Below are 70,529 nucleotides of genomic sequence, written 5' to 3'. Positions count from 1 at the left end.
GGATGTGAATCAACCCTGTGTGCAGTGTATCCAGCTGTATGTGCTACCCACCCATTAGTCACTTAGTAGCCATCTCAGGTATCAAATGGACTGTCCTGGCATTACCGTACATGTGTTTAAGTAACGCTTATGTTACTTAATAATGGCTCCAAACACAAGAGTAATGATGCTTGCAATTCAGATATTCTCTTACTGTGCCTAGTTTGTAAATTAAACTTTATCATAGGTACGTATGTATAGGAAAAAACAAGTTTATTTAGGATTTGGTACTATCCATGGTGTCAGGTATTCTCTGGGGGTCTTAGAATGTATCTCCTGAGAATAAGAGGAGACTACTGTATACTGAATTATTATGTTGTACACCTGAAACTCATATAATGTTATATGCCAATTGTATTTCAATTAAAATAAAAGAATCAGGGAATAGAGACAGTGGCTGAAGGGACATGTAGGGTCAGAGACCCTCTCTTGGTGGATGAGACAAAGTCATTGAAGAGCTGTAAGGTGAGATGTTGGCCTTCTCCTTAAAGGTATTAAAATTGTAAATCTTCTTAGCATGGGGACCAGGGTGGACTGCTTCCTGGAAATCTCACCAGAAAAATATTCAGAAATCCTTGGGGCATCAGGAAATGGATTTGGTCCAAAGCCATGTCAGTTTCAGAAAGCTATAGCCTAGATTCCTCACCCTAGCCTCCCCCAAACTTCCTCACTTTCATCCAGTGAAGTACTCTTAGGGCAGAGCTCTCTATTCTTCACAATTAACTTGTGTTCCAGGGACGGAAACACTGCATTTCTGTAACACACAGTTTATATTCTTCTTATTTCTCACTTGACACTTTTTCTACCTTCTTCTAAAACATCTCGAGCTTTTGGTATTGGTGCCATTTGGTACAGGTGTTTCATTGGTTGTGTTGTTTACCCAGGCTGCAGCCTATGGTAGGAAGGAGAAGATTCAGTTTTAGCTATAATCTGTCCACGATATTAACCATCCCATTCATGGATCTGCCTTCCTTCTACTTGAAGAATACCACTTTCTTTAAAAAAATATATGTTGTGTGATGCGAGGATTTCCACGGGCTTTCTCCTCCACTCTCTCTTATGGGAAAATTTCTTGAAGGAATCATTCTGGTAAATTCATATAATAAAAAATGGTTCTGGATTTCTAGTTGGATTCTACAAACGACTCTCCTCTGGGTTTCAGTATCTTAATCCATTCTTCCTCCATGCATTCCTTCACTCTGAGAAGTTACATTTAGCACCATAATTTTTTGTGCTGCATCTTCCTGACTGCCCTCCCCAACCCTCTCAAGTACCATTCTGCTAACAGTGTGGACAGCATGGTGGTATATTCTTGGTAATTTTTACTGAATGCTTTGGCTAGGCTAAGCTGGTTTCTTGTTACTATATATATATTACAGTTTACCAATCTTGGAAAAGTCTATATAGAAAAGAGTTAAAAGCCACTCTGCATTCTAAAATTTGGAAAGCCATGCAAATTCATTGTCAAAAAGAACCCAAACTTCCTGTATTTGATCATAAGCATCTGTGAAATCCAGAGGATGGAGAAAATCAATTATTAACTTTTCTATAAGGTTGCCTTTGTCTCTGCAGTCTCACTTGGATGGATGCCTAAAAGCCCCTGTTTCTTGGTCCTCTTTCATACTTTCTTCTGATTTCTTTTCTTCCTTTCTCACAGTTAAGGCTACATCCTGCTACACTACCTGAGCTAATGTAGTAACATGTTTGTGGATGACAATTTAATGTCATTTTTAATGACTAATTTCTTTCTACTTTGGGACAGCAGCTATAAGTTACACATCAGGGAGGACCAGACTTCTTGGGTCACTGAGTCTCCTGGGAATGATTTCTTGACCCAAAGTGGTAAATCTGCAGTTGTTGAGTCTTCAGGCTTAGTGCATTCCTGACTTCATGTGAACTTCTAAGACAGTAGTACCACAGAGCTTGAATTATTAAACAAGGGTCAAATGAACCAAATGAATCATAGAACTTAACAACACCAAGATTTACTGAAAAGGCAGGCACAAATGGAGAATCTGTCTTTAGAGGGACGTCAAACAGGTAGATATAGCTCCCTTATAACCCTTTCTCAGTTGGGATTCAGATGTGGGTGGTACAAGTTAGGTCAAAAGAATTCATTTAGATTTGAGGTTTCTTAGCTTTTACACATTGTTAATTAGTAGGTAGTTAGAGTGATTAACAACTTCCATTGTCTGGTCAGCCACATTCCATAAATCAATCCAGGCTTATTTTTTATCACTGATCTTAATTGAGTGTTTATAGGCTGATAAAATATTTTTAGATAAAAATTTCCTTGTGTATCTTCCAGCTAGCGAATCCCATCAGAAAATTTTTAAGGAGGTCTGTTTGAGGTTAACACTGCCCTGATGTCCTGGAACAGGGAATCAGATAATTTACAGACCCGTCATTAACTCTCTCCTTGCCAGAGGCATATGGGTTTAGGTCAATGATGCCTAAAGAAATAACGGATATACTATGGAGCTGAAGCACACAATCGTGGTTTTTCATTTCTTGTTTTGTATTTTTATCATATTTATATGTTAATTTTATTAAGGAGTCAAAAGCTGAATACGGCTTCTTGCCAAAATCGCTAGTATTCTCTTCTGCCTTCTCTGAACACTCACCAAGAATGTCAAACACTTTAAAACACATTTTGTTGGTTTTTTGCTATGTTCCTCAATGTATTTATATGATATCTTTTTTTTTTCTATTTTAGTCCGTTTATTTTTTGCCTTTCCACTACGGAAAATGAGGATTTGACACACTTTCTTTCAACTTTCACCTTGTCTAACTCCCAATACCTTCTCTGCCTGCACAATTAAACCCTTCCCATATTCCCAGCCTCCAACGTAGTTATAATTTTGGTGGATTCATATTCATCATTTACACTGTTATGATTATACACTCTATTTCCAGTTTTCAAGTAGTATATAATGAATTCTTTTTCTGCAGTTTTAATTTCCTTTTAAATATTATTTTGTTTTCTATTTGATTTGTTGATACCTTAAACACTGATTTTACTCCCAAATCTGTGTCAATCCTTTAAGTTACTTTACAAGCTATTCAGACACTTATGTGTTCTATCAATTTGATAAGAAATCTTTCCCAGATCCTACTATAATATCATGCACAGCTGTCATTCTGGGATTCTTTTATGCTTGTTCATCCAATGTCCTTGATCTGATCTATACCCTTAATACTCTTAGTTTCTGAGTTTTTAATGAAATAGAGTGAGGGTCATATTTAAATTTGGAGTAACCTTTGTGGTCTGGCTCAACTAGCGTGTCTATCTGGACATAAGACCCTCTTCTTATATGAAGGATGGAATATATTGAGTTTAATAAGCATAGTCTTTTATCAGAAAGTGTAAAATTTGTTTAAAACTTGCCTTTAGGAGAAGAGTCATGTTCTCAGTATAGACATTTGTGTGGCTGATGAGTTACTGTTAATCATAGTTTTCATCAAACTGTGCAGTGATTCTCAGTGGGTCTTAGTGTTCTCTGTCCAGCAATGTTAATGGTCATTAAGTAGAGGGTTTTGATTTAATTGACTGATGTCTTTAGTGTGTCCAGAATTGGGAATCTCAGTTTTGCATCCTTTTTCCTCAAAGTTTTTTAGAAGGATGAATCCAGTTTTTGTGAAGCTGAAGGACGCAACTGTTGCCACCTTTATTTAAATGTTCAGGATACAAGTAAGTGGGAACCTCCAGACTTTACTGAATGCTAACGCTTTTAATCGTTTGGTGCTGAAGTTTTGAGAGAGCAACTTAATCTTCAGCATCATCAATTTTCAATCATTGTTGGGAATTCTGGAAAAGGCAGAGTAATTTGGTTTAGACTAACCCTGACAAAGATAACAGCTATGAACTATGAGAGGAAATATAAATCCGACTATTTGAAGATACTGGAGAGTAACCTAATTTAGGTAGAAGCTGGAGGAGACTGTGATAAGATAATGGCGCAGGTTCCAATGTAAAGATGCACAGCTAAAAAGCCAGTATTACATATGTTCAGTTAACTTAAAAGAAGGTAGAAAAAGAACAAAAGAGTAATAATACAAATAGAAAAAACGTAGAGAGCAAAATGGTAAAACTAAATCCAACGATATTATAATTACATTAGGTGTAAATGGACCAAACCCTCTAATTAAAAGGCATATCTTGACTACAACACACCAATTAGAGCAGCTGAAATAAACAATAGTGATCATACCAAATGCTGATGAAGATGAAGAGAAACTGGGTCTCATATATTGCTGGTAGGACTATAGCCACTCTGGAAAACACGTTGGCAATTTCTTCAAAACAAAACATGCACTTACCATATGACGCATCCATCATACTCCTGGGCATTTATCACAGAGGAATAAAAACTTATGTTCACATAAAAACCACACAGAAGTGTTGTTAGCAGTTTCATTGTAATAAAAAATACTGGAAACAGCCTACATGTCTTCAATGTGTGAATGGTTGAACAAACCTGGTACACCCATACAATGGAACACGTCTCGGCAATAAAAAGGAATGAACTACTTATACATACAACAGTCTGAATGGACCTCAAGAATACTATACTTACTAAAAAAAAAAGTAATTGCAAAAGGTTACATCCAATATGATTCCATTTATATAACATTACCAAAATGACAAGAACTATAGAGATGGAAACCAGAGTAGCAGCTGCCTGATGACAGGGAGGGGGAGGGTTGCGGTGGGAGGTTGGTGTGAATACAAAGAGGTATCATGAAGGAGTTCTTTCCTTGTCATTGACTAGTTCTATATCTTGATTTTGGTTGTGATTACATAAATATATACATGAGATAAAATTGCATAGAACTACACATGTGTACAGATGCATGCACATGTGGACACACTCACATGCACACACAAATGCAATTTCACATTCCTCCTGCATTGACACCTAGGGTGCAGGATCAGCACAGTTTCAGAAATGAGACTAAAGGTCACTTTAGAAATCCCTTTCATTTTGTATAATTTTTCAGGTTTCACTCTTTCATGTAAGCATGAACTCAGTACTTTGCTTTTTTTTTGCCGTACGCGGGCCTCTCACTGCTGTGGCCTCTCCCGTTGCGGAGTGCAGGCTCAGCGGCCATGGCTCACGGGCCCAGCCGCTCCGCGGCACGCGGGATCTTCCCGGACCGGGGCACGAACCCGTGTCCCCTGCATCGCCAGGTGGACTCTCAACCACTGCGCCACCAGGGAAGCCCAGTACTTTGCTTTTATTAATAGAGGAGATAACTCGGTAGTAAAACATAAAATTAAACTTCCCTATTGTTTATATCTAGAAATGTACATAAACATTTCTTTCTTCTTTGCTTGTTTCTTCAACCACATACTGATTCCATAGTGGTGAGTAGATTTTCTACCCTATTTACATAATCTTTTTCACTTCTCAATGGATATGAGTTACTTATCCTAACTTTTGGGCACCCACAAATAACCCATTTGTAGTCAATACGAAACCCAAATCAACACTCAGTTTAACAAGGTACAGTTCTTTAGTCTTTCTACCCTTTTTACGCTGGTTCTATCACATAATTTTCATAGCCTCTTGTGAAAACTGCTAGATGTTTATTCCTGTATGGTTCTTTTCTTGACTGATAGAGGGTAGAGGTGCAAGAATTTTATCCTACAGATCTCCACTTCATTTTCTTTGATTTAGTTTGGATATTGATTTAGATTTGTAAATTATATTTTTTGCCTTATATCTAAATAGAGAAAATGGATGAGGTTTTCTCTATGTTTCCCATTGCCCTAGACTGATCTACCTGACTGTGGCACGGAGATGACTGTGGGATCAATGGGTTGGTTTAGACCTAGGTTGGAGGGGATAGTGACAGGAGAAGAGTCCTCACACTGAAGGTGATGCAAAGTGATTCTTTCAGACGCTCTTCAGAGCAAAAGGATCTTCTGGATCACAATCAAACGGTTTCTCTTTATTATGCTGCAGAGAGTCTGATCCTCATTTAGTAAATAGGTCTTCCTTCTCATTTAATCTTATTGCCTCTCATTGGCAGCTGAGTGTTCTCTAACCTGGGTAACTTTTCTGTATAATGTAATTAGGGCAACTGCCAAGGGAATAAAACTTAGATCTGGTCCAGAGAATTGTTACCACTTGGAGAGATCCAGGCAAACTTTTCTGGCAGGATACACAAAAAGGTAAAAATTGATGTGCAGGGGCTTCCCTGGTGGCGCAGTGGTTGAGAGTCCGCCTGCCGAGGCAGGGGACACGGGTTCGTGCCCCGGTCCGGGAAGATCCCACGTGCCGCGGAGCGGCTGGGCCCGTGAGCCGTGGCCGCTGAGCCTGCGCGTCCGGAGCCTGTGCTCTGCAACGGGAGAGGCCACAACAGTGAGAGGCCCGTGTACCGCAAAAAAAAAAAAAAAAAAAAAAAAAAAATTGATGTGCAAAAATACTGGGCTCATCAATTAATGAATTTGTCTTAATGCTCATTTGATGGTTGAATGACATTAGAGATTCCAAAAGCTTTGTGTTGGTTAGCTGGAGAGAATGTTGCTTCTGTCTCTCTCTTGTATTTGATATATGTGGTGCACAAGGACAGAATCAACTCTAGTTTTACCATTTCTGGAAAAAGTAATTGTGATAGCAAGATCAGATAACATTCATTCAAGACATGCACCTATTAAAAGACGTAGTAAAAACAAATATACTCTTTCAAATAAGAAATGTATTCATTTTAAAATTTAATTATTTTAATCAGTGCAAAGTCAATAATACATAGATATTTTCTAGTAGGAGTCTACCTCATTAAGTATCTGATAAGTACATCAACCAAGTTTAACTTATTGAATTGATAATTGATGTGAGTGGAAATACTACAACTTATTTAACATTGAGAGAAGTGAGGGAGAAAAAGGTAAGAACTGGGGAGTAAGGAGGGCCATTACAGAGATAAGAACCATGTATAAAGCACAAAATTGCAAAAGAATCTGATGTGTTTAGGGAATGCTGGTCAGGTCAATATTGCTTGTTCCTAAAATGACTGTAAGGAAATAGTTAGTGAGGCTGAAAAAAGAAAGTATTTAAAATTCCAAACATGGAGCTTCATAAACTGAGTTAAGGGCTTTGAGCTTCCTAATGTAGCTTATTGTTTCCCAAATTTTTTTTTTTTTTTTTTTTTTTTTTTTTGCGGTACGCGGGCCTCTCACTGTTGTGGCCTCTCCCGTTGCGGAGCACAGGCACCGGATGCACAGGCTCAGCGGCCATGGCTCACGGGCCCAGCCGCTCCGCGGCATGTGGGATCCTCCCGGACCGGGGCACGAACCCGTGTCCCCTGCATCGGCAGGCGGACTCTCAACCACTGCGCCACCAGGGAAGCCCCTGTTTCCCAAATTTTGATTTAAGGTAGAGCATGGGCAGTTTTAAAAAATAACTACAGATTGTTTAGAAAATTTTCCATTTTTTCATGGATATCTTTGGTAGCAATGTATGTTTTATTTTTGAACAAAATAAGTTAAAAAGGTAGTAAATGTAAAGAAAATATTGGTTAAATGATTATACAGTTAGAATACAGGTGTGGAGATGTTCATTATGCAGTAATGCAAATAACTGAATTTTGGAAATTTTACTATAGCTAATTATGAACCAGTAATGTTTTTTATGCAGGAGAATGGCATTGTTTGGCTTACCTACCCCTGTCTCCCCAGCTGTCTCTCTCTTTTGATTCAACTCCAGTAAACGTGTGAGGATGGTTTGCGATGGGAAAGAAAATAAGGGCATCCAAATGTGAAAGGAAGAGGCAAAACTGACACTACATAAAACCCTAAAGACTTCAAAAAATTGTTCGAATAATAGTAAAGTTGCAGGATGTAAAATCTATATACAAAAATCAGTTGCACTTCTATACACCGACAACAAACTGCCATAAGGAGAAATTAAGAAAACAAATCTATTTACAATTGCACCAAAAGAATAAAATATCTAGGAATAAATTTAACCAAGGAGATGAAAGACCTGTACATTGAAAACTCTAAGATATTGATGAAAGATATTGAAGAAGACACAAATAAATGGAAAGATATTCGGTGCTCATGGATTGGAAGATCTAATATTATTAACATGTCAATACTACCCAAAGCAGTTGCAGATTCACTGCAATCCTTATGAAAACTCCAATGGAAATTTTCACAGATACAGAACAAACAATCCTAAAATTTGCACAGAACCACAAAAGACCCTGAATAACCAAAGCAATCTTGAGGAAGAATAACAAAGCTGGAGGTGTCATGCTTCCTGATTTCAAACTATATTACAGAGTCATACTAATAAAAACAGTATGGTATTGATATAAAAATGGACACAGAGATCAATGGAACAGAATAGACAGCCCAGAAATAAACCTAAATTTGTATGGTCAATTAGTTTTTGACAAAGGAGCCAAGAATATACAATGGGGAAAGGACAGTCTTTTCAATTAGTGGTGTTGAGAAAACTGGACAGCTACATGCAAAAGAATGAAACTGGACTACTATCTTACACTATTCACAAATATTAACTAAAAATAGATAAAAGACTTGATCATAAGTTCTGAAGCCATAAAAATCCTAGAAGAAAAAATAGAAAAAAAAAAAGGCCTTGACATCAGTCTTCATGATGATTTTTTGGATTTGATGCCAAAAGCAAAGGCAACAAGAGCAAAAATAAGCAGGTAGGGCTACATAAAACTAAAAAGCCTCTGCACAGTAAAGGAAACCATCAACAAAATGAAAAGTCAGCCTATGGAATTGGAGAAAATATTTGCAAACTATATTTCTGATAAGGGTTAACATCCAAAATACATAAAGATTTATCCTGTATGGGACTCTCTGTGCTTCCTGGACTTGATTAACTATTTACTTTCACATATTAGGGAAGTTTTCAACTATAATCTCTTCAAATATTTTCTCAGTCCCTTTCTTTTTCTCTTCTTCTTCTGGGACCCCTATAATTCGAATGTTGGTGCATTTAATGTTGTTCCAGAGGTCTCCGAGACTGTCCCCAGTTCTTTTCATTCTTTTTTCTTTATTCTGCTCTGCAGTAGTTATTTCCACTATTTTATCTTCCAGGTCACTTATCTGTTCTTCTGCCTCAGTTATTCTGCTATTGATCCCATGTAGAGTATTTTTAATTTCATTTATTGTGTTGTTCATCGTTGCTTGTTTCCTCTTTAGTTCTTCTAGGTCCTTGTTAAATGTTTCTTGCATTTTGTCTATTCTATTTCCAAGATTTTGGATCATCTTTACTATCATTATTCTGAATTCTTTTTCAGGTAGACTGCCTATTTCCTCTTCATTTGTTAGGTCTGGTGGGTTTTTACCTTGCTCCTTCATCTGCTGTGTGTTTTTCTGTCTTCTCATTTTGCTTATCTTACAGTATTTGAGGTCTCCTTTGTGCAGGCTGCAGGTTCGTAGTTCCCATTGTTTTTGGTGTCTGTCCCCAGTGGCTAAGGTTGGTTCAGTGGGTTGTGTAGGCTTCCTGGTGGAGGGTACTAGTGCCTGTGTTCTGGTGGATGAGGCTGGATCTTGTCTTTCTGGTGGGCAGGTCCGAGTCTGGTGGTGTGTTTTGGGGTGTCTGTGGCCTTATTCTGATTTTAGGCAGCCTCTCTGCTAATGGGTGGGGTTGTGTTCCTGTCTTGCTAATTGTTTGGCATAGGGTGTCCAGCACTGTAGCTTGCTGGTCGTTGAGTGAAGCTGGGTGTTGGTGTTGAGATGGAGATCTCTGGGAGATTTTCGCCGTTTGATATTACGTGGAGCTGGGAGATCTCTGGTGGACTAATGTCCTGAAGTTGGCTCTCGCACATCAGAGGCACAGCACTGACGCCTGGCTGCAGTGCCAAGAGCCTTTCGTCCACACCGCTCAGAATAAAAGGGAGAAAAAGTAGAAAGAAAGAGTATAAAATAAAATAAAGTAAGAAAAAATAGAATAAAGTTATTATAAAAAATAATTATTAAGAAAAAAGTTTTTTTAAAAGAAAAACAACAAACAAAAACGGACGGACAGAACCCTAGGACAAATGGTGAAAGCAAAACTATACAGAGAAAATCTCACACAGAAGCATACACATACACACAAAAAGAGGAAAAGGGGAAAAAATAATATATCTTGCTCTCAAAGCCCACCTCCTCAATTTGGGATGATTCGTTGTCTATTCAGGTATTCCACAGATGCAGGGTACATCAAGTTGATTGTGGAGCTTTAATCCGCTGCTTCTGAGGCTGCTGGGAGAGATATCCCTTTCTCTTCTTTGTTTGCACAGCTCCCGGAGTTAGCTTTGGATCTGGACCCGCCTCTGCGTGTAGGTCGCCGGAGGGCGTCTGTTCTTCGCTCAGACAGGACGGGGTTAAAGGAGCCGCTGATTCGGGGGCTCTGGGTCACTCAGGCCGGGGAGGAGGGAGGGGCACGCAGTGCGGGGCGGGCCTGCGGCGGCAGAGGCCGGCGTGACGTTGCACCAGCCTGAGGCGCGCCGTGAGTTCACCTGGGTAAGTTTTCCCTGGATCCCAGGACCCTGGCAGTGGCGGGCTGCACAGGCTCCCCGGAAGGGGGGTGTGGATAGTGGCCTGTGCTCGCACACAGGCTTCTAGGTGGCGGCAGCAGCCCAGCCCTAGCGTCTCATGCCCGTCTCTGGGGTCCGCGCTTTTAGCCACGGCTCGCGCCCGTCTCTGGAGCTCCTTTAAGCGGCGCCCTGAATCCCCTCTCGTCGCGCACCAGGAAACAAAGAGGCAAGAAAATGTCTCTTGCCTCTTCGGCAGCTCCAGACTTTTCCCCGGACTCCCTCCCGGCCAGCCGTGGCGCACTAGCCCACTTCAGGCTGTGTTCAGGCCGCCAACCCCAGTCCTCTCCCAGCGCTCCAACCGAAGCCCGAGCCTCAGCTCCCAGCCCCCGTCCTCCCCGGCGGGGGAGCAGACAAGCCTCTCGGGCTGGTGAGTGCCGGTCGGCCCTGATCCTCTGTGCGGGAATCTCTCCGCTTTCCCCCCCGCACCCCCGTTGCTGTGCTCTCCTCCGCGGCTCCGAAGCTCCCCGACTCCGTCACCCGCAGTCTCCGCCGGCGAAGGGGCTTCTAGTGTGTGGAAACTTTTCCTCCTTCACAGCTCCCTCCCGCTGGTGCAGGTCCCGTCCCTATTCTTTTGTCTCTGTTTATTCTTTTTTCTTTTGCCCTACCCAGGTACGTGGGGAGTTTCTTGCCTTTTGGGAGGGCTGAGGTCTTCTGCCAGCGTTCAGTAGGTGTTCTATAGGAGCAGTTCCACGTGTAGATGTATTTCTGATGTATTTGTGGGGAAGAAGGTGATCTCCGCGTCTTACTCTTCCGCCATCTTCAACTCCCCCCTAAATTTAAAAAAGAGAAGCAGCAGAAAATAGAGGGGAAAAATCCCCAGCTCATTTAAAAAGCCTAGTACTTTATTAATTTTACTTTTTTATGGAGTTATAAACTTGCATAGAGTAAATTTCACAAATGTTAAGTGTACAACTAAAGAACTGATACCTACCTATATACCCATATATGTATTTGCTAGATAAAGAATATTTTCTACGCCGGAGAAGGCACTCTCATGCCTGCTTTCCCTGCCTACCACTATATGTACCGACCTTTTATTACCGTAGATTAGTTCTTCGTGTGGTTGAGCAGTTTGAACAGTGAGAATTTCTTTTGGCCTGGCTTCTTTTACAAAATAGTATATCTGCGAAATTCAAATAAGTTACTACATGTAGCAGTTTTTTTTTAAATTGTTATCTAGTATTCTAATGAAAGTCTCTATCACTATTTATTTGCATTTTGGACATTGAATTATTTCTAGTTTTTGGTTATTATAAGTAGAACTGGTGTCAGAGCTATATAATAGGAAAGAAAAAATGAGTTTATCTACCAAAACACATATAAAAGGATATTCATATCAGCCACTATTACCCAAAATTGATGAAAGTTTTTCTTACGAATATACTCAGGAATATACTCTTTGGAATATTCTGGATTATAGGGTATAATATGTGTATATTTTGTAGATTTCAACAAATGATTTTTTTAAAGTGGCTTACCAATTTCTCCAGCTACTGGCATGCTATTGTTGGGTCATTTATGTTCATTCTATTGGAAATTGTTCTCTTACAAGTGTCCAACTAATTTTTGACAAGGGTGCCATGAACACTCAATTAGGAAGCAATTGTCTCTTCGATAAATGCTGTTGGTAAAACTTGATATTCACAAGCAAATGAATAAAACAGGACCCCTATATTATATCCTTATACTAAAATTAACTACAGATGGATTAAAGGCTTACATATAAGACCTGAAACTGTAAAAATCCTTGAGGAAAACATAGTGAAAATGCTCATAGACTCTGGTCTTGAGACCAATTTTTGGATGTGGCACTAAATGCACAAGCAACAAAAAGCAAAAATGAGTGAACTCTATAACACTAAAACGTTTGCACAACAGTCTACAAAATGAAAAGGCAACCTATGGAGTGGGAGAAAATATTTGCAAATCATCTATCTGATAAGGGGTTAGAATCTAAATTATACTAAAAACTCGTACAATTTAATAGCCAAAAAAAAATCCAATTAAAAAATGGGCAAAGGAGTTGAATTGTCATTTTTCCAAAGAAGACATACAACTGGCCAAGAGGTATTGGGTTGGCCAAAACGTTCGTCTGGGTTTTTCCATAAGACGTTACAAAAACCCAAATGAACTTTTTGGCCAACCCAATACATGAAAAGATACTATCACTAATCATCAGGGAGAGTCAAATCAAAACCACAATGAGACATCACCTCACAGCTGTTAGAGTGACTGTCATCAAAAGACAAGAGACAACAAGCTCTAGTGAGGCTGAGAAGAAAAGGGAGCCCTTGTGCACTGTTGGTCGGAATGCACATTGGTGCAGCCATTATGGAAAGAGTGTGGAGGTTCCTCAAAAAATTAAAAATAGAACCACCATACGATTCAGCAGTCCAGCTTCTGGGTGTATATCCAAAGGAAATGAAATCAGTATCTCAAAGAGGTGTCTTCACTCCTGTGTTCATTGCAGCATTATTCACAATGGCCAAGATATGGAAACTACAATTAAAGTGTTCATCAACAGGTGAATGGATAAAGAAAATGTGATGTACATGTGTATAATGGAATATAATTCAGTCATAAGAAAGACGGAAATCCCGCCATTTGTGACAACGTGAAAGGACCTTGAGGGCATTTTGGTAATTGAAATCAGCCAGACAGAGAAAGACAACTACTTTATGATATCTCTTATTTGCGGAATCTAAAAAAAGTTAAACTCTTAAAAATAGAGTTAATGATGGTTCCCAGGGGCTGGGGGGTGGAAGAATGGAGAAATGGTGGTGAAAGGGTACAAACCCCCAGCTATAAGATGAGTAAGTTCCGGGAATTTAATGTCAACATGGTGACTGTAGTTAACAGTACTATATTATGTACTTGAAAGTTGCCCTTACACACTAGATCTTAAATGTTCTCAACACAAGAAGAAAGAAAAGGTAACTGTGAGGTGGTGGAAGCCTTTACTAAACTTATTGTAATCATTTCAAAATCTGTACATGTATCAAAGCATTATGTTGTATACCTTAAATTTACACAATGCTATATGTTAATTATATCTCAACAAATCTGGAAAAAAATTCTAAAGAAAATAAAATGTAAAGAGATTCTATTTTTTTTAAACCTTTTTATTTATTTATTAATTATTATTATTTTTCTGTGGTACGCGGGCCTCTCACTGTTGTGGCCTCTCCCGTTGGGGAGCACAGGCTCCGGACACGCAGGCTCAGCAGCCATGGCTCACAGGCCCAGCCGCTCCGCGGCATGTGGGATCCTCCTGGACCAGGGCATGAACCCGTGTCCCCTGCATCGGCAGGTGGACTCTCAACCACTGCGCCACCAGGGAAGCCCCATATCTTTTATTATTTTTTAACATCTTTATTGGAGTATAATTGCTTTACGATGGTGTGTTAGTTTCTGCTTTATAACAAAGTGAATCAGCTATACATATACATATATCCCTATATCTCTTCCCTTTTGTGTCTCCCTCCCTCCCACCCTCCCTATCCCATCCTTCTAGGTGGTCAGAAATCACCGAGCTGATCTCCCTGTGCTCTGTGGCTGCATCCCACTAGCTATTGATTTTACATTTGGTAGTGCATATATGTCCTATACCATTTCCTATACTACTTTAACTTCTTTGTTCCTGTATTTGTTCTTATTTGTTCTTTGTTCTCCTTAATTACTTATATTTATATTTCGAATCATTAAATGAAACTCCAGATTTAAAATCCCCGCTTTGTTGAAAGAATAAAGGCAAATGCTATATTGCTTTTTTAAAGCCTCCTCACTTAGGATTATTTAAATTGCATTTTTCCTGATTTTTTCCTACACAAGGGGTTATAAACAGACTTTATGTGAAAAAGAATAGAAAATGAACAGAGTTTTCATAAGGAGGAAAGAGCTTTATTAGGAGGAGAAAGATGTGCTGGAGCCAATGAGTGTTGTTTTAACCCAAAAACGTGAACCTTTCTGTGTGAAGATGTCAACACAAAACAAAACAACACAATCATGTAGATTTTATTACAGTGTAGTTATTAGCAAAAATAAGAGTAAAATAGTCTGGACACTTTTTCTTTGTTTCAGCTTTTAAACATTAGTTCTTACCGTGATAAGTTAAAAAAAAAACTTAGAGAATTTTAATATCTGAGACTCAGCCAAAAATAAAGCCAATAAAGGCACATAGGCATCTTCATTTCCTGTTTACATCCCTTAGAGTCAGGAAGTCATTCTGATTCTCGACAGATAATTTCCTTTCAGTTGCATTTGCTTAAAGGTTATTTTTCTTCTCTAATGTTCCATAAAGTATTCCCCGATGGTCCAGTCCATAATGACCCTTGCTTTTTCCACCTGGGATTTTATTTCCTCAGTTGGATGAGAAGCAGTATTTAGACGTCATATTTCTTATCCAGTCCTGCACTGGGCACATTTTTTGTTCTTAGGCAGTGTCCTGGTATCAGAGATTTCTCTTTGCTGTTCTGTTGAGAAATAGGGGGTTTGTGGACCTTAAGAGGAAACACACACTCATGCAGATGGAGATGAGGCATGGAGGCTCCTGGACATGGTACATAAGAAGTCTTGGGAGCTGGCAAAGACTATGGAACCACACTAGCATCTTGTCAGTGGGTCTGCCCTGGTCAGTCACCTTAGAGAAGGTTGAGTTCAGACAAGGAATTGAGATCATTGTGTGGACGGGGGAGTGGTGGTGGGACAGAGTGTTCCCTGTGGCAGGGAAAATCTGTCCTTTTTTTGGTTTTTCAATTTAGACATTGTCCTGCTGAGTAAGGCTGGCTCGAGGGCTGTGAAGTCTAGGGAAATAGTTTCTTCATTTTGTGAATGGATGTGGTTCCAGTGCAGTGAGAGGGACATTCTGAATATGTGTAGTAGAATCTACCCTCAGAGGCCCTGGGGCTGGAGCTCACAGTACGTTTTGGGCCTTCACAGAGAGCCCTAAATCAGGAAGCTTTAGGGAAAGAGACGGGCTCTCCTGGGAGTGCAGAGACGGGAGACCCAGGCTCCTCTAACTCTTAGGTCTACTGTTGCCATCCCAGCAGCCCCTACTGCCCAGCTAAGGAGAGGAAAGTGAGTCCTCTACTTAGGGGTGGCCTTGAGGCTAGGGAGGCACAGGGTGAAAGCAGCATGGGGGGTCAGTGCTGAGGTATCCAAGTATGGGCCCCAGCAGTGGAAGTAACCACTGAGCGGCCAGCTAGCAGGCCTGCCAACCTCTCACTACCAGCCCTAGGAGAGCCCTGACCCCAGACCCAGGAGAGAGAGAAGCAGTTCTCCTTGAAAGAATGAAAAAATGCAAACTAGCAACAGAAGGGCTGGGTGACAAATGAGCTGGGCATGGGTGAGGGAGAGAATGAGGAGTTGAGATCCGTGCCAGGCTGGAACACAGGCCCGGGCAGGCAGCAAGGCAGGCAGCACTGTGGGCACCGGAAAGGGCCTGGAGCTGGGACTCAGCAGGCCAGCTTTCAGTGCCACACCAGCTGCTCGCAAGCTGTTTGACCTTGGCCAAGCTAATCTGATTGTCTAATATTTTTGGTTCAGTGGAGCTGTGGTGGAAGTGAAGCTCCCTGAGATTACTTGTTTCTATCTAGCAGTTACAGGATGAGGCTTGGCCAATCCCCATCCAGACCTGCATGAGTCCTATTGTACCTGAAGCTGTGACTTCATCAGCCTTATTACCTAGGAGGTGAGAGAGCTGGGCAGAGAATTCTGCGTCCTCAGACCTCGATGGCAGAAGTTGTACCAGGGGCCAGTTTATTCCCAAATGGTGTTCCTTGGCTCTATGCCTTGTTTGCTATGCTCTTTGTATTTTTTCTCTTTGTCATGTTTTCTTCCTTTTTACTTGAGATAGACCAACATGTAAAGAAATGTAAGTGCCATGGTGGGCTTTAGCACACAGGCCAACTATAATGAGGGAATGTGTGTATGGAGCGAGGAGAAGGTGTTATTATTATATGGTATATTTTATATAATATATAACATATGTTATATATATGTTATATATAATATGTTATATATGTGTAATATATGTTATATATAATATGTTATAATGCAGGGAACACGAGGAAAAATGTCTACTCTTCTCTGATCCCCAAGGTCTCAATGACCGAGGGCTAAAGGTCTTAGAATTATAATCTTATATGTGATAGGAGTACTTGGGTAACACAGGTGAGGACTGGGCTAAGAAGTCCGTTCCTGGTGTACCTGTGGAGTATGAGGAAGTATCAGGGGCCCTGCCTGAGCCTACATAACGCCCAGGCTTAAGGATCTAAGGAACCCTGTGGAACCTGGGGATATATGGAGTTTCCAGATGCTCTCTGACCCAGTGTGCTTTGTCATAGTGTGGCTCAGATGCAGGTATTCTCTGCGTAATGCTGTCCATAAGGATAAAGAAAACAATGGCGTAAAGATGGATCATCTGGGAAGACCAGGTGTGTATTCTTTGCCCTTCACCTTTGGCTTCATATGGCCATAAGCGGACAGCTCTGTAGTTACTCCCGCAGTTCACGTACTAGATATCTGAGAATCCCAAACTCAAGTCTGGGCTCAGTGAGACATCCCCCTCATGTTCTGTGTAGCCCAAGACTTCTGAGTCTTCTCTCTAGGGAGAACACTTTTCAAGCAGATGTCTGCTTCTGAGCTCTCATTAACTCCTCATTACCTTCATAATAAACATAGGTTTATGATTTAGGGACTCCTGTATGTGGAAAGGTTTCTCTTTCTCATCTATCTATACTTGTGATGTTCCTCTTCTTATCAAGGTTCTCTCTCTCGAGTGACTCAGTGATTAAGCTACCTTTTTTTTTTTTCTTGCTAGACAGTGAAAAAAGTGCCTCTTCTCCAGGCACTTGTTATAAAGTTGTCATTGTGATAGGGATAAGTGACGGGATAGATCATCATACAAACACCCTGGGGAGGCTGAAAGTCCATTTTTCTAGGGGACATTCTGACCACCTGTTGGTCCTAATTCCTGCAGATTGTGTATGTCAGGTGACTTGGCTCTCCAGGTTAGGGCAGTTCCTTTCTTCTTCGTGCTGTTCTATGGCTCCCTTGTGACATCACTGGGAGAGGACTCCTTCGGTTCTCTGAATCAACCCTATCACTCCTTCAATATGAACGTCAGATGTCCTACAGATAGTCTGACCAGGTTTCCCTCTCACAAAATTAAAATGCCTGGTCTGTAAAAGGTTATTTTTAAAAAATATTTATCATTTATTATTTTAAAACCCTTTCTGTTAAAGGGTTTCTCTGAGGTAAAATAAAGTAGAACATGGTTTTAATTGTAAGCAACCAGAGCGTCTAACCCAACACTGCCATTATATAAATGAGAATATATACTTTATTGTTGTAGTTGGAAAAGTTTAAGTCAATTGCCCCAAACTTCACATGAAGTCACTGTAACTCACAATCAATCATCTGTATAAATGTCTCCATTTCCCTATTTCACGTTGCACTTCACTTCTGCCACTGTCCTTGAGACCCTTGTCTGCCTTAGAGTCCGAAGTCAGAACACAATTCCCCAAGTGATGATTTCAAAGAAGTCAAATTAGTGGCTTTGTCTGAAACTGTTCCTTTTCCAGCAATGAGTGAAGTGGGTATCTCCTTCGTGGAGGGGTACGGGTTTGTCACCTAGGCCTCTCTAAGTGACCAAGGAGAGTACAGCTATCCTTTCTGAGAGTAGAAAATCTGAGTGGGTTCCTATCTCTCTCATACATCGACTTTGCCCTTTTCAAGGCATTTCTGTGTCCTCACAGAGGCTGGCTAGATCTCGGTTTCTGTGGTTACCGCCCCCCTTCCACCCCTGTTCTCAGTCACTGATGCGGTGTTTCTATGACCATATTTCTCAAACTTGAATATTCGTTCCATGCACGGTCAAACGATTTTTGCACTAATTCTGCATGTGAACCAAAGTATAGAGTGTCTGGTGAAATGCCAGAATATGAATATTTTGTGACATTTCTTACATTACGAGGGCCATTGCCCCTAATATACTAGATTGACCTTCCTTACAGATATATAGTTTCTTGGGTTAGATGGGGGAGAACATTAATCCAGATTTCTTTAGAAACTCATAGGACCTTAGAGATAGAAGCACGAGAGCTTCAGCTGTAATATTTTTTAATTAACAGATTAGAAAGCTGTTGTTTTCTTTTTTCTGTGTAAGGTGAAAAGTTGTAAGCCTTCTGGTGAAGACTGACTTTTTTTATAGCTCATGTAGCAACTCCCTGATATAACAAGCATTATAAAGTTTGGGATTATCTGCATAGATATTTCAGAAGTCAGGACAAGTCACAAAGAAAAGGTTGGTCTGTCACTGAGGACTGACTGTTTTGGAGCTGTGATTTCCTCCTTCCCATTTCTTGTATATTCACCTTGAGAAATAGTAATCTCTTGTTACAAGTTTTCCCCAGACTATGGGCCAAGAGGCATAAAGTCCCGTCGTGACAGGATGGTTCTGAGTGTCTGATGACGTACAGAAATTTTTACAGTCTGCATCTCTCCCATTATTCCTGCTCTCTAAAATGAGTGTTATCATTCTTCTGGGTCACAGGTAGAATCAAACACTTTTCTTCTTGTTTCAGGCTGTCCCCTGGAGTCACCAAGGACAGAAGTTCTTGGAGGGCAGGAAGATGAGATGAGAGAAGATCCCCCACTATTCGTGAGGGTAGCAAGAGAGCCCAGGGATTCTGAGGCTGAGATCTGTGCCCCTGGGCCATCAGTTTAAGAGTGGCTAAGCCTGCAAGGAGTCCTGTGACATCTTATCTCAGATGGGGGAGGTCTTTTGAGACCCTCATTATCTGTGTTTATACTGGAAAAAAAGATATTAAATATTTTGAGACTCTCAGAAAAGTTCTGTGCTACCAGGAATTTTTTGTTGAACTGATAGCTTCTTACACTCAACTGTTTTTACTCAACTTAAATCTCAAGAGAATTTCCTATTTCCAGGTGAAATCCTAGGTGAGTGACTTACATTATCTTATTCTCCTAAAGCAACATATATAGTCATTCTTGCAGGGGAAGAAAAACTCATGGTCCTTATAAGACTAAGTGGTCACTTAATCCAGGACCATAGCTGAGACTTTTCTCTCTCCATCTAAGATGGTCGTGTAGCAAACTCATCTGAACATTCTGAAATGTTCTGTCCACATTGCACTGTTTTCTTATATCAGCGCCATGCTTCTCTCCCATCTTGGAATGGAGCATGGTTTCACAGAGACAGTTGCCCAGAGAAGGAATTTCTATAGATTTTCTTTTTCTACCCAAAGCTTCATGGCCCCCAAACATTTCTTCTTTATTATCAAGTGAAACTAATTTTTATCGCTCCTCTCCCACATCAGCTTTTCTTTTCATGTAAGTTCCTAGACATAATTCTCCCTCAGCTTTACCTATCATGTTTACCTGTTTACCTCTGTCCACCTCTCTTGACCAAGTGCAGTACGTTCATCCAGATGGGTCTTTAAGGCATCTACTTGGAATCTCTAGTTGGAGAAGCATATAAGGAACTGGAGGAGGGTGGGGAGAGAGGGAGGCGGAAAGAGAAAGGGAGAGAGAGACACGGAGGAAGCGAAGGGGGCGGGGGAAGGGTGGACAGGAGAAGAAAGAGGAGGAGGGGGAGGGAGACAGAGAAAGAAGGAGTTGGGGGAAGGGAAGGAGGGGAGGATAGAGGAGAGGAGAGGAGGGGAGAAGAGGAGAGACATACCTGGACTGGAGACATGAAATAGATTGTTCTGAGGTGAAACAGACTGTCAGTAGAAATATTAAAGAAAAATCCGGCGCAACCTTTCAGAACTGTTAGGTGAGGAATTTCCACATTGAGTGGGAAGTTAAAATAGTCTGGGAAAGTCACTTCATTGTCTAATAATTATAATAATTTGTGATAAAGAGCTGTTGAAATCACAATTCATTTTGGTGTTTGTAAAACTGTGTGGATATCTATTAAGGTGATATTCAAAATGTCTGTGGGATGTTGGTCTTTTGTGTCTGCACCTGTTTCTTTGGGGGTGTGTGTCACTTTCTATGTTTGTATGTTCTTTTTCTCTTCATAGGTGCTCCTGCGGTTTCTGGGGGCACATTTCTTCCCTTTTATTTTCCATTTTATTTTTATTGTTCTTTTTTTAATATGTTATTTATTAAATTTTATTGATTTTTCTTAATAGCTTGATTGTATCAAAAGTTTTTGTTTTCTTCATCTCTAGGCTTGTGCATTTCTTTTGTAGTTTTGTTTCTTAAGTTTCTGATTATTTCTTATTGAGTATAATTTCTTTTTTTTTTTTTCCCCAACCCCCCCTTGAGTATAATTCCTTTTACTCTGTCTCTCTCTGTCTCTCTGTCTGTCTGTCTCTCATTGGTCTACCTGCCCAACAAATTCCTTGTGAATGTCGTTTTATTCTTCATCTTTCACTACTCTGGGGTGAGAGGATACAACTCTAAAGCCTGATTGTCCTGCTCCTGAAATGTAATTTTTCTAAGGGTTAAGTGAATTCAAGGAGACCTGGGGTTCTAAAATGAGGCATCAAACAAAAAGCCCTGTAGGTATTTAAAGCAGGAAGTGGTTTCCTACAGGAAGTCAAGTGCTTACAAAATCCTTATCAGAAAGTTTCAAATACCCCAGGAAACCACTTCTGAAGGATGCACCAACACCAAGGCTAGCAATTTTCAGGCAAGTGCAAAGGCCCCTGCAAAACTAAATCTCCCCTAAATAGGAGAACCTATCATTGGTGGAATTTACCTCAGCTTCTTCCTGCAAGTGATTGTGGGAAATTGTAAGTCTTCCAGCCCCCGCCATTTAGAGCATAAAAGGAGACAGAAACAGTGAGGAACTGGTAATAGGAAATGCAGCTCTGTTGCCTATGTAGTGCAAAGGGGAGCGCTCTGTTTACCTTCAGCAGAAAACCTAGTGATCACACCACAGGACTCTTCTAGCTACTTGTTTCTTTTCTTCACGGGGATTCTTCAGGGTGCTGGGTCAGGAGGGTTAAACATTGGTCACGTACTATTCTAAGAGTTCATTCTTTTAGAAATTAATTCCAAGAATGGAAACCATCCTCTTAGCTTTCTAAAAGTATACTACCATCACAATAGTTTTTCATTCATTTCCTCCAAGTCTTGCTTACTTCAACTTACATATCTTCAGGTGTGAGGCACCAACATTCTAGCCTTAATTTCCTGCCCAGGAAACCATTGCTCTTCAGAGATGCTCCCTGGCAAGGAATATGCCTAATCTATTTATTTAAAAATACACATTGCTACCCAATCTCTGGGACCTAAACTGAAATTCAAGATAGCCTTGAATAGATAGTTTTCTTCATGGACAGTGGTTGGTTACTTCCCTTACATTTGTATAAAAAATTTCCAAAGTCAAAAGGAGTTGTTTCTTATGATAAGGATGCTGTGGACTAAAACTTCCAGAAACCCCTCAATTGTCACTCCCTTGATAAAATAACGCTCAATATAGAAATTAAAAAATGGATGGTTCCATTGTACTATTAATGTCTTTCCCTGTGATCTTCATATATCATTTAAAATCGACAAACCCACATATTACTCCTTTAGCTACTTATATTAGTATTTTGAGTCATTAATCTTAAAGTTTCAAACATCATTTTTAAATGGAAAGGCAAATATTTATATACTTTAAAAATATCTCACTCGTGGTTATTAAAATGCTATCGTCCCCTGATGTTCATACAAGGAGAAATAAACAGACTTTATATGAAAAAGGATAAAAATATTTGAACAGAGTTCTGCATAAGGAGGAAAGGGCTATTTTGGAGGAGGAAGATGTGCTGGAGTTAAGGGACCATTGAGGCTTTCATAGAAATGAAGCTATCTGATTTTACTAAACGTTTCCTTTATGATATATATAGGATCAGGCCTGGCTAATTCAACTGAGACATTCATTATTCCCATTGTTTCTGTGGCTTCATCATCCTGGTAACTCAGAAGGTGACAGAACTGGGGCAGAGAATTCCTTTATCCTTATTTGCATCTTCATGTGTGAGTCTGAATCAGGCACCAGTGTACCCTTAAATGTGGCCTTTTGGCTATATGTCCTATCTGCAATGACCATCCTTTTCAATGTATTTTTCTCATTTCCCCCCCTTTTCAGTGAGGTTAATGAACACATTATCTCAGTGTGGAGCCTAGAAAATATATATATGCAGATATGGAAGGGAGGGGTTCCATTAACATGTGAGGTACTGAGAAATACGCTCCTTACTACATGGTCTGGGGAAACAATTCCTCCTCTCTGGGCTTTAGAGACTTTTCAATGACCCTGGGCTAAGAGTTCTTAAAAATCTCACTTTCATGTATGATAGAAATGCCTGGGGGACACAGGTCAGGACTGGGTTAGGAAGTCCATTCCTGGTATTCCTGTGAGAGCATGAGGAAGTATTTGGGGCCCTAACTGAGCTGAGGTTAATGCCTAGGTATAAGGATATGGGAAACCCTATAGAATCTGAGGATCTGTGAAAGAGTTTCCAGATATTTGTCTCTGACCCAGAGAACTTTATCTTAGTTGCTCAGATACAGATATTCTCTGTGCTGTATATAAGGATAAAGATGACAGTATTATAAAGATGGGCCATCTAGGAAGGCCAGGTGAGTATTCTCTACCCTTCACCTTTGGGTTTCTCTGCCCATAAGCTGGCAGCTCTAGTCAGGTCCACAGTCCATGCACTAGATAGTCTGAGACATCATACACAAATGTGGTCCCAGTGGGACAGCCCCCTCGTGTTCTGCATGGGACCTCCCCTTCCTCTCAGCTAAGCCTCTAAGCTTTCTCTCTGGGGAGAACATATATCAAACTTATGTTTCATTCTGAGTGCTCATTAGTTCCTGTAGGTGGAAATGTTTCTCTTTTTTGTCTATTTCTGTGATGTTCCTCTTTCTATTAGAAGTTGCTTTCAACTGACTCAGGGATGAAATCCTCACATTACATGCTAAACAGTAAAAGGAAAGGTGACGCTGAGTCTTTTCCAGTCAGTCGTTAAAAACTTGATTTTGAAATAGGATTAAGGATAAAAGGACCCAAGCACGTGTAGAGGTGAGACAGAGCAATACACATTTAGCAGAAACTGTACTTCTGGTTTTGAACTTTGATCTCTTCCCAGGCTAGTGACATGCTGCTGGATACTCTCGTGATGCTGGGCAGTGGTGGCAGCGAGACACAGCTCCCAATCAGTCACACCATCACGAGGGCGAACAACCACTCTGTACCCAGACAACGATCCCATTTTTTGTTCTCAGTGCAGCATTCAATGAATTATGTGAGATATTCAACATTACAAAATAAGCTTTGTATTAGATGATTTTGCCCAACTGTAGGCTAATGTAAGCGTTCTGAGCCCATTTAAGGTAGGCTAGGCTAAGCTATCTTGTTCGGGAGGTTAAGAGTATTAAAAGCATTTCGATTTAGGATAGTTTCAATTTACCACGGGTTTATCAGGAGGTAACCCCATTGTAAGTCGAGGAAGATCTGTCTTTGAAATTGACGAGAGGTGCAAAAGAAAAGGGAAATGAGACAAATGTCATGTTTCTACATGATAGTTGCTTTGAAGCCCTAAGGGCTAGAAAAGGGTGCATGCAGTACTCAAATACTGAGAAAGGATTAGAAATCGAGTTGCATCTAACACTTGGATATTTAACAAGTCAATAAACTCTATAAACAGTCTTGAATTACTATATATCTTTCTTTAAATGTTAACCTTTCTTTATATTAATATGTTACATGGATAAGTGATTTTTAGTAAAATATAAACTTTTACTGTAAGAGGTATATTTATATAGAAAAGACATAATTTATGCATTCATTTCAGCTTTAGTTATGCTGCCCTAAGAAACGAGGAAGTGAGCCATTGAGTCTTTGTACCCTTAGCAGGCTTTGCTGTGCACTTTTTGTCAGTGATCAGAGTTACAGTGACAGAAAGAAATGAAAGAACCCAAGAGCGTTATGCGTTGTAGAGATAACCGTACGTTATTAATAAAACCTTCAAAAATCATTAACTTTCCCTTCATTAAAAAAGTATAGGAAAAATGTTTGATTTGGTAATAAGAAGAAAATTATTATTTAAACCAAACTAGAAAAAGATACATGCAAATGAAAACATTGTCAAATAAAAATACATATTTATAAAATCCTAAAAAAGTCAGAAAGCCCATTCAGAAATTCATAAAATCAAGAACAAGAAGTGAAGACAAATTCAAATCAGCAATATTCCTTTTTATTTATTTATTAAAAGGGTATTCCTTTTAATACCCTTGAAAGTCTTGCATACAATTTTTAGTAGTCACATTCACCAATTTAATTTTTAGAAATTCATCAGCGGTCTTCGGAATACTAGGAGACAAAGGACTGTACTGTAATCTTCAGTATACAGGTAGATTCTTGCTCGTTCAATAGTCCTGGTCTTCATCAAGGTATCTTAAATGCTGAACTAAAGACATAAATAGAAAAAGTGTTACTTTTCTCTTCATACGCACATGCTAGAAGAATTACATTATAATGTAATATAATGTATTACATTACATCTGTCCCTCGGTCTCTTTCTCTCTCTCTCACAGACACACACACACACACACACACACACACACACACACACATGCTCGCTCACTCACATGTATTAAAAATCATACTACTTTCCTGAACAGGAAACTTAAATGCAAAGGTTTTCAAACTTCAGTGTGCGTAAGAATTCTTTCTATTGCAGAGAACTACAGTGCAGAAATGCCATTTTTAAAAGCACCCCATGTGATTCTGAAGCAGTGGCTCAGTAGTGATTACTCTTTAAGGAAAAGGTAGTTTAATCATTATTTATTTCATCAGAATAATATTCATATATTTGAGATTATCAAAACTGCTCAGTGCTCTGTGGTGACCTAAATGGGAAGGAGATCCAAAAAAGAGGGGATATATGTATATGTATAGCTGATTCATCTTGCTGTGCAGTAGAAACTAACACAGCATTGTAAAGCGACTATAGTCCAATAAAAATGTTTTAAAACGTCATTCACAGTCCTTAGTTTACAATCTGTTAGGATTTTTTAATGTTCCTTTACATGTATACACAGGATAATTTTATAGACGTAAATATTATGTTTAATTGTATTCAATAACATGAACACAAAATTGGAATCACATTATTAAATTCTATGCATGATTTTTCCTTTTTTAGTTGGCTGCACTGTAATTTTTCCAGCCACTACCCCATTGATTTGTTTCCAGCTTTTGGGCAGTGCTACCAAGGCTGCAAAAAGGAACCCTTGTATATTTGTTCTTACATACTAATAGCTTTATCTGTATGGAAGAATCTTTTAGGGGTAGAATTGTTGGATCAAAGGATCCGTGAAGTATTTTTAAAAAAAATTAATAGAAGTTTCCAAATTGCTTTCTCCAAAGGCTACCACACTTCTCATTACCAACAGCAATGTTTGAAATTACATTTTTCTCTGTATTCCCACCAACAAGAAATATTGGTGCTGTTTTAAATTTTTGTTTGTCTGATTTATATAAAGCAATATCTCATTGTTAATCATAACTTGAATTTCCCAGACATACTGTGAACCTGAGCATTTTAAAAATATTTAGTAGTCATTTAAAATTCATTTTTTGTGAACCGTTTTTCATAACTTTGCCCAATTATTTATTAGATGTTGTCTTTGTCTTAACAATTGGTTTTATGTATATATATATTATAATACTATATATGTTTTGTATACATATATTAACACTTTATCCTGTATACAATTTATAACAGCTCTGTGTATGTGTATACAAATATATTACACTTTACATTTATGTACTTTTGAGAATTCCAAATTTTTTCTGTCTCAATCTGTATTTCTCATATGTCATGTAAAATATCCCTACAAAAAACCCCATACTTTTGCCATATATCATTTCCAAATGTGTAGTCCTCCCAAAATCGTTTTAAAAAATAGAAAATGTGGGGCTTCCCTGGTGGCACAGTTGGTTAAGAACCCACCTGCCAATGCAGGGGACACGGGTACGAGCCCTGGTCCAGGAAGATCCCACATGCTGCGGAGCAAGAAAGCCCGTGTGCCACAACTACTGAGCCTGCACTCTAGAGCCCGAGAGCCACAACTACTGAGCCCGTGTGCCACAACTACTGAAGCCCGTGCACCTAGAGCCCGTGCTCGGCAACGAGAGAAGACACCGCAGTGAGAAGCCCGCTCACCGCAATGAAGAGTAGCCCCCGCTCACCGCAGCTAGAGAAAGCCTGCGCGCAGCAACAAAGACCCAGTGCAACCAAAAATAAATAATAAATAAATTAATTTAAAAAAATAGAAGATGTACCTACTAACTCATTTCACCATCTTTTATTTTTGATGTATAACTTAAATTTTTTGCCTTATTCACTTTTTTTGTTACACGTTCCTCGTGAAAGCAAATTATAAAATGCAAATCTGATCATATCTTGCCCCAGCTTTATCTTCCAAAGCCCACCATCTCCCCAACAGTCCCTAAAATAAAGTATGAACATGAAATACAACAGATAAGACCATTTGTCATTGGGCTTTACCCAGCCTTCCCCGCCTAGCTTCTCATCACTCCCCTCCCTCCACATAGGCTCTCCACACTCCCACACAAAGACTGTGAGATCTTTCATTAAACAATCATGTCATCGTCAATAGCATCTTTTTTATCTGTATCTTCAGTGCTCAGGACACCACTTGTCAACACAAATATGTTCAATATTTTTTTTAACATAATATATTTTTGAATGAAAAACTTACTGTTCCCCAAAGGTGTGATTCTCTTCTGTGCCACATTTTGTACATGCTATGTCCTTTCCCTAGAATGGTCTATCTTTCAGTCATGTGATGTTTATCGTGAACATCACATCTTCACAATCTCTCCAAACTGTCTCCAAACTGTCAAGCTTTCTATACTCCTATAGTATCTTATACTATCTTTACCCTAGCAGGCATTATGCAACTGTAGATATGTCTTATCTCTTTTCTGAAATGACTCTTTATATCTTTAGAAAAGTTATTTATATTTACTTACCCAGCTTCTCCTTAGCAACATGATGTACAATTGCTATTGCTTAAAATATATGTAACTAAGCGATGGACAAGAGTCATATTTATAAAAAGTTGTTGCATATTCTGAGTATGGATATACATACAAACATAAACATATATATGGAAATATATGTGTATGTACATTCTTTCTTTTTAATACCAGAGGTGTTCTCAATTCTTAAAAGGAATCTGTTTTGAACAATGCTGAATAAATTCTTCTCACCCACCTCACTGGCTTATAATTCTCATTTTCCTTTTCATTGTACCTCAGAGTGGTCTCCTTTTTTCATCCAGAAATAGGAAGAGATTTAGACACAGAAATTAGTCCAGCATCATTAAAACCATCTTACTCGTTGGAATTTTCTGAAAAGAAGAAAATAATTACTGGGAAATAAATCAGACCTCCCCTCAAGTGCCTTAGAAGCTCTTTGTGACCACCTAGAGGGGTGGGATAGGGAGGGTGGGAGGGAGACGCAAGAGGGAGGAGATATGGGGATATATATATGTATGTATAGCTGATTCACTTTGTTATACAGCAGAAACTAACACATGATTGTAAAGCAACTGTACTCCAATAAAGACGTTAAAAACAAAACAAAACAACGTTCACAATTAGGAAGACAAACAGTGTGATTTAAGGGGCACAGAAAGTCTTTCCTACACCTTATATATATTTCCCTGCGTTAGTTTTGGCAAATACCAAATCCCTTGGATTGAAGAAGTGAGGCAGGTCCCTCTCAGAAGTTAAGGACTATTGAGAAGGCACTGAGCCTTCATAGAGGAAGTGGCTATTGCGATATTTCTTACAACCTAGGAGAGTTACGCTTCCTAGAGGTAGAATTGGTGCTCAATAGAAGTCAGAGGACAAAGAAAGGCTTATTATGTAATGGGAAATAAGGCTAGTCCTGTGAATAGGGATGGCTTCTGATGGGATGAAGATATAGAAAGTTTAAACTTTTAGAAAAATATAATAAATATGTTAGAGAAAGGAAAGTAGCAGGGAGTGGGAATGGAGGAAACTATGAAAGAGATATGAAAAGTTTAACTTGTAGAAGATTAATTTCTGTTTTAATAAAAAGAGGTCCAAGTCATAATATTCTACCACATGGTTCCTCTGTCAGAAATAATCATGGACCTCTTAGCCAGAGGTCTCTTGACTACAATTTTTATGTTCTCTAAGAATACTTTTTAGTTCACTCCTGCTTTTCTTCCTTTTGTACATCACAGACTTCCTATTATGTCTGAGATTTCTTTCCACTACTATGTAAAGCAGAATGCCTCAGCTTCAACTGCAGCTACTGGTCTGAACCCCAGGGCCACAGACCCTCAAAGAACTCACAGACCTGAGGAATTCTGTAGGTCCAGATCATCTGCCTTCAGGCAAGAATTCATCTCCCGGTATTGAATTTGGTGGACAGAATTCTCTCCTCTTGAGGAAACTGGCAACAGAGGTTGTAGTTTAGGGATCAGAGGGCCATAATAAAACTTTCCTTCCCTATGTGTGCTTTTTCCCAGCAGTGCAAACACAGCTAATCATGACCCATGCCCTAGTCTTGTTTCCATTCCATTCTACTACCAAGCTTTACCCTCACGATGCCACAAACTCAAATGTAATAGGGTGAGGCTAAACCGGGTCCCCAGTTGCCATCTTATAACAACCCAGTTTCTTCCCCCAAGGCAGCCAGCAGTCTTCTGTAATTCACTGGAGATTTATCTAGCATCTTTATAAAAGTTATCCTTTCCCTTTCATTCTCACTATAAAGTCCTTTTCATCTTTCGTCTCAACAATTTCAAAATCCTATCCTTGTCAGTAACGTGGTTTTCTTTCAACCCCTCAGACGTCCCATTGCCAAACAGAACTTTGTAAGAGCCTGCCTGCCTACTTTGCTCCCCTACACTATACTCTTTAATGACTATTAACCTTCTTACTGGGCAATACAGAACTTCATTACTTGTTTCCTCCCTCTTCTTCAGCCTTATCAGGAGCTTCTCTCCTTGAACTCAACTTTTACTTCCCCCCAAAACAATAAACGTTCCATCCTTTAAGCTTCTCTACACTTGTACATTTTTTTCTCTTTCCCTGGAATGCACTTTACCCAGTTCTTTGATCTCTATCTTCAAAATTTGTCTCAAAACCTCCTAGAAGCCTCCAATACTCCCCTTCCTCTTTCAGTAAATTATTCTCTGTGCCCCTTTGTTCCTTATTCATAATACTGTACAATAATACATTGCAATTTATTTGTTTACATATATATCTCTTCCACTGGACTGGAAATTCCACAAAGACAAAAACACTTGATTATCCGAGTCTGAACCATCTTCAGAACCTAGCACATTTCTTGACGGAACAGTGAAATTAGTAGTAAGTATATAGTAGGAGCAAATAAATGTTTGGGCAATAAAGGGGTCATCCTGAACCGTACAAGCATACTCATTCTAAACTATCAATTCTGTAATGTCCCAATTATACGTGTAGATAATGTATAGCGATCATCAGTACAAGCAGTGCCCCTTTTCTTCTCTGAATTCTTGTTCCCTCTTCTGGGAAACTGCTTAGAGCTCTACTAGGTTTCTTCTTTCTGGCCATTTGATACCTGAATCTCGTTTTTTTTGGTTTTATTATCCCAAGAAACTTCTTATCCCATAGAAACGTTAGAGACAACATAATTTGGCCCAGACCTGTAAGCCGCTGTCTCTGTCTTCGCTTCTGAATCCACAAGAGGAGTACGGTGAGAGAGGCGAACAGAATGACCCCAAGGATCCCAAGTGCAACAACGGATGAGCGACCTGAGCACAGGTAAACATCACAAGAGGTAATAATGTCTTAGCTAAAAGACCTGGGTCACCAGTTGCTGTCCCTCTCTTAAGTCAGATACAGGATTGCTGAAGTAAATTTCAAACCCTCAGAACTCTGACCCAAAGTATCTTAATAAGAGGGATTCTAAACAACGCAGACAATTAGCCCCATGCTCGTAATCCCCTTGGATACCTGTGGCGTTTAGTGATCCTTCATTCTTTGCAATTTCTGTAGGAGAAAAGAGGGGAGACTCAGTTCTGGGAGTAATATATGGAACCACTACATCTGTGTCCTGTCTGAGGCTTTAGCCTCTCAACCAAGAAAATTACTCCTTCCCACCCAAAACTAGAGGCGCCTAGTTTTTCGTCTCTCTGCACACGGATACATGTAAGTTATGTGCTTGTCCTCGGTGAAGGCCAATGTATAACAACACATGTTTTCATCATTCTTCAGACTGAAACATACATGATTCTTTCCCCACTAGATCCCTGGGTTGGTACTTCCAGGCCTTCCATAATGCACTCTACGGCCCACCCTCTCTTTGTTGCCAGAGATTCCAGGCTCAATCCAGACCCCCTGCACTCACCTGAGCACTTCACAGAAGCATCCTCCTTGTGGCCACAGTCACTGTGGCCCCAGGACAGGGCAGGACAATCCCACAGGGAGGACTCATTCCCCTTGCACTTCACTTCATTGAGCCATATGGGCCCCGTCCCCTGGCCAAACGCCGCCTCTTTTCCTGCCTCCAAAGCTAAGCCACAGCCCAGCTGTTGACACACCACCTGAGCATCGTCAAGGTCCCAGGAGTCATCACATACTGTGCCCCAGGAACCTCCGTGCCAGACCTCCACACGTCCAGAACAATTAGTGGTTCCTTCCTGAAGTCTTATTTTGTCTGAAAAGCCAGAGAGAGACACCTAGATCATTTCTGAGAAGATAAAACTCCCAGGAGGTCACAGGGGAAAAGAGAGATTTGAAACTCTTTTAAAAATCTCTGTTTTAGTAAGCTGGGATGAAGTAAGAGAGTGGCATGGACATATATACACTACCAAATGTAAAATAGCTAGTGGGAAGCAGCTGCATAGCACAGGGAGATCAGCTCGGTGCTCTGTGACCACCTAGAGGGGTGGGATAGGGAGGGTCGGGGGGAGGGAGACGCAAGAGGGAGGAGATATGGGAACATATGTATATGTATAACTGATTCACTTTGTTATACAGAAGCAACTAACACACCATTGTAAAGCAATTATACTCCAATAAAGGAGAGACCTTCAAGATGGCGGAGGAGTAAGACGTGGAGATCACCTTCTTCCCCACAGATACATCAGAAATATATCTACACGTGGAACAAATCCAACAGCACATTAAAAGGATCATACACGATGATCAAGGGGGTTTATCCGAGGAAAGCAAGGATTCTTCAATATACGCAAAACAATCAACGTGATACACCATATTAACAAACTGAAGGATAAAAACCATATGGTAATCTCAATAGATGCAGAAAAAGCTTTTGACAAAATTCAACACCCATTTATGATAAAAACCCTTCAGAAAGTAGGCAAAGAGGGAACTTACCTCAACATAATAAAGGTCATATATGAAAAACCACAGCCAACATCGTTCTCAATGGTGAAAAACTGAGATCAGGAGCAAGACAAGGTTGTCCACTCTCACCAATATTATTCAACATAGTTTTGGAAATTTTAGCCACAGCAATCAGAGAAGAAAAAGAAATAAAAGGAATCCGAATCAGAAAAGAATAAGTAAAGCTGTCACTATTTGCAGATGACATGATACTATACATAGAGAATCCTAAACATGCTGCCAGAAAACTACTAGAGCTAATCAATGAATTTGGAAAAGTAGCAGGATACAAAATTATGCACAGAAATCTCTTGTATTCCTATACACTAATGATGAAAAATCCAAAAGTGAAATTAAGAAAACACTCCCATTTACCAATGCAAGAAAAAGAATAATATACCTAGGAATAAACCTACCTGAGGAGACAAAAGACCTGTATGCAGAAAACTATAAGACACTGATGAAAGAAATTAAAGATGATACATATAGGTGGAGAGATATACCATGTTATTGGATTGGAAAAATCAACGTTGTGAAAATGACTATACTACCCAAAGCAGTCTACAGATTCAATGCAATCCCTATCAAACTACCAATGGCATTTTTCACAGAAGTAGAACAAAAAATGTCACAATTTGTATGGAAACACAAAAGACCCCGAAGAGCCAAAGCAATCTTGAGAAAGAAATATGGAGCTGGAGGAATCAGGCTCTCTGACTTCAGACTATACTACAAAGCTACAGTAATCAAGACACTATGGTATGGCACAAAAACAGAAATACAGATCAATGGAACAGGACAGAAAGCCCAGAGATAAACCCATGCATATATGGTCACCTTATTTTTGAGAAAGGAGGCAAGAATATACAATGGAGAAAAGACAACCTCTTCAATAAGTGGTGCTGGGAAAACTGGACAGCTACATGTAAAAGAGTGAAATTAGAACTGTCCCTAACACCATACACAAAAATAAACTCGAAATGGATTAAAGACCTAAATGTAAGGCCAGACACTATCAAACTCTTAGAGGAAAACATAGGCAGAACACTCTATGACATAAATCAGAGCAAGATCCTTTTTGACCCACCTCCTAGAGAAATGGAAATTAAAAAAAAAAATAAACAAATGGGACCTAATGAAACTTAAAAGCTTTTGCACAGCAAAGGAAAACATAAACAAGATGAAAAGACAACCCTCAGAATGGGAGAGAATATTTGCAAATGAAGCAACTGACAAAGGATTAATCTCCAAAATTTACAAGCAGCTCATGCAGCTCAATATCAAAAGAACAAACAACCCAATCCAAAAATGGGCAGAAGACCTAAACAGACATTTCTCCAAAGAAGATATACAGACTGCCAACAAACACATGAAAGAATGCTCAACTTCACTAATCATTAGGGAAATGCAAATCAAAACTACAGTGAGGTATCACCTCACACCAGTTAGAATGGCCATCATCAAAAAATCTAGAAACAATAAATGCTGGAGCAGGTATGGAGAAAAGGGAACCCTCTTGCACTGTTGGTGGAAATGTAAATTGATACAGCCACTACGGAGAACAGTATGGAGGTTCCTTAAAAACTAAAAATAGAACTACCATATGACCCAGCAATCCCACTACTTGGCATATACCCTGAGAAAACCATAATTCAAAAAGAGTCATGTACTACAATGTTCATTGCAGTTCTATTTACAATAGCCAGGATGTGGAAGCAACCTAAGTGTCCATTGACAGATGAATGGATAAAGAAGATGCGGCACATATATACAATGGAATATTACTCAGCCATAAAAAGAAACGAAATTGAACTATTTGTAGTGAGATGGTTGGACCTAGAGTCTGTCCTACAGAGTGAGGTAAGGCAGAAGGAGAAAAACAAATACCATATGCTAACACATATAAGTGGAATAAAAAAATAAAATGGTTCTGAAGAACCTAGGGGCAGGACAGGAATAAAGACACAGACTTAGAGAATGGACTTTAGGACACAGGGAGGGGGAAGGGTATGCTGGGTAGAAGTGAGAGAGTGTCACGGACATATATACACTACCAAATGTAAAATAGATAGCTAGTGGGAAGCAGCTGCATAGCACAGGGAGATCAGCTTGGTGCTTTGTGTCCACCTAGAGGGGTGGGATAGGGAGGGTGGGAGGGAGATGCAAGAGGGAGGAGATATGGCGATATATGTATGTGTATAGCTGATGCACTTTGTTATAAAGTAGAAACTAACACACCATTGTAAAGCAATTATACTCCAATAAAGATGTTTAAAAAATAAAAGGATTATGATATTAAAAAATCTGTTTTAAAACTTTGCTTATTTAATGTGTATTTTAAATTTTACTTTTTTTTTTCTTTTTCTTTTTTGCGGTACGCGGGCCTCTCACTTTTGTGGCCTCTCCCGTTGCGGAGCACAGGCTCCGGACGCGCAGGCTCAGCGGACATGGCTCACGGGCCAGCCACTCCGCAGCATGTGGGATCTTCCCGGACCGGGGCACGAACCCGTGTCCCCTGCATCGGCAGGTGGACTCTCAACCACTGCGCCACCAGGGAAGCCCTAAATTTTACATTTTTACAAAATTCATCTTTTATGAAAGTATATGTCCCTCCAGCAAACTGGGTGTATTTCATCCTGGACGTAAGAATATTAGTGTGACACGTGAAACTAACACAGCATTGTAAGTCAACTATACTCCAATAAAATTTTTTAAAAAAGAATGTTAGTGTGACTTAGGAAATGTCAAATAGATAAAGTTAACATTGTAAATATATAATGTTAAATTCTCTCAAACTGCCAGGTAGATAGAAACCTTCTTCCAGCTTAAAAAGGTGTAGAATGGGAAAATAATTCAGGATTGATCTTTCTGACTGCTTTATATTAAGTGTAACGAGATACTATTTGAAAGAAAAATGGGGCAATTCAATAGTCAAATGCTGAATTACATATTCTCTTCTCCTCACTTGTTCACAGAGATAGCAACTGAATAAAACTTTGAGAAGACCGTCAGAGTATGATTGTTTTTGGGGAAATGATCACTGATCCTGAGTACCTACAGGCCAAATTAAATACAACCCATTACATTATCCAGGTAGAATAAGGATTAACCAAAGTTTACTCATTCTTGCTTAGTTAGATCAGAAGATGCTAGTGGAGCTACAGAATGGAAGTTTCATACAGTCCAACGGATACTCACTGGCACACGAGATCCAGGTCTCCTCCGAGGGGCTGGCCAGTCTCTTCTTCCATGGAGATGATGGGCACTGCCATAAGGTGTCAGGCCCTTTAGGACACTGAACATTGTCCACCCACATGTGTCTGGACATCGTCTTGTCTGAAGATGCAGGGATGATGCTCCCTTTGTCCGCACAGCCCAGCTGCCTGCATACCACTCCCACCGTGGCTGCAGACATGTTACTCTTGCCAACGCTGCCCCAAGCTCCATTGTAAAAAACTTCCAGGTGTCCTGCACAGGTATCTCTGCTGGTTTCACTGATGAGTCTCAGAGACATGAACTCTGGGGTGAGATACAGAGTTAGCAGTTTTAAATCTTTTCTGAAGGTTCAGAGGACTCTCTCCCTTTACTCTGATGTGAGAATGGATTTAAAAATAGGTACAATAGGGCTTCCCTGGTGGCGCAGTGGTTGAGAGTCCGCCTGCCGATGCGGGGGACACGGGTTCGTGCCCTGGTCCGGGAAGATCCCACATGCCGCGGAGTGGCTGGGCCCGTGGGCCATGGCCGCTGGGCCTGTGCGTCCGGAGCCTGTGCTCCGCAACGGGAGAGGCCGCATCAGTGAGAGGCCCGCGTACCGCAAAAAAAAAAAAAAAAAAAAAAAAAAAAATAGGTACGATACATTAGTAATTTCATTGCTAGTAATTCTTTAGAAACTTCCGGATGATTTGGTAGATTTTGTTAAAATATAGTATTTGTTCTATAAATATTTCTGGTTTTCTAGTCTTGGATTTTGTAATTAGAGACCTCTTTAAAATGCCAACAGTGACTCTAAGTTGACTTCTAAATCTTAATCAAAGGCTCAGAGCCTTTTATGAATTACGTAGTTTGGATTTTTTTCTCCCTAAATTACTGTACTTTTAGCTTTCTAACCCTATTCTGTTCATTTTTTGGCAGTTGTCCTTGATAGTTAAAATTTACTGAGATACTCAGCCACTAAAACCAATGTTTTATATACATTTCCTTAAACTGAAATATTTCCCTTTCTGACACTTCACAATTTTGTTGTGTATGTCCTGTACCAGATTTACGTCACTGAATGTGATTGATAGCAAAATCTCTTCTGGCATACAGAATTTTTCACTTCCCTAAGTCACAGAACTCTTTTTTTCCCATACACTACAACTGAGTACATTTCTGTACTTCACAATGCTTTCTAAAATCTTACCATGTATACAAAACAAGAGCAGTGTCCTGTTATGGTAATTTATCTGTCATTAAAAATTACTTGGGCATGGTGATTATCTTCTTCTCTGTAGAATGTAGCACCAAATGTATTTCTGCTGTCCTTTTTAATCTACTTTATTAATACAGCTTTCATCAAGCGGTGCACTAAATCCTTACCCAACATCCAGCTCCACATATGTTCATAAAAGAACTTATGATTAGTTTTGCTGTCATGTTCATGATATGCAAACTCACTTCTGAATTTTTCTCTTTCTGATATAATACTACCTTGCACATGAGGTAGCACTAATTCATCAAATCCACACTTCTGGCAGCCCGAATCTCACAAGTGTTCCCTCTGAACCTGTATTTTAGGGAATTTGCTCAGATTAATATCCTTCACTACCCTTTGCCCCACCTCAGTCCTTTCTTATACAATTATAATCAATTGTAATTATGCAGAACTCACCTGAGCAGATAACTCCTGCATCCTCCTTATGCCTGCAGTTGTGCCGCCCCCAGCCATGGGAATGGCATTGCCAAATACGAGATTCTTTTCCATTACAGTCCACCTCATCCAGCCAGATGGGCCCTGTTCCTTCCCCAAAATGAGCAGAACCGATGGCATTAATGGCCCCTCCACAGCCCAGCTGTTTGCACACCACGTGGGCATCATTCAGGTCCCAGCTGTCATCACAGATGGTGCCCCAGGAGCCCTCATGATAGATCTCTATTCTCCCAGCACAACGCCCGCCTCCATTTACCAGGCGAAGTTGACCACTCCCTGCAAAGAGAAAATAAAATATAAATGCATTTCTAAGGATTTTGAGATCATTTTCATAGACTGGTCACTGATTCTTACCTATGCAGGGAACACCACTTTCTTCTGAAAAAATAGAGCTTGTTGGGTCCGAGGATGATAAATTGCATGGGGGTAGCGTCTGACTCTGGTTTCCTGCAAACACCAAACGTCATCAGTCACAAGAGATACAAAAAGTTGGGGTGACGAAAGGAGGTCAGCTGGAGTGTTCAATAGGTGAGCTAGGACAAACATGGTTTTAGAGAAAGGTGGATGGGTCAACCAGGCTGGGAATGAATCAGGTACTCTGAGAAGGCACATGGTTCAGCACTAAATAATTATGAGGCCCATGAAAATTCAGTTTACTTTCCCTCTAAAAAGATAAATGAAGTTAATATTCTGGCACACTTCTCATGATCCCTCAAAATGGATCACTCCCTTTTACTTCTGTTCTTCGCTATAGTTACGCCCTCTCTTAAGGCACACCGCCGTGGGAGAGGCTCATCGTTGGCTGCCCTTTTTCTCTTACCTGAGCAGATTACAGAGGCCACTTGCCCCAAAGAACACAGCGATGCACCCAGAGCAGTCATGGGACAATCTCCCATGTGCCGCTCAGTCCCAGTGCAGTGAAACATGTGCCTCCAGACCTGCCCACTTCCTTTCCCAAAAGGTGCTCCTCTTGGGGTAGAAAGGGCAACTCCACATTTAAGCTGCTGGCAGAGAACGTGAGCATCTTCCATGTCCCAGTGAGAGTTGCAGAGGGATCCCCAGGTCCCAAGAATCTTGAGCTCCACTCTTCCCTCACATGGGGACTTGCCATGAACCAAGCGAACTTCGGTGTATCCTGAAAGGAGACAGGGCTTTAAAAAGATGTCTGTGACTACCTAACCCTACCCTCTTCACAGTATGGGAACATGGTGAACATGTGCTCTGGGTCTCACTTGAGCAGACTACTCCAACATCCCTGCTGTGTCTACAAGTCCCGTCTGGGCGGGGTGCTACTGGGCAGAGTGAAAGATGGGACTCGTGCCCCTCACACTGGAATTCTTCAGCCCAGATCTGTCCGTTTCCTTCTCCAAAGTGAGCTCCCCCCAGGATAGAGACGACTGTGCCGCATTGTAATTCCCTGCATAGCACGCTGGCCGCTTCCAGAGAGAAGTCAGAATCACAGACGGTGCCCCAGGTGTCGCCATGTTTCACTTCAACACGACCAGAGCAGGGAATGTCCCCTCCGACTAGTCTGGGTTCCCTGTGGGCTGAAAAATAATATTTCAGTGAGAGAGAACATGATTCCAAGATTTTCCTTCATGATGAGAGTGAGGCAGGGAGTGAAAAGTGAGAAAGGGAAGCTATTCTCTCCTCTTGGCTCTTCTGCCTAGAGTTCAGCTTAGCAAATTCCAGACCTCCCCATCCTTCATTTAACCACTTCATCGGAGACAATTCTGGAACTTTGCCTCCTGGAACCTGTAATTCCTGGAGCATGATTACTCTTTCCTTTCAGTATTTTGCCTATATTAAGCATCACACTGGAGACCACAGATAATGGGTGTCCATTCTCTCTACTTTTTAGCCCTATATGCAGTCCTTCACCCAAGCGGTCTGCCCCAACCATTTCAAATGGTTCTAGGTAAGGATTTTTAATATATCAACACTTCCTGTTTCCAAAATGAACAGCAGACCTCTTCTTCCCTGTCACACTTGACCCGAGATGCTCCTTTTCCCTGTTTTCTCCTCCTTCCTTCCTGACAGTGCTTTATCAGAACCTTTCGTGTGTTCCCCAACCAAAGTTCTATCCTCCTTTCTCATCTTCTCAATGGACATCTTCTCTTAACTGCCAATAAATATGTTTTCATCTATACATTTCTCTTTAAATTTATATGTATAAGCAGATCTACTTGGACATCTGGAACTTAAGCTGTTCAAAATGGAATGAATTATGTACTGATAACCCCATGGTATTCCTTACTCAATTAATAGTATCCAGGACCAAATTAGAATCACCTGAAATTGAACCCCCTTTATATCTCCCCATAAATCATGGTAATAATGATAGTAGTGAATATTAAAGTGAACCCTTATCTTGTGTGAGTGTATATATATATATATATATGGCATTTTAGTAAGTATTTAACAAACATTATTTCATCCTTACAATTGCCTTAGGGTATAAACTATTAATAACATTCCAGTTTTACAGACAAGGAAACTAAAACATAGAGAACTGTAGTAATTTGCTACGGTCGCACAGCAAATTAGCGAAGGGCCAGGATTTAGAGAGCCTAGAATCGTGATCCCCTACAATACACTGCACATGAAGAAGCCACCAGTATGTGTCAGTCCTCCAGCATATTTTCCCTCCATATTTATAGTTACTTTGATGTAATCTGTCATCATATGTCATGTAGACTTTTTATTTATTTATTTAATTTATTTTTGGCTGCGTTGGGTCTTCGTTGCTACACGCGGGCTTTTCTCTAGTTGCGGCGAGCGGGGGTTACTCTTCGTTGTGGTGCACGGGCTTCTCATTGCAGCGGCTTCTCTTGTTGCGGAGCACAGGCTCTAGGTACATGGTCTTCAGTAGTTGTGGCTCATGGGCTCTAGAGCGCAGGCTCAGTAGTTGTGGCATACAGGCATAGTTGCCCCGCGGCATGTGGGATCTTAGTTCCCCGACCAGGGATCGAACCTGTGTCCCCTGCATTGGCAGGCGGATTCTTAACCACTGTGCCACCAGGGAAGCCCTGTCATGTAGACTTTTGCAATAGCTTCCTAAGTGGTCTCCTAGCTTCTAAATCGTCTTTCCAAGAAATCTACACCATGACCATGAGTGTATTATTAAAGTTCAAATATTTTCACGTAATTTCTTTGTCTTCAAGGTAAGTCGGTGTTTCTTTACTACTTATATAATAATTTATCTTTTTAACAAATATTATTAAGAACCTACAATATTTTAGGCATTTGGATGAGCACAGAGTTCAGTCTATCAGCGAGGACAGATAATTCTAATACTACTAATAATAATCATAACCACAGTAGCTAACGTGTATTGATCACTTGCTGTGTAATTCCCATGAGGGAGTAGATATTATTATCACCATTTTTTTCTTTTGAAGAAGTTGCAGCACAGAGAGCTTTGGCAGCTTCCCCAATATCACCCATCTATTCAAATTAAGGGGGGATAATAAGCATTGTTTTCCTAGCATACTTGAAAATACTCTATGATGTCACCTGAAAAGCCTTAACATCTATTACTCTACCAATCATACCGGATACCTCAGCCTAAATGTGCTTTCTCAAGCTTCTGTACCTCTGCAGACACTTTTCTCTCTACTTATTATGTATTTCCCAACCTTATGTACCTGGGAAAAAATTACTTCTTTTCAAGGCTGCTCAGTTTCTCATTAATTGCTCTCTCCTTCAAGAACACATAATTTAGTAGAAGATACACATGTTCAAATAATAATTTGAGTCCAAAACTAGATACATATTTTAGATACAAAACTAACAAATGAAGGAGTCACCAGCTCTATTAAACCTGAACTGAGTTTGATAAAAAGATGAGGAGTTTGCCAAGTAAATAATGTGTGATATGGCAGTTAAAGAATACAGTCATGAAATAGCATGATGTAATTGAGAAATTATGGATAATTTACCATGGTTGGAATTTAAAACGTAAAGAAAAGACACACCAGAAATAGAGCTGAAGAAATGGGGCTCAGGTTCTAAGGACATTCTTTGCCGGGTTGAGAGCACACTCATCAAGATAAGTGTGAGTTTCTCTTAACATACTCAGCGGTAATTCAAGTTACGTGCGAGATACAAACTATTTCCTTTAATTCATCTTAAAAGAGAGGAAAGAAAGGAAATGCATATAAATTGGACTATCTAAAAGGCATAAGTCTTTTAGCGATGCCTGCTGTTAAATATCACTAATTTTTACGATCCCTCAACATTACTATCAGCATGACACAGATATACTATCAGCCCTCACCAATTTCCTAAAGTGTTCTAGATCTGACTATATTCTCTATTATAGAAGCATAGAATAACTCAGCATGCAAAATTTTCACCACTTATCCATTAAATATGTACAGCGCAAGTTCTATCCAAATTTGAGTTGAAGAACACGTTGCTTTCTAAACATAGCTAAGACTTTAAAGCAAATAATGCCTCTACAACACAAATAATGAGATTCTTGAGTCAAGTCCTTGATTTAATCTTGTTGAACCATTATTTGAGCATGAAATTCCTCCAAGATATCATTAGCTAATATTCATATAATCCTATTCCACTTTGGGACAGACCTAAACCTTTGAATAAAAACAGTTTCTTAGATTGAGCCAAATTCAGCTTTCTTTTAACCTCTTGCTCTCTCATCTAGATCAATCTCGAACAAAATAAAACACAACCAGTGAAAAAACAACCTCCCCCCAACCAAAAAAAAGCAAAAACAAATAACTTTCTCTTTAATGGTGAAAACTTGTGAAGCACTTGAAAACAAGTCCCTTCTGTAAGTATCCTCTTATTTCCTTTGTCATAAAATATTTGAGTTCAGGGCAAAAGAGAAATTCTTCCACCCAGAAATGTCTTGGAGACTGTATCCTCAGCCTTTTATTTCATGAATCTGCTTGTAACACATTAATCTGTACCACAGATTGGCTTTCTTATACCATTTACTCTGTGTACATGGTTAGAATATTGGTAATTTACCCTTTTAAGGGATTTTTTTTCCCTGTTAAACCTATGAGTGCATTTTAACATAAAAGCCATTAATTGAATTTTTGTGCCTGGATTTAGCTCCTTTAATCAATAAGTTAAACTTTCCCTGACATCAATAACTAAATCTGTACCCATTTCTTTCTGTAGAAATGAATAAATGAAGAAATGGAGAAATGAAGAACAAATATAAGAAATAATTCATTAGAGTTACTTCCTTTTGCTTAGTAATAGATAAAATACACAATATGCTTTAAAGAAGCATTGATACATTTTCATCATTTATTCCTTTCCAGACTCTGAAGAAGTATAAATCATTCTAGTTTCAAAATTATTTTTTAGACTTTAGTAAAATAAAACACAACTCAAATGAACCATTTCTTAGGTTCAGATGTCCTCTACAGCAAATATACCGTCATCACAAACAAAATGTCCGGGATTCAAAGCAATTTTGTGGCCAAAATTCTTAGACTTCTTTGTAGCTGGCTTGTCTAAACTACGTGTCAGGGATAAATTGTTACTTTGTCTTTCTAGTCTTCCAGCTTTACTTAGTTCTGGCCCCTATCAGCCATAAAACCCTGTGCTTTATAAAAGTCTAAGAATTTGAACAGATTATGGAATTCGTAGTTTGAACTTGACAGGCACAGAGACGGTATTTCCATAATTTTTTTCCTGGAAATCTTCTGAAAGTATCCGGTAAATCAAAAAATAAAATTACAAACCTCTATTTCTAGAAAAACTAGGAGAGAGCTAAAATCTAGGCCCCAAAATAAGTATTCATAGAAGAGCTTCCAAAAAGCTACAGAAATATAGTAAGAGAGTTTACAAAAGGAAGCAAAGTGCACATAGGGCAGATAGCAAACAAAAATATAATTTTGTAAAGAGGGGTCCACCTTAAGTTGCAGATTTATGCTATTTGCGATTTCTATTATAGGTGGCTTAATAGAATCCTAAATAATTCAGAATGTGTTATCGTAAGCGAGGTACTCTAGTAATAAAACCTAAATTTTGGATATGGTTGAATGGAATTCATGGGCAGAATATACTAATGACTCAGATATTGTAGGCTGGAGCACTAATAAGTCATGTTATCCATGGTAAGACATTTGGACAAATGTCACCTTGAAAAGAAAACCATGTGCTTACTAAACCCGAAAACTTTGAGAACATACTGGGAAAAGTGTAAAAAAGGAAAAGTATACTTTTATAAAGGTATAAAAAAAGAAAAATATCAGAATGTTGACATGGCATGAATCCTCCTTGCCACTTTTAACACTAAAGAGAGAGGTAAGCTCAGTCTAGAAGAAGCTAGACTGCAAGAAGAAATGGAAGGATAAATACTAATTTCGTGAGGGAGTGGCCAGTAAATTAAGAGGAAGGGCCTGGTCACAGGATAGATCAAAGTACGTAATTTATTCTTTGTTCTTACTTTCACATGGCATTGGATTAAAGCAAACAGACTACTAAGTTTGGAGAGAATTTTTTGCTGACTTTGAGGGCAGCCGACATCGGCTAATGATTACTCAACCCTAAAAGCAATCCAAGGGTCCCTAAATCAGTATCAGCAGAGAGTGGGTTGTGAAAGCTGTGCAGCCCCCGGACAGGTAAACTCTCCAAACTGAACTTAGAATTGACTATGAGAAAGACGCACTAGGAAGTACTGCCCTGAGAAGAGCACCTGGGCTCATGAAAGACAGCGTGCAGAGAGCAGCTTCTCAGAGGGCAGAACCTGGTCTATCTAACTGGCTCACCAACAACTTTCGTCACTTGCAGGGCAACTCATTATCCTTGTCCAGTAGCATTTGATAAATTACTGCAGAAGAACAACTCTAGGTGTTTCTTGGTGACCACAGCACCACCCAAACAGCCTTAAACTTCTTACCTATTTGACTTATTTTAAATGAGAAAAAAAATTTTTTTTTCTTTAGCCACTCAGGTGGTATTTCTTGTAGTTGCAGCTGAACTTCATACTAATTAAATAAAATAAATTAATAGGAAAATAGACAACCCTTTCTAAATTTAGAAGGAAATTATCAGACATACAAACATGCTTACACATTCCCAAACACATGCAAAGGCCCCATAAAGGTCATAGAGTGAAATATGTTTTCAGTTGTAGCATATTACACGACAATAAATATTATGTCATATATAATTATGACAACATAATAACACATAATATGACTAAGTTAAGGTCAAATACATCTCCCATTTCAAACAAGTAACTCTATCAGAGTCCTTTTCAACGTAAATCCCAATTCTATTATGAGTACAAGTGATGCACCTGGAACAAAATTATTTGTAAAGGTTGAAAGTAAGAGAATAGAAAATAAAGCAACAGGTGAGATATTAACATCAGACAAATTTGATTCAGAACAAAAATTTTGGGGGAATTTCCTGGCCGTCCAGTAGTTAGGACTCCTCGCTTTCACTGCCGAGGGCGCAGGTTCAATCCCTGGTCAGAGAACTAAGATCCCACAAGCTGTGTGGCATAGCCAGAAAAAAAAAATTGTTCAACCATAAAAGATGGAAACCTTATAATACTAAAAAGAGCAATTCACAATGACCACATAACAGTCATAGGAAGTTCTGTGTCCCAGATTCACAGAGCATCAATTCATCAATTATACGATATAGCTACTGGTACACTCAGTGGAAAACCTATAACCTCGAATGGTTATATTAATGAACAGGAAAGAATCAAAATTAATTAAGCATCCAACTTGAGAAGTTAAGTCTCATATCGGGCTCCCCAGCCCAGGAATCCTGCACCAGGAAGACAAGTGCAGGGGTCCTGCACCCCCAGAACGTTTGGCTTTGAAGGCCAGCAGGGCTTACTTTTGGGAGAGCTGAGGGTTGTGGGAAATAGAGACTCCACTCATAAAGTACACACACAAAATCTCACCCTCTCCGGGACACAGGGCAGAAGCAGTAATTTGAAAGGAGCCTGGGTCAGATCCACCTGCTGATCTTGGCGAGCCCCCCGGAGAGGCAGGAGGTGACTGGAGTTCACCCTGAGAACACAGACACTGGCAGCAGTCATTTTGGGGAGCTCATTCTACCACAAGGATACTGGTGTTAGAAAAAGTCATTTCTGGAATCCTCTCTTTAGCTTATTAGCACCAGGACTCAGACCCACTCACCAGCCTGTCAGCACCAGTACTGTGAGACCATCCAATTTATCCGGCAGTAACACCCCTCCCCCACTACTGCCCCTACCAGCAGGCAGGCTTCCTTGAGACATTCTGAGCCCACAGCTACCCTGGAGCATGGCCCTGCCCACCAGAGGGCCCAGGACCCAGCCCCACATGACAGTGGGCCAGCACTAGCGCAGGGACCACTAGGGCCCTGCAGCCAGAGCCCCTGGGACCTGGCTCCACCCACCGGAGGGCTGGTGCTGGCCCTGGGACAAGCCTTATCCCCCAGTGGACAGACCCCAGCCCTAGGACCGCTGTAGCCCCACAACCTGCCTTGTCAGGACACAGCCCACCCACCAGGAGGCCAGTACCAGCACCTCTGGGACCTGGCCCTGTCCATCAGCAGGCCAACACCAGCTCTGGGATTCCTGGGCCCTATAGCTGGGACCCCAGGACCGGTCTGCCTTCCAGTGGCTGGCATTAGCTCCAGGACATGGCTTCATGCATCCCTTGGACATTGGTCCCACTGACAAGCAGGTGGACACCAACTCCGAGACATGTCGGACCCCTCAGCCATCTGCCCCAGGAACCAGCTCCACTCACCAGCAGGCCAACACGAGCTTCCCTCAGCCATCTGCCCCAGGAACCAGCTCCACTCACCAGCAGGCCAACACGAGCTTTGGGACACCCCGGAACCCACAGCCAGCCGTGTCAGGAAAAAGCTCCACCCACCAGCAGTATGACACTAGATCTGAGAACCCTGGCTCTGCAATCACCCATTGTAGAACCTGGCTCAACCCACAGTGAAACAGCACTAGTCCTGGGACACCCCTGGTCTCTGCAGCCAGCTACCCCATGCCAAACACATCAGAAGGACTTGTGCAGTCAACATGGGGGGCACCCCTAGAGCATACAGCTCTGGGGACCAGAGGGGAGTGTGCTGCTGAAAGCATAGGACATTTCCCACAAAAGGCCATTTCTCTAAGTTTGGGAAATGTAACCAATCTACCAGATATGTAGAACTGAAAACAGCAAGTTAGGCAAAATAAGGCAACAGAGGAACATATTGCAAACAAAGGAACAAGATAAAACCCCAGAATAAGAACTAAGTGAAGTGCAGATAGGCAATCTACCTGATATCAAACGCAATGGTGAAAAGCTGAAAGCATTTCCTCTAAGATCAGGAACAAAGGCAAGGATGCCCACTCTTGCCATTTTTATTCAACATAGTATCTAAAGTTCTAGGAACAGCAATCAGACAAGAGAAAGAAATAGAAGGAATCTAAACTGGAAAGGAAGAAGTAATACTGTCACTGTTTGCAGATGACATGATACTGTATATAGAAAGTCCTAAAGACGCCACCAAAAATCTACTAGAACTCATCAACAAATTCAGTAAAGTTGCAGGATACAAAATTAATATACAGAAATCTGTTGCATTTCTATGCACTAACAATGAACTATCAGAAAGAGAAATTAAGGAAACAATCCCATTTACCATCACATAAAAAAGAATAAAATAACTAGGAATAAACCTACCTAAGGAAGCAAAAGACCTGTACTCAGAAAACGTTGACACTAATGAAAGAAATTGAAGATGACTCAGAGAGGTGGAAAGATATACTATGTTTCTGGACTGGAAGAATCAATATGGTTAAAATGACCATACTACTCAAAGCAATCTACAAATTTAATGCAATCCCTATCAAATTACCAATGGCATTTTTTTCACACAACTAAACAATAAATTTAAAATTTGTATGGAAACAAAGAAGACCCCAAATAGCCAAAGACAATCTTGAGAAAGAAGAACAGAGCTGGAGGAATCAGGATCCTTGACTTCAGACTATACTACAAAGCTACAATCAACAAAAGAGTATGGTACTGGCATGAAAACAGACACATAGATCAATAGAACAGGATAGACAGCCCAGAAATGAATCCACGCACCTATGATCATCTAATCTATGACTAAGGAGTCAAGAATATACAATGGAGAAAAGACAGTCTCTTCAATAAGTGGTGCTGGGAAAACTGGACAGCTACATGTAAAAGAATAACATTGGAATGCAACTTCTTAACACGTTGATTGAAAGTCTTACCTGAGCAGGTAACTTTGGCTTCATCATAGTGATCACAACTAAATCCACCCCATTGCCAATTCTTGCAGTCCCAAAGAGAAGTTTCATTTCCATTACAGCTGCTTAAAAACAGCCATGTGTTTGTTGCCTTAATTTTGGAATAAACTTGATAGGATGTTTTGAGTGCAGATCCACATCCCAGCTGCGTGCAAACCACATCAGCTTCTTGCAGTCCCCAGCCTCTGTCACACACTTTCCCTATCAATTTCTGAATTTCCACCTCCACTGTCCCAGCACAGTGGCTGCCTCCACCTTTAAGTCTCAGTTCCAGATCTGATCCATCTGCAAAAGAAACATAAACTTAGGCCATAGATACATACGGAGGTTAGCTCCCAAAGGGTATTTTTAAAATCTTGTTCCTTCCCAGATACTGAGACACTGGAAATTCTGGCTCACCCATCTCCTGGCTTTTCGAAGAGTCAGTATAAACCATGAATTTGGTTAGAAATGGGATTACAGTTTCAAAACTTAATAAAAATTGTCAGTGACTAAAAAATATGAGCAAATCAGATATAAAGAAAAGACTTATATAATTTTGTCTTTTGGAGCTCCAGGTAGATTTAGAATTTGAAGTGTGGTCCCTAACAGCAGTCGGAAAAATTATTATAGAAAATAGAGTCAGACAACCCACCAAACTAGTCATATAAAGAATGTGTTAAAGATTCCTCACAACTGTAAAAGAATTCCCAACAAGGAGATTATTAGATATTTCTCTCTCACACATCTCACACCTATTCCTACTCCTAAAGAACACAGGTCCTTCCTCCTCTGTTTTTCTTTTTGTTTTGTTTTGTTTTAACTTACCAGAACATGTCACACCAGCATCTTCATTATGATTGCAATAATGCTTTCCCCATTCTTGGTGTTTACATTGCCAGAGAGCAGACTCATGTCCATGGCACGAAACACTGTCAAGCCAAATGTGTCCAATTCCTTCACTGGCGTTGATTCGACCAATGGCAGTGATGGCAGTTGGACATCCCAGTTGCTTACAGGCCACGGCGGCATCGTTACTATCCCAGCCATCATCACACACTGTCCCCCATTCTCCTTGGAATTTCACTTCTAATCTTCCTGAACATTCGGTAACTCCATCTACCAGTCTCAGGCTCAGGTCTGCTCCCTCTGTAAGAGGGAAACAAAACAAGTCAGTGATAAAGAAACAAGAATGAAGGCACTGTAAACAGCTGTACCTGAGATGAGTTAAGGGGGGAGATATAAGGAGAGATAGAGAAGACAGTGATATATTACCACTGAAAATCATTAAAGATGGAAGGAGGAGTGGGTCAGGCAAGAAGACAGGACTTCCTTCGGATTGGAAGTTTGGGACTAGCAGGTGCAAACTACTATATATAGAACGGATAAACAACAAGGTCCTATTGTATAGCACAGAGAACTATATTCAATATCTTGTAATAAACCATAATGGAAAAGATCAATCAATCAATAAAAATTAAAAAAACAAAAAAGAAGACAGGGCTTTTCACTATGGAGAGCATGCATTATAGGAAGAGTTCCTAACAGGAGGCCCAGGGACTGAAATTTATCTAGAGATTCGCTTGTTTGATCACCACAGATTTTTTGTTGGAATTGTTTGGTTTTTTCCCTTTTAAATATATGTTTGCAGGTGTCTAGGTGGGACCTACACACTCCTGTTTGCCTCAATACTCAATACTCACTTTTGCCTCTGACTTCACTGTCTACCCAGACTACCTGGTTTGTATTACATGCCTGACCCCTTTTTGACCACGTCTGTAGTTTAAACGCAAAGCAAAGAGAAAAGGGACCTCACCATTACTACTTTCAACTTCCCCCAATCAATATTCCTCAAAGAACAGAACTTGATTCTAAGTAATATCCTATAATAAATAAATTGCTTTTTTCCTCAGGCAGTTTTGGTTCTCGTTGTCACAATGCTGTTTATTGTGATTACTCAGCATGTATAAAACACACTGAGGAGAAACGTGCTGATTGGGGACCTAGAAAGATTTTGATGGGTAAAGGGAAACAGAAGGTACATACTGTGTTTTTTCTACGCCAAATCCCTTTCACTTTCTTCAGCTAACAGAATCCATCTTTTCTGTAGGAATCCCATTCTTTGTGGTTTAGACTATAGATGGTCACATTCTTCAACAAGAAAAAGGCCAATCTGGGAATTCCCTGGCTGTCCAGTGGTTAGGACTCCGTGCTTTCACTGCTGTGACCGGGCTTCGATCCCTGGTCGGGGAACTAAGATCCCGCAAGCCGCGCAGTGCTTGGATGGAGCCAACTGTACCTCCTGGATTTCCCACTTTTCTGAGTCAGTATTGTCTCATTTTAAAGTTAGTTTGAATTGAATTTCCTTCATTTGAAAAAAAAATACCTGGTGAATACAGGGACATTTTTACCCTAGTTATAGTTTCCTAAATATTCCCTGGGGTTCAAGACTTACTAGGTCTTCAAACTCGGCACTCAAGTGAAGAAAGGAGAGTGACAGTCTTGTACACGCAAAGCCATGTCCCTGTCCCGTAATCAAGCGTGAAACATGAAAGTTTCCAGACAGACACAGTGCCTGCTCATAACATAGCACTAGCATAAATGAGGTTTTAATAGGAAACCAATTTTTTTAATCATTTGATTCTGTGAATTTAAGAAAAGGTGGGTTTAAGAAAGGGTGGGTCAAAATGGCTACAGAGGAGACTTTTGTAGGTAGAGAGTGATAAAGGGGGTGCTCCAAAACATACAGAAAGCAAAATTTTAACCTGTTTTTAACAGTTAACTTTTCTTTTTCTTTCGTTTTTTTTGGAGGGATGGGGGGAGTGGACTATTCCCTAAACACTTCCTTCTACCCTCTTGACTTGGATCTCAATTTCACTGCCATCATTCCCCCCTAACCTACTTATCCTAAGGTAAAAATTCCACAGGTATCAGAACTGCATCCTGAAATGAGGTAATAATAAGGCAATAAAAGAAGCAGACTTCATTGTTTTTAGGAGTTCAGCCTTTTGAGACTTTTGTCCCCTTTTTTTGTCCTCTCATGGAGAACAGAAAAAGCACAGGCCAGTCCTTACCTAAGCAAATCACTCCAGCATCCTCAGCGTGATCGCAGTTATGCTTTCCCCATCCTTCATGTTTGCAGTTCCAGAGAGCTGACTCAGTTCCATTGCATACAAGGTCATCAAACCAGATTGGTCCAGAACCTTCTCCAAAATTAGCTGAGCCAGAGAAACTGACAGCACTTCCACATTCAAGTTGTTTACAAACCACAGAAGCATGATCTCTGTTGAAGTTATCGTCACACACAGTGCCCCACTGTCCTTGGAATTTGACCTCTATTCTCCCTGAGCACCGGTTTCCTCCATTCATCAGCCTCATCTCCAAATCAGATCCATCTAGAGTGGAGAAAAGACCAGAATTCAGAAGTAGTATTTATTCAGAAGTGATTTTAGAAAATAATATTCCTCTAGTCACTTGAGATTTGATCCTATCCTTAAAAATGATGCTTCATTTTGGATGCTGCCCCTGTTCACAGTTTGGAGAACTTTAATCTTTTGAAAACCAACCAACGGTTAATCTGTAAAAAAATCTTTTACAGATTAAACTTTACTTTGTGTTCTGTTTTGTTTCCTTCCATTACTGAGGCATAATAAACACTTCTATGTAGAAATAGATACGTTTGCCTCAAAGTATTTATTTAAAAAGCTTGAAAAAATAAAATTTGTTCATACTACAAAGAAGCAAAAATGAAAAACCAGTCATTTGTTGAACAGTTAAAATTTTTATTTTAATCTTTTTTTATGACCATCAGTTTAGAGCATGAATGCTTGAAGTTGAATTTGAAATTAGAAAACAGGAAAAAGCAAAAAAAAACAATGCATAAGCATGCATGATAGTTTGCAAAAGTGGTATACAAAAACATTAGGACTTCTCTAGTAGCGCAGTGGTTAAGAATCTGCCTGCCAATGCAGGGGACACAGGTTTGAGCTCTGGAAGATTCCACATGCTGAGGAGCAGTTAAGCCCGTGAGCCACAACTACTGAAGCTGCGTGCCACAGCTGCTGAAGCCCGCGTGCCTAGACCCCGTGCTCCACAGCAAGAGAAGCCACAGCAATGAGAAGCCCGCACACTGCAACAAAGAGTAGCCCCTGCTCGTCCCAAGTAGCGAAAAGCCCATGCACAGCAATGAAGACCAAATGCAGCCAAAAATAAATAAACAAAATTTTTAAAAAAACATTAAAAATTGGGGGAAAAAAGTTAATCAAGATAATTTATTTCTTACCAATTTTTTTCTGAATCAAAGCTTTCTTTTCCCTCCCCCGAAGCACCTGCTACCATTTTTAGCAAAGAATGGCTTTTTCATAAGGAAAATTCTCTCTATACGCTATCCTTAGATTTTCTATGATGACTAAAATACCTGAGAAAAAGAGACTGGGGATGAAATTTTGGGACACCTAAAAACCAGAAACTGTTGTTGGTTGAATAAAATGCTTACAAGTTCTTTTTTGAAACAGTAATTCAATTTTAAAAGCACTGAACTCCAGACAAGAACCTCCACTCAACAAGATTTTGTATCATGAATAATAATAATAGCTTACAATCAAAATGTGCATATGCAGTTCCAAATGTATTACATATGCTACCTTCAGTCTTCACAAAAACATTAAGCATTATGTGTCATTACCACTATCTCTACTTCACAGGTAAGCAAACTGAGGTTAAATAATTGACACAGGATCAAACACCCAGAAAACAGTAGAGACAATGTAAAAAAACTCAAACAAACAAAAAGCAATCTAGCACCAGAGTCTATCCTCTTTACTATTATGCATGTGATAATAATAGAATTTCCCAATAATAGAATTTCCCAAGTAGATGCTCTGGGGATTGAGCATTGACCAGGGTAGAGAATCTCAGAAATACAGGCTCTGGAACCTCAGAAATATGAATTCAGAAACCTCATGAAACTCATGAGTCCCTGAGTGGCTACACATCCCTTTCTATTATTACGCACCAGTTGGAGGTTTAGGTGTATAAACTTCAAAATCCAAGTTTGATTAATGTCATCCTTATATAAAGGATCCTTATGTAAAGGTATGAAAACCAGAACACGAGTTAAAAGTACTACACTGATGTCTTAGCTTAAACAGTCAACTCTATAGACAGCAATAATTATAGTAAGAGCCTGGCAAGATTTATTATCATTTTTAACTTTGCTGTAGATGTTACAATTGTTATTTCTTATCTTTCCCTGCAAAATGATTAACAATAAAAGACAAGAAGAAGAGAAGAAGGGGGAAGAGGAAAGGAATGGAGGAAGAGAAGGAAGAAGAAAGAGAAATGAGTTGTCTAGGTAATGAGAAGCAGTGAGCCACGAGGAAACTAATGTTAATTTTTAACACCTATTACCTACCAGTGTACCAGCAGCTTTACGTGTATTATATCATTGGGTGCTCAGAAACTGAAGTTTAGAAAGATTTAGCAACTTGCTCAAAATAATAGCATTAATGAGCAGCTGAGCAATTTTCTAGATACTAGCCTGTGTTGCTCCCATTACACCACCATGCCTGGATAGAGATTAGTCCTTTCTAAAATCAGTCCTACGGGGGAGATGATCTCTCCTACAAAGGCTGGGTGGTGATAAAGTTGCATAAAGGTCAACGACGTGAGCAAAGAGAAATTGGAAGCCCAGGAATCTGAACTGGGTCAGAAACATGATCTTGGGATTTGTCAGCAGAAATGTCTGGGCTATTGTAAGGACAAGTGAGATGAAACTTGTAACATGTTTTATAAATTAAAACTAAAACTGCCTTGTAATAGTAAATGAATAGCATTGTACAGTGGAAGAAGCAATTCTACTTTGCAAAACATCCTTCTTCCAACAAAAAAGGATTAGTGCTAAGAATATTTCTTTCCTGACAGAGTAAGTTGATTATCAATTAATGGGCAAAAGGGTCATGATTTATGGGCCAATGCATGAAAGCTGCATTTTATGGGGAAAGGGGACAAGGAATTAACTTAGATATTATGATATTTTTATGTAGAAGTAGAAAGTTATAGTAGGATTACTTAATATGAAATTGAAGCTAGTCACTTCCTCATTGATTGTAGTATTCAGAATCTCTTTTGATTTTTTTAAAAATATGGGCTGTGTCATGTGTTTTCTGGTCTTTTAGCAATGGATTGGGTAATTTTATACGTGGACTAGATTACTTACAGAAAACTGGCTCCTTTTAATTTTTAACCCATAGATGTTTTTTCACAAAGCATTTCATGTTAAGGCTTGACTTATGCAAGTCTTACCTGAGCAGGTGATTCCAACATCCTGTTGGTGAGTACAGTTATGCTTTCCCCACCCATCATGTTTGCAGTCCCAGAGAGCTGATTCATTCCCTCGACAAGAAACATGATCCATCCAAATGCGTCCAGAGCCTGCACTGGAATTAGCCCATCCAGTGGCTTTGACAACAGTTGGACATCCCAGCTGCCTACAAACAACGGAGACTGTGGCCAAGTCCCAGCCATTATTACACACAGTTCCCCACTCCTCCTGGACTTTCACCTCCACTCTCCCAGAACACTTGTTTTCACCAGCTGTTAGCCTCAGCTCCTTGTCTGTTCCTCCTGTAACAATAGGTAAGGGCAGCAATCGGTCAAGATCCAAAGAGCAAGTAGAAAATTATTGTTCTTTAGATTACTTATTTATTTTTCAAAGCCAGATTCGAGAAATATTTCTGGACCTATCCATGGTACAACAGGAGAATGTTATTTCATTCAGTATCTCAGGCTTCAAATTAAGCAGTGACATAAACCCAGTAAATCTGGGTAATCCAATACTGTACGATATCTTTATTTAATGGCTGATATTCTTTATAACGTCAATTTATATATTCTCATGGATAGTTTACTATAAAAAAAGATATTACAAAATTTTATAGGGATAATCTATGTAAGTTTCTCCAGAATCCTAAGATCTGTAGAAAGAAGGCTGAGGGTGAGGATGAAAAGGCCAGTTGTAAGGAATTTAGTGCCTATTTCACACATATATGGAAAATACCATGAATTTTTCAAATGCTAGTTAAAATCTAACTGAAACTTAATTGACTCAAATGGAAATTGAAATGGAGACATTTTCCTATTATCTTCTACTTTGAAACCATGAAGCATGTTTTTAGATGCTATTTAGCCCTCAGGAGAATTATTTGCTTTTTAGTGACTCTTGCCACAGTGGGCTAAGGTCGCGAGTAAACTTGACAGTGTACTCACCAAGAGAACTGGTGACCAAACAGGCACTGAGAACTGAGACCACAGCAATAGTGAAGGGACTTAAGCGGGCAGAACATCTCCTAAATTCTGTGAAAAGACGAAAGAGAGCAAAAGTAGAGTCTTCCCAAAAAGAGGCTTTGGGGGAGACAGATGGTTTCAGAGGTTTGAGGTTAACAAAGAAGGTCACACCAAGACAGAATATCCTTCCCCCTAAATGGCAAGGCAGGCAGGAAAAATTCGTACCCAGGATCATACAGCCTCAGTGAAGTAGCTTTGAAAACATTCATGTTTATAGGCAATCTAGGGGTGAGGAATTAGAAGATAGTTGGGGATGGAAAAAGCATTGCAAGATTGAGCCTTAAAACCTGGAAAACTGAAAAGGCATTGATGAAACTTAGAAGCGGGCAGTTCTCCCTTCAGGCACAGAGCAATATTCAACCACGGATACCCTTATCTCCAAGCCTACCGGATCCACATTATTAGATGGCAAGTTCCATGAGGGAATGAATTATATCTATCATGTTCACCAGTTTCACCAGTACCTGGCACAGTGCTGCTAAATAGTAGCTGAACAATACATTGGAGGAAAAAGTGACAAAGATCATATTTGAAAACCCCACTATTGGGCCTTATCTCCAAAAATAGCATAAAATGCTCTATCACTCAATTCTCCTTCTTACTCTCACCCAACAGTAATTTAAAAGTAAAAATGCTATGATAGTCACTTCTCTGTGATAACTCACTGAACCGTGCATTTATGACCTATGCTTTCATGTGGTATGCTATACCTCAGTCTAAAAGCTTGAAAAAAAAAAGAGTAAGAATGCTAAATAAGTTTAATGCATCCGCATAGGTTACAAAGTAGATTTCAACACTCAGGCGTGTTATTCTAAATGTCCTCTAGGGAATCAACTTTCAATCAATACGCATTCCTCCTTGTTCTATTTTTCTAACAACTGTTAGCTTCAAACTCAATACAATTCAGTTAATTTTAGTTCCTTACTTTATTACACCTCAGCAGTTTTACAGACTTGATGCCAAATCGAATCCTTATCTCACATCTTCAATTTCGAATCTATGGGAGATAAAACGTACTGCCTTATAGGCTTATTGCCCTTTTCCTATAACTTACCCTCCTGATGCCCATCACTATTAAATCAGATCCACTGACTTCCAGAATATTGCTATACTCCATTAAAGGGTAAATAGAACAAATGAGAAGCTTTTACCAGTAGATCCAGAGTTTTCATGTATCACCATTCTGAGTTTGTCCATTCCAAAGTTTTATGATACTTAAGTCTTCTTGTATTATTCCCTAGGAATGGTCTCCTAAAGAAGAGGACCACTAAGAATTCTAAAAAATCATTTCACATCCACAAAAAAACAGGAAGACTTCATAATGGAGGTGGAGTCAACCAGAAAAGGGAAGTAATTGAAAGAGGGAGGTTCTCTTTCGTGCTCATGTTTTCTTCCATTTGGGACATGAAACAACCAAAGAAAACTGAGAAACATTCACTACAGATTTATAAAAATTAAAGGGGAAATATTGGCTCATATACTGTTGTTATTGAATATTTTAAATTTCTGCACTTTGTTTTGGACTAATATATTAGAAGCATAAAATAGCTATTGTTTTGTAATTAAATTATGTCAAAAAATTAAAGTAAAATAGGCAAAATATAATTAAATCACTAAAGCTTGATTGTTATAACAACTTTTAATATTATTTGCATAATCAAATGTGTCTAATGAATAATTTTGTGCAGATTACCTATAGACAGCACTTGCATTTCTTTTCTTTCCTTTTTCAAAATTTTTATTGGAGTATAGTTGACTTACAATGTTGTGTTGGTTTCAGGTGTACAGCAAAGTGAATAAGTTATAAATATGCATATGTCCACTCTTTTTTAGAGTCTTTTCCTGTATAGGTCATTATGGAGTATTGAGAAAAGTTCCCTGTGCTCTACAGTAGGTCCTTATTTGTTATCTATTTTTTATATAGCAGTGTGTATATGTCAATCCCAATCTCCCAGTTTGTCCTTCCGCCTCCCCCCACCCCCACTTTCCCCCCTGGTAACCATAAGTTTGTTTTCGACATCTGTGACTCTATTCTGTTTTGTAAATAAGTTCATTTGTAACATTTTTTTAGATTCCACAAATAAGCGATATCATATGATATTTGTCTTCCTCTATCTGACTTACTTCACTCAGTATGACAATTTCTAGGTCCATCCATGTTGCTGCAAATGGCATTATTTCATTCCTTTTTCTTTTCTAATGGGATGAAGCAATAAAATTAGCCAAGGCTGTTACAAATTCTACAAATTGTGAAATAAAAATTTACAAGACTTGATTTTAGCTCTAAATAAGTCAAATTCAAGTAAGAGAAATACATCTAATAGCAATAATGAACATAGTTTCAAAGCACGGTGTGAAAAATAAAGAAAGAACTAGTCATACCAACTAGAAGACAGGAACAAACAGTTAGAAAACTCTTTTCTGTGATAAGAAGCTTAAATTGTATCCTAAAGTATGAGAAGCACTTTGCTAAAAGGAAAAAAGAGAAAGGGATTTAAGGTATAAGAAACAAAAAAAATAGAAATAAAGACAATTGTCACTGGTTTTTTTTCTGCATTAGGAATAAAGGAGCTTGAATAGTATTTTTTTTCTAATTTTGATTTTATATTGGCTTATAGTTGATTTACAACGTTGTGTTAGTTTCAGGTGTACAGCAAAGTGATTCAGTTATACATATACATCTATCTATTCTTTTTCAGATTCTTTTCCTATATAGGTTACTATAAAGTATTGAATATTGTTCCATGTGCTATACAGTAGGTCCTTGTTGATTATCTATTTTATATATAATAGTGTTTATATGCTAATCCCAACCTCCTAATTTATCCCTCCCTCCCCCAACTTGTCCCTTTGGTAACCATAAGTTTGTTTTCTATGTCTGTGAGCCTATTTCTGTTTTGTAAATAAGTTCATTTGTACCATTCTTTTTAGATTCCACATATAAACCATATCATATGACATTTGTCTTTCTCTGACTTCACTTACTATGATAATCTCCAGGTCCATCCATGTTGCTGCAAATGGCATTATTTCATTCTTTTTTATAGCTGAGTAATATTCTATAGTATATAAGTACCACATCTTCTTTATCCATTCATCTGTTGGTGGACACTTAGGTTGCTTCCATGTCTTGGCTATTGTAAACAGTATTGCAATGAATATTGGGGTGCATGTATCCTTTTGAACCATGGTTTTCTCCAGATATATGCCCAGGAGTGGGATTGCTGGATCATGGTGGCTCTATTTTTTTAAGGAACCTCCATACTGTTCTCCATAGTGGCTGTACCAATTTACATTCCCACCAACAGTGTAGAAGGGTTCCCTTTCTCCACACCTTCTTCAGCATTTATTGTCTGTAGATCTTTTGATGATGACCATTCTGACTGGTGTGAGTTGATATTTCATTGTGATTTTAATTTGCATTTCTCTAATAATTAGTAAAGTTGAGCATCTTTTCATGTGCCTGTTGGCCATCTGTATGTCTTCTTTGGAGAAATGTCTACTTAGGTCTTCTGCCCATTTTTAAATCAGGGTTTTTTATGTTTTTTTTTTTATGTTGAGCTGCATGAGCTGTTTATATATTTTGGATATTAACCCCTTGTTGGTCATATTATTTGCAAATATTTTCTCCCATTCAGTAGGTTGCCTTTATGTTTTGTTGATGGTTTCCTTGGCTGTTCAAAATCTTTTAAGTTTAATTAGGTCCCATTAGTTTATGTTTTTATTTCCATTACTCTAGGAGTTGGATCAAAGAAGATATTGTTGCGATTTATATAAAAGAGTGTTCTGCCTACGTTTTTCTCTAAGAGTTTTATAGTATCTAGTCTTACATGTAGGTCTTTAATCAATTTTGAGTTTATTTTTTATGTATGGTGTTAGAGAGTGTTCTAATTTTATTCTTTTACGAGAAGTTACCTGCTCAGGTAAGACTTTCAATCAATGTGTTAAGAAGTTGCATTCCAATTTTATTCTTTTACAAAGCTGTCCAGTTTTCCCAGCACCACTTATTAAAGAGACTGTCTTTTCTGCATTGTATAATTTTGCCTCCTTTGTCATAGATTACTTGATCATAGGTGTGTGGGCTTATTTCTGGGCTTTCTGTCCTGTTCCATTGATCTACATTTCTTGTTTTTGTACCAGTACCATACTGTTTTGATTACAGTAGCTTTATAGTATAGTCTGAAGTCAGGGAGCCTGATTCCTCCAGCTGCATTTTTCTTTCTCAAGATTGCTTTGGCTATTCAGGGTCTTTTGTGTTTCCATACAAATGTTAAGATTTTTTTGTTTCACTTTAAAAAGCTGAAATAATTCATCACCAGTAGACCCACACCACAAGAAATGTTAATGGAAGTCTTTCAGGCAGAATAAAAATGGTATTAGATAGAAAAACGGTTCAACACAAGGAATGTAGAGCACCAGAAATGGTAACTACATAGGTAAATATGTGGTTTTTATCATATTTTTAAAATAATTGATTGTTTAAACAAGAATAACAGCTAACAAGGTGAGCTTATAACATGTAAAAGGAAAATGTATGAAAATAATAACACAAAGGGTGAAAACACAAATGAAAGAATATTATTATAAAGTTTATTTACTCTATGTAAAGTAGTCAAAGGCAGACTATGGTGAGCTAAAATCGTATACTATAAACCTAAAGCAGCCCCTAAGATAATAAAACAAAGAGTTACAGCTAATAAGCCAATAAAGTAGATAATATGAGATCATAAAAAGTATTTAATTAATCCAAAAGAAGGCATAAAAGAGAGGTAAAATGAACAAAGAAGGGCTTCCCTGGTGGCGCAGTGGTTGAGAGTCCGCCTGCCGATGCAGGGGACACGGGTTCGTGCCCCGGTCTGGGAAGATCCCACATGCCGCGGAGCGGCTGGGACCGTGAGCCATGGCCGCTGAGCCTGCGCGTCCGGAGCCTGTGCTCCGCAACGGGAGAGGCCACAACAGTGAGAGGCCCGCGTACCGCAAAAAAAAAAAAAAAAAAAAAAAAATTAAAAAAAATGAACAAAGAATAGATTGGAGAAGTAGAAAATAAAGAGCAAGATAGTAGATTTGTACCCAACTGTATCTATAATCACATTAAATGTAAATAGAGCACACCCAATTAAAAGGCTGAAATTGGCAGACTGGATTAAAAATCAAAATTCAACTATATAATGTCTAAATAATATAAAGAAAAAGTAGATTAAAAGTAAAAGGTTGGAAAAAGACATGCCATGCTAACACCAATTTAAAGGAAGACAGAGTGACTATGTTAAAATTAGCACAAAGTGATTTCAGAGAATAAATATGTCCAGAAATAAGGAAAATCATTTCATAATGATAAATGGTGCATTTATCAAGAGTACACATCAATACTAAATGTTTGTGAAATTAATGTCAGAGCTTCAAAATCCATGAAGCAAAAACTTACAAAACTGCAAGGAGAAATAGAAAATCCAGAATTATAGTAGGAGATTTCAAAATCTCTCTCAACAATTTGTAAAACAAGTAGGAAGAAAATCAGTAGGAATAGAACTGAACAACACTATCAGTCAACATAACCTGAACAACATATATAGAATATTTCTTCCTATAACAACAGAACTTACATTCTTTTCAAGTGCCTACAGAACACTTCCTAAGATAGATAAGGTTTGGGGGCATAAATAAATTCTCAACAAATTAAAGTAATTCAAATCATACAAAATATCTTCTCTGATCACATGGGAGTAGAAATCAATAACAGTAATATCTTTGGAAAACCTCAAATATTTGGAAGCCAAAATAGCTCACTTTTAATAATCCAGTGGTCAAAGAAGAAATCCATTTTGAGTTTATTTTTGTGTATGGTGTTAGGAAGTGTTCTAATTTCATTCTTTTACATGTAGCTGTCCAGTTTTCCCAGCACCACTTATTGAAGAGGTTGTCTTTTATCCATTGTATATTCTTGCCTCCTTTATCAAAAATAAGGTGACCATAGGTGCATGGGTTTATCTCTGGGATTTCTGTCCTGTTCCATTGATCTACATTTCTGTTTTTGTTGCAGTACCATACTCTCTTGATTACTGTAGCTTTTTAGTATAGTCTGAAATCAGGAAGCATGATTCCTCCAGCTCCGTTTTTCTTTCTCAAGATTGCTTTGGCTATTTGGCATCTTTTGTTCTTCCATACAAATTGTGAATTTTTTTGTTCTAGTTCTGTGAAAAATGCCATTGGTAGTTTGATAGGGATTGCATTGAATCTGTAGACTGCTTTGGCTAGTATAGTCATTTTCACAATGTTGATTCTTCCAATCCAAGAGCATGGTATATCTCTCCATCTGTTTGTATCGTCACTGATTTCTTTCATGAGTGTCTTATAGTTTTCTGCATACAGGTCTTTTGTCCCCTTAGGTAGGTTTATTCCTAGGTATTTTGTTCTTTTTGTTGCAGTGGTAAATGGGAGTGTTTCCTTAATTTCTCTTTCAGATTTTTCATCATTAGTGTATAGGAATACAAGAGATTTCTGTGCATTAATTTTTTTTTCCTGGTACGCGGGCCTCTCACTGTTGTGGCCTCTCCCATTGTGGAGCACAGGCTCCAGACGCGCAAGCTCAGCGGACATGGCTCACAGGCCCAGCCGCTCTGCGGCATGTGGGATCTTCCTGGACCGGGGCACGAACCCGTGTCCTCTGCATCGGCAGGTGGACTCTCAACCACCACACCACCAGGGAAGCCCTCTGTGCATTAATTTTTGTATCCTGCTACTTGACCAAATTCATTGATTAGCTCTAGTAGTTTTCTGGTAGCATCTTTAGGATTCTCTATGTATAGTATCATGTCATCTGCAAATAGTGACAGCTTCACTTCTTCTTTTCTGATTTGGATTCCTTTTATTTCATTTTCTTCTCTGATTGCTGTGGCTAAAACTTCCAAAACTATGTTGAATAATAGTGGTGAGAGTAGACAACCTTGTCTTGTTCCTGATCTTAGTGGAAATGTTTTCAGTTTTTCACCATTGAGAACAATGTTGGCTGTGGGTTTGTCATATGTGACATTTATTATGTTGAGGTAAGTTCCCTCTATGCCTACTTTCTGGAGGGCTTTTTTTTTTTTATCATAAATGGGTGTTGAACTTTGTCAAAAGCTTTTTCTGCATCTATTGAGATGATCCTATGGTTTTTATTCTTCAGTTTGTTAATATGGTGTATCACATTGATTGATTTGCGTATATTGAAGAATCCTTGCATCCCTGGGATAAACCCCACTTGATTATGGTGTATGATTCTTTTAATGTGCTGTTGGGTTCAAAAAGAAAAAATCAAAACAGAAATTAAAAAATATTTAGGAATGAATAAAAATGAAAATATAATACATCAAAATTTGTGGGATGTCACTAAAACAGTACTTAATGGGAAATTTATGACACTAAACACCTACATTAAAAAAGAAGAAAGGTCTCAATTAATGGCATCAATTTAAGAAACTAGAAAAAGAAGAGAAAATTCAACCCAGTAAGTAGAAGTTAGAAATTACTAAAAATCAAAGCTGAAATCAATGAAATAAAGAGCAGAAAAATAGAGAATATAAATGAAACCCAAACCTGGTTCTCTGAGAATGCGCATAAAATGGTTAAAACTAAAACTAGCCTCATTAGGAAAAAGAAAGGCACAAATTGCCAATATTAAGAAGGGAATCACTGGATATTCTACAGAATTAAATGAAAGTAAGGGTATAGTATAAATTAGTATAAATACTCTTTGCCAATAAATTGACAGTTTATATCAAATGGACAAATTCCTTAAAAAGCACAAACTACAAAAGACCACTGAAGAAGAAACAACCTGAAAAAATATAAACTTACATCTAATACATATATATGTATATGCATTAAAATTACTAAAAATCTTCCCACAATGAATATTCCAATTCCCATTGGCTTCACTTGTAAATTCTAAGAAATATTTAAGGAAAAAAAAATTCTAAACAAACATTTCCAGAAAATAAAAAGTAGTGACTACTTTCTTACATGTTCTATGAGGCCAACATGACTTGATATCAAAACCAGAAAAGACGTTATAAGGAAGGAAAATTACATATGAATATCTCTCGAAAACATATATGCAAAACTCTAAACAAAACGTTAGCAAATAAAATCTAACAATATATAAAATGATAATACATCATGACCAAGCAGGGTTCATCCCAGAAATGTAAGGTTAATTTAACATTCAAAAATCATTATACACAACTCATTACATTAAGACACTTAAACAGAAAAATAATTCAATCAACTTGATAGATGTAAAAAAGCCTTTCACAAAGTGTTATATCAATTCACAATAAAAACTCTTAGTGAACTAGGTACATAAAGGGCACCTATGAAAAACCTACAGCTAAAATCATACTTAATGCTGAAAGACTGAATGCTTTCTCCTTAAGATCAAAAGACAAAAACGTTCATTTTAATCATTTCTATTCAACATGGTACTGGAGATACTAACCAGTACAATCAGTCAAGGTAAAGAGATAAAAGCATCCATATTGAAAAGGAAGTAAAACAGTCTTGTTTTGCAGATGACACAATCGTCTGTGTAGGACGATTACAATCTAATATAATAGAATCTACAAAAAGACTACTAGAACTAGTAATTGAGTTTAGCAGGGTTGCAGGATACATGACCAATATACAAAAATCAAGCAACAAAAAAATCAGAAATTGAAATTGAAAAAATAAATTCCATTTGTAGTAGTATCAAAATTATACAAAATATTTAGGAATAAATTCGACCAAAAATGTGAAAGTCCTATACACTCTAAACTACACAATATTCCTGAAAGAAATAAAAGAAGACGTAAACAATTCGAGAGGTATACTGCGTTCTTGGGTTAGAAGATATTATTAAGATTTCAATGCTTCACAATTTGATTTCTAAATTCAATGTAACCGGAACCAATATCCCAGTGGGCGTTTTTTCATAAAAACTGGAAAATTGATTTTGAATTTTATTTGGAACTGCAAAGGGTCTAGAATAGCCATAACAAATTTTAAAGTGATGAACACGTTGGAGGATTAACACTAGCCTATTTCGAGACTTATTTATAGAACTGCCATAATGAAGACACTGTTGTATTAGCATAACCAACACATATATGGATGACTGATTTTTGACAAAGTATATAATATTGTCAACAAATGGTGTTGAACGATTGGCTATCCATATGCAGTAATGTAAATTTCAATCCTTAAGCCATATACAAAAATTAACTTAAAAGAGATCACAGACATAAATATGAAACCTAAAACTACACAACTTTAAAAAGAAAACAGAGGAGAAAATCTTCGTGACCTTAGGCTAGACAAAGGATTCCTAGATACTACAGTCTTAATAGAATTTAAATGATGTAAGCACTTTCAAAAATAATCTGGCAATTATTTTTTGAACACTGAACAAACTTCTAACGTTTTACTTAAGAAAAATGGTAACATATATCCATTTAGTGACTTGTACATGAATGTTTGCACCACTTTTATTTGTGATGGACAAAAACTAGACAAACCAAATGTCCTTCAACTGGTAAATGGGTAAACGAACAGTGGGACTACTACTCAGCATTACAAAGGAATGAACTGTTGATATGTGTTACAACAGCAATGAATCTTATACTTTGCGATCTTATTTATATAGAATTCTGCAAAATGCAAACTAATCTATTGTGACTGGAAGGAGTGGTTGCTTAGGGATAGATTGGGAAGGGTGAAAAGGAGGGGTTACACCAAGGGATAAAAATGACACAACTTTTGGAGGGTAATTGATATGTTCATTGTCTTGATTGTGTTGATAGTTTCACAGGTACACACCTGTTTATCAAAAATAAAAAACTGCACACTTTAAATATGGGCAGGGTGCTTTGTGACCACCTGGAGGGGTGGAATGGGGAAGGTGGGAGGGAGGGAGACGCAAGAGGGAGGAGATATGCGAACATGTGTATATGTATGGCTGATTCACTTTGTTGTAAAGCAGAAACTAACACACCATTGTAAAGCAATTATACCCCAATAAAGATGTTAAAAAAAAAAAAAGAAAATCTTAGTGAGCTTTTTAAAAAATAAATAAATAAATAAATTTATTTATTTTTGGCTGCATTGGGTCTTTGTTGCGGTGCGCGGGCTTCTCATTGTGGTGGCTTCTCTCGTTGTGGAGCATGGGCTCTAGGCGCGCAGCCTTCAGTAGTTGCGGCACACGGGCTTAGTTGTTCTGCAAGAGGCACGCAGGCTTCAGTAGTTGTGGCGCACGGGATTAGTTGCTTTATAGCATGTGTGATCTTCCCGGATCAGGGCTCGGACCCGCGTCCCCTGCATTGGCAGGCAGATTCTTAACCATTGCACCAACAGAGAAGTCGCAGTGAATGCTTTTTGATGGAGGATAAAGAAAAGGGAAAACTCTAGCATTGGCCCCATCTTTCAGGTTTACAGCAATACATGGTGCAAGGCAAACCCTTCAGTGAGAACCATTTTGGGGAAAACTGAAGATGTGAAAAATTTTGAGTGGACCTGAAAGTTAGAAGATAATTTGGTAGGAAAACTTGTATATTTTTATATGGGCTTGTGCATGGCAAAAGGAAGAAGGAACAGGAATAGAGAAACAGGTGGTACCAGATTTTGGAACTTATTTTGGATTTTGGAACAGATTTTGGGCTTGTTAGCAAAGTCCTTGTGTCCTTTCTCCCATTTATTCCTTCTCTAAATGAAGTCGTTAGCTTTGTTAGATCACCTAGTGTTTTTATAATGAAATAAACTTCTGTATTGCTGTTTTAAAAAATCTCTACATACAAACTACAGATTTATAGTATTATTATACAAATCATGGAACACACCCATGCCTTACTCAGCTTTCCACCACCCAATTGTTGAGAATATCTGTGTTCTCTTTCTAATTTGCCTGAGTTATAGTCTCTTTGTAATGCTGATCAATTTTTCTTTTTTTAGGTGCTACCAATCTCTGAATAAACAGTCCATTAATTATCTAGTCTTCTGTTGCAGTTCATGGAGAATGGTCATCTAGACCTAGCTATCCTTTGTGATAGAGTGCCAGGACTCCCTTGGTTTCAAATTCTTCAACTATTATTTTTCAACTTTTCTGGAAAGTTCTTTGCCCCACATACCTGATTTTTTTTCCCGTCAAAACCCCAGAGTGCAATGTGTTCTGATTCCTTTGTGCTCTTCACCTTAATTAACTCAATATCGTCCTTTTTCTCAGATTATTTTCCCTAATATTCTAGCACATTAAGTAGAAATTTAAGCTTCACACTTGTAAACTCATCATTTACATTGAACGTATAAAGTGTGGATGTTGGCATAATGTGATGCTTGTTGTGTACAAATAGTTCACTACAGGCTGCTTCTTGACTAATAGTTGGCTTTCATTCCATCATACACCGATTTTATTTTCCCCCAATTCTAGTAAATGGACTTCTGCTATTGTTCATGCTTTGTGATAGTTTTTGTCATGTACCAGTTCCAGTCATTTGTTCCAGATGATCCACTTGTGCTTCACTTACTGTCTTCACTTCCTCTCCAAATCAATGAGTGCTTCAAAACTGGGGGTCCTGCCTTCCAACAGATATTAATGAGACAAAAGAAATATGTTATCTTTGTACCATTTTATCACCAGCCACAGACTGGATATCCTTCTCTCTACTCCATCCAACAATTGCTATGGCTAACCTACCTAATATCGCACTTTTATGGTTTACAGCTGACCTAGATTACACCCATATTGAGTATAAGTTATTTTTCTCTACCAAGTTACGTTATGGATGTCCCTCCATGTTCACTATCCCCTTGAAAATTATCATTTGCTTAGCCTTGCATTTGTTCTTTAAGCTAGTCAAACACAACTACACTTTTTGTACACAGCAATTATTGAATACTTTATGGATAATCTGACACTGACCTTTCTTCTTGTTCTCAATCTTTTCTTGCTCTTTTCCCACCACACATCCTGTAATATAAACTCTTTGCTTTAACTCTAGACTCTGATCTATTCCTGGTAGCTGAGATTTCATGTTCGTACTTGACATTCCTCAGCATTTGATATTTGAATTTCCCAAATTCTTCAGCAAAGACTTGCAATTCCAGCTTTTCCTTTTTAAGAGTTCTTTGTGAGAAAGCAGTTTTTGTTCACAATTTGCTTTTCCTTTCATCCAGTTAAACTCAATACAATATGGTTTCCACTCCACATTTTATATTTTTGCATTTAATAAACAAATATATTTAAATGTCTACTTGTATTAAATACTGTTAGTTTCTTGGGCTACATTAGGAATTCATTCATTCAAGGCATCTCATTTCATTGAGCATATAGTCTAGGAGGGATGGTAGACATAAACATAAGCAAATAAATTGTTCTATGTGATATAGAGGGCAAGAACATAGCAAGTGGACTTAACTTCTTACAACCAATTCTAGAGGGTTTGTATGACATCTAGGGAAAGTGTCCTATAAGGTGAGCTCTGAAGGATGAGTTATATAGCTACCGTAAAAGAGCAGAAGGTTCTCCAGGCAGAAGGGAAAGCATGTTTCTAGTTCATGAGGTAAGAAATAGACTGTTTCATTGAAGGAGTTACAAATGCAGTATGGCTGCAACATAGAAACTGAGGATGAGGTTGGCATTTGATGCGTTTAGAGGCAGGGCAGGGACAGATCTCCCAGAATACTCAAAGCCATGTTAAGAACTTTTTCTTAAGGGCATAAAGAAGATCCTGAGTGGTAGCCAACAAGATAGTAATATGGTCAAATTTCTATTTTCAACAATTACTCTGGCCACATTATAAAAAGAGCTTGCAAAAGGGCAAAAGTAGATGTAATAATGCAAGATAGGAGGCTTTAATGATGCTCAGTAATAAATGACATGTGGTATGGATGTTGGATGTAGTGGTGGGTTCAACAACATTTCATTATTCCTAGAAATAAATGACTGACTGACTAACTAAATAAGGTGTACTCATGTACGGATAATGACAATGTGCCATAGCTCAAGGATATCAGTGATTCTATTATGTCTTCTTGAGATCCAAGAATAGAGGGAGAAAAAAACACGTGGATATGGGCAAAATACATTCTGGTAGTCTAAAAGATAGACTTTGATGATTGATGATGAAGGGGTGAAAGAATTCAAGATTATGGATTGCACAACAGGTAAGGTTATCATTAACTATGATAAAGACACTGGATGGAAAAAGGACAGATTTGGAATGAAAGGTAGCAAGTTCAAAACGGGGCATGTGACATTTGAAATCTCTTTGAAACATCCAAGAGGAGGCAATGAGTAAACAATACATGTGCAATTAAGAATCAGGGAGGAGAAATCTGGACTGGAGATGTAAGCTTGGGAGTATGCGGATGGCAACTGAAGAGACAGAAATCAAAGAGGTCACTTACCACGAGAGTATGGGTAATGATGAACATACAAGAAACTCCAGTATGGAGTGGTTAAATAAAGCAGAAAAAGTTTTCAAAAAAACAAAGAGGAGGGCTTCCCTGGTGGCGCAGTGGTTGAGAGTCTGCCTGCCGATTAAGGGGACACGGGTTCGTGCCCCGGTCCGGGAAGACCCCACATGCCGCGGAGCGGCTGGGCCCGTGAGCCATGGCCGCTGAGCCTGCGCGTCTGGAGCCTGTGCTCCGCATCGGGAGAGGCCACAACAGTGAGAGGCCCGTGTACAGATAAAAAAAATAATAATAAAATAAAATAAAAAAACAAAGAGGAGAAATGCTCAGGTATATACGAGAAAATCCTGGAGAATGAAACACTATACCCAAGAAAATAAAATATTAGAAACAAACAAAAAGAAAATAGTCCATGTGTCAAATAATGTTGACATATCAAATAAAAGGATGACTGGCAAGAGTTTTTTGATTTGTGATGTAGAAGTCAATAAGGAATTTGGTGAGAAGCACTTCTGTGAAGTGATTTTTTTTTTTTTTTTCTGTGAAATGTGAGAAAGTGACATAGCACAGATTGTGGTAGAATGAGCCTAATGACAGAACTGAGGGCCCAGGTGAGGACTGAGATCATTTTCAATGGTTCCTATCTGTTCATTTTTTTCAGCAGTGATCACAGCCAGGGGAGATAAGCTGGAGCAGAACAAAATCCAACGACAACATCTCTCTGGGTCACCCACTCAGAACTTCCCCACCATTGTGTAACGATTCATCATTCTTACTCATCTCAGAAGCAATTACACTGCAATCCTACAAGAAAGGGGCCACTTCCCATTATTCCCATCCCACTTTTTTTTTTTTCCACCAGACCATTGTGTAAATATTTGCTTCTAGCCCCTGTGAAAATGTTCTAAAGAAATGTGATAGATGACAATTCTCTTCTTGTGCAACCGGCCACTGCAATTTCCAGGAACAGATACAGTAAAAGTTTGACTGAAAGGAGAGTTAAGGGTTAGTGGTTTCAAAACCAGGAATAATATGTATCTTGAAGGAACATAAAAAAGTTCAACTTGTATTGTCTTAGAAATTAGACAAGAAAGATAATTTTTTACTTAACTGGACACTAGACAAGTGAAGAGAAAAAAACAGCAATGTAGAGCAGATGAAAGCCCTACAGGGTTGTTAATTTCAGTACTCTACTGACATAGCACATGCATATATGGCTCCAAGAAACAAGAAACGATTTATGGATTTAACCGATCCCCTTTTCTGAGAAGTAAAGGGAATCACGGTCAACATGAGTTTGAATTCAGGACCTTCTCGGTTGAACTGATAAGATGAGAAAGAAGAAGTGTGAGCCCTGCTATTCTGCTACAGTACCTGAAAGTTCATTCAAGTTTCTTGCATCTTAAAAAACACCGTTTTAAATCTTCCTGCATATTTGAGGTTTATACTTGGCATTGCAACACTGTAAATCTTAGTTCTCAGTATGTGAGAAACATATTCTAGAATGTTTTGACTGTTTACTTTTATTTTTCATTTAGAAAAATAGTTCCACTGATTTTTATTTGCTTTTTCTCTGATTTCAGCCCGTTTCAAAAGTTTTCCAATCATACATGAATTTTTATCTTCTAGTCACTTTTTGCCAAAGCATTTCCTACGATTTACTTTATGACTATGTAAGAAATACATTTCAAGTTTTTACTAGAATTACTTTCAGATGTTGAAAATTTCACCTTTGGGTGAGAAGATATTTATAAAATTTAACCAACTGGATCAAATGATTATTGAAATATGTATCAAAATGTACTTCTTCAAACATAAGAGTAAAATGTATGCACAGAAAGCAACTTGACCTAGGGGAAAACTATATCTGAATTATGAACTATTATGGTGAAAAAAAACTTAATGAGATGATTCTTAGACAAAAACACAAACATCATATCAGAGAGTAATTGCATATGAGCTTGTTAAGATCTGTTAATAATCAATCTAGCAGAAATTTCTTTACCAAATAAATAGGTAATAGCATGTGGAACTCCCAGGAAAGGTAAAGAAAAACATAGTTCTAAAAATGTCAAGATTTGGGAATGAAATACTAGGTAAAACTGTGTCATTAAGGCCCATAAGGAAAACTGCAAGAGATAAAAAAATATCAATAGACATGTAGAATATGAATCTTAGGATAAATTATCAAAAACAAAGTTTAGTTTAATAAAACAAGTCACAGCATAAAGCTAAAAACCCCTCCAATGTAAGTAATTTTTTTGAGCCTGGCACATAATACTGGGCACGAAATGAAAATATGTTTACTGAGTAAATGAATAAAAGAATATATTGTAGTTTCAAAATATTTTGTTTAAAAGTTTTTTTTTATACAGTCTCTCATTTGAGTCTTGTTCTAAGATAATGTCTGAGTATACCATGGAGAAAATTTTCATTTAATGGATCTATTAGTCCATGTAATTTAGCTAATGCAGCTCAGTGTATGCCAGATCTGTCATAAGTGCAAAATAAAAATAAATATGATCCCTGCCCTCGAAGAATTTACTATCTAA

At 38.8% G+C, this 70,529-nt stretch overlaps 1 protein-coding gene and 1 long non-coding RNA gene across 3 annotated transcripts; one reads left to right on the top strand and one right to left on the bottom strand.

Annotated features, from left to right (window-relative positions):
- The first annotated feature begins 10,492 nt into the window (after nucleotides 1-10,492).
- LOC116760239 lies at nucleotides 10,493-24,614 on the top strand. The gene is made up of 4 exons (XR_004351686.1): nucleotides 10,493-10,534; nucleotides 16,953-17,042; nucleotides 19,194-19,569; nucleotides 23,727-24,614. It is a non-coding gene; the product is annotated as an uncharacterized LOC116760239 (long non-coding RNA).
- A 42-nt stretch (nucleotides 24,615-24,656) lies between these two features.
- On the bottom strand, nucleotides 24,657-55,843 carry LOC116760238 (scavenger receptor cysteine-rich type 1 protein M130). 2 transcript variants are annotated; one of them, XM_032644809.1, is made up of 17 exons: nucleotides 55,707-55,843; nucleotides 54,478-54,564; nucleotides 53,515-53,835; nucleotides 50,286-50,606; nucleotides 48,040-48,360; nucleotides 47,197-47,517; nucleotides 38,186-38,500; nucleotides 37,774-38,088; nucleotides 37,308-37,400; nucleotides 36,915-37,229; nucleotides 35,243-35,563; nucleotides 31,044-31,352; nucleotides 30,650-30,685; nucleotides 30,340-30,447; nucleotides 29,004-29,099; nucleotides 27,888-28,023; nucleotides 24,657-25,049 (listed from the first exon to the last, which is right to left on the bottom strand). In XM_032644809.1, the coding sequence occupies exons 1-16, from the start codon at nucleotides 55,750-55,752 to the stop codon at nucleotides 28,007-28,009; spliced, it is 3,342 nt and encodes a 1,113-aa protein (XP_032500700.1). In that variant the 5' UTR covers nucleotides 55,753-55,843; the 3' UTR covers nucleotides 24,657-25,049; nucleotides 27,888-28,006. The 2 variants fall into 2 exon arrangements, with proteins under 2 accessions (XP_032500700.1, XP_032500699.1); XM_032644808.1 differs by having other exon boundaries at nucleotides 24,864-25,049; nucleotides 27,888-27,940.
- Nucleotides 55,844-70,529: the final 14,686 nt, after the last annotated feature.

This window comes from Phocoena sinus, chromosome 10 (assembly GCF_008692025.1).
Source record: "Phocoena sinus isolate mPhoSin1 chromosome 10, mPhoSin1.pri, whole genome shotgun sequence".
Lineage (NCBI taxonomy): Eukaryota > Metazoa > Chordata > Mammalia > Artiodactyla > Phocoenidae > Phocoena > Phocoena sinus.
Note: the sequence above shows the minus strand (reverse complement) of the source record. Positions and strands in the feature narration are given on the sequence as shown.

What these genes read in the sequence shown, in the direction of transcription:
- LOC116760238 (XM_032644808.1), bottom strand. Translation starts at nt 55,752, where the DNA reads ATGGACAAACTCAGAATGGTGATACATGAAAACTCTGGATCTACTG. An exon ending in TGTTGGAGTAGTCTGCTCAA is followed by an intron (nt 38,089 to 38,185) that starts GTGAGACCCAGA and finishes GTCTCCTTTCAG; the next exon opens with GATACACCGAAGTTCGCTTG. An exon ending in TGCTTCTGTGAAGTGCTCAG is followed by an intron (nt 30,686 to 31,043) that starts GTGAGTGCAGGG and finishes TTTCTCCTACAG; the next exon opens with AAATTGCAAAGAATGAAGGA.